Consider the following 68061-nt stretch of genomic DNA (forward strand, 5'->3'; position numbering starts at 1 on the left):
GCTTATGGAAAGAGATTCTCAATTCAAAGTATGGATCAAGGAGAGCTTTAGATGAGGCAAAAGACTCAAAACTTGAGTCTTGGTGGTGGAGGGATATCAAGAAACTTTGTGGGAAAGGAACAAAAAATAATTGGTTTAATAAGAACTTAAGATGGAACAAGGGCAAAGGAAATAAAATAAAGTTTTGGAATGATACATGGCGAAATGTCATTAAAGGAAAGATTCCCGAAGTTGTATACAAATGCAATTCTTAAGAAAGGAACTTTAGGGGAATATGAATTTTGGAACGGTGATCACTGACAATGGTGTCTACCAAGGAGAAGAAGTTGGTTTGAGTGGAAAAAAACAATGGTAAATGTCTTGATGAACGAGATAAAGAGTATATCACACGAGTGCTTAAATTCATTTTAGTCAATTAAAATTCTTAGGTCTTCATACCAAATAAAGTAACGTGTGGGGTTGTATGTGGATGGCTATTATTTGGGATATTTGTTCACATAGAAATGGTGTTATATTTAAGCAAACTAAAGCATGAGCTTCGATCACCAATAAGTATCCATCAGAAACATTCTCTTATTCTGACTGGTGTTTGAGTCCAATTACATGCCCCCTCGCGATCTAAAAGTTACAATTCTGGAATGGTTTATCATCTTTTGGCTCATCATGATATAACTTCTGTGATTGTTGCATGTAGATTCCATTCACTGTTATTTGTAGCCTTCACTGTTATTTGTAGCCTTGGTTTGGTTTACATAAAAAATCTTGTGAAATTAGCTATTTGCATTGTCTTTGTGTGTCTTTGTAACTTCATCTTTTGCAGGATAAATGATATTGGAGGAGGACGTTTAAGTTTTGTATTCAAAGCATAGTCACAAATGATCTACTTCTTACTTGTAATCTTTGTTTTTATTTTTTTGTGATGATTGTGAAATACTACTTTATGCGGAGAATGATGAAGGAAAGTCATAATATTTTTATTTATTTATTTATTATTGTTTATAGGTTGAGATAATCTAATTATCTCCTATTAATATATGTGTTCTTTCTCTGATAAAAAAAAGGCATCATTCTTCTTGTGAAATGATTTATTACTAATAGCTCCATGAATAAAGGAATTTAGTTATTAAAAAAATTCAAGTCCTAGGTAGCTTGTTGTTCCTGATTAATCAAATCTTCATTACAGCTAATGACACCATCAATTTGAATTTGCAATTGGTTCACTCTTTTAGTAAAACCCACCTTTTCGTGCACATTGCCAAAAAACCGGCTTATTCCACCTTCTGATTTTAACTTCAGTTTCTTTCATTATTTGATATGTTGATTAATTAATTATTTGATATGATGATTTCGATGTTAACCACTTAAACTGTTCAATATAATTACATAATAGTTCAATGCGAAGTCAAATAATTAACCCGTTTATATAAAGTATAAGCTGTCTTAAAAAAAGCCTTGAAAATAATTTAACCATTCTTTTAACATATATATAAAATTTAATAGCACCTTATGTTTGGAGAAGATAAACTACATCATTAAGTTCGTATTCTTATCCAGTATATGAAGACCCAGAAACAGATCGCTCATTGAACACCTTGATTATTATATGCAACATGATTTATCTAATTCCATTGGAAACGTGTGTATTCTTTTAATAATAAACAATAAAAAATAATTATCATAATAATCTTTAAAATAAAAATTATCATTAAAGTTTATATTAAAATTATAACACACGTGAGCACTTGTAAAAATAAATTATTTTAGTAAATTTTATGATTTTATTGTGGGTAGTTAATTAAGAAGGAAAGAGAAAAATAAGAGTAATAAAAAAATTATTACAAAGCATAAAACTAAAATTATACAGATTTTTGTAAAAAGAAAATTATAGAAAAAATAGATCCTAAGAAGTCAACCGAAAAAAAAAAGGCTATACACAAATCTGTTGTGCAGAGAGTTTAGGTTCAGGGAATTCAGCTATCAAAATGGAAAAAATAGGCGAATCTTTGTAATAGAGCCCTGTGGCCCTTCCACTCCTTGTTTAGATTGTGAAAACCGTGTAATATTAGTGAAGACCCGAGCAACCGAGAGCGATGAGTATACAAATCAGCGAATATACAATACCCCAACCTGAGTGCGTCGCCATTGAATGTTGGAAAGGTAGTAATAATGACGCATGCAACAATAATGTTCCAACTCATTGAAGGGAGATTAGAAGATTTGAGATTATGGTGTTTGCAACTGAGAGTGAGGGTCATCGCGGATTCTCTTGGGCTTCCAGTCACATTCATCCTTGCTTTGTCGTAGCGCAACAAAATGCAAAGCATCACTCTGTACTTGATAGATATGACAGGACCACGGATATGAGTCAGATGCAGACCAAACCTTCAAATCTTCAAATTCTGTTTCCTCAGTCAGTGACTCTGCCACACAGTACACAAGATCAGCCTCTGGTTCCGAATAACCAGCAACGGCAACACATCCAGGAGCCACAAATCCCTCGGGAGCCCGTGGCTGCCAAATTGATACCGGAGCAACATAATCTTCCGAGCAATTTCGCCACACCTGCACAGGTTGTCAAACCATTCTCAGGAGATATGCCATAAATCTTCCCAAATAAAAACTCATAATCAAGAGTAAGCAATAATTGTGGAATTACTTTTCCTTAATACCAAAAGCAACTATACATGGGTATTTAAAGGCAAATGTAATCCTAATGACAAATTCTACCAAATAAATCTTAATCCCATTCCCTTAAATTCAGGGATTTCTTAGAAATGATTAAAGATCCCACATATCAAATTATAGTATTTAAGTATATGTAAATCTGAGGCCTAAACTCACTTTTTAAGATGGTAATGTACCCTTCTTGGTGAGAAGGGGTGTACAATCAATCTATATCTATTGTGCGGTAAATGTTTGATATTTACAATCATTTTGACACAAACAATAGCATGGTACCGAAACTGAAGAAAATAGCAGTTCAATGAATTTTTGCCCAATATTACATTCATTTTTTTTAATGGTTGGAATAAGAAAAACATTAATCTTCTTCTCAAATGACCTATGAAACTTAATTTGCTATCATTTGAATGTCGTAACAGGCTAATTTGTACTCTTAAACAATAGTTTTAACCTTACCAGGTCATATCCCATCGGGAGAGCAAAAAATCCATCAATCTTGCGGTAGACAGCAGCCACATTTGGAGGATGGGGACTAACACGAGCAATATCCCCAATATATATATATCTGGAAAAGTAATTTGACATTATAAACATGTACAGTATCTATGGCATAAAGGCATGCTCTTTCAAGTTTAATTAATTCAATTAAACAAGGGACCAAGAATGCATTTCATCAATGCAAGAAAACAATTGTCATCTTTCCAGATGTGTTGATGAGAATAATTCATGTTTTCAGCAACTCCAAAGTGGATGAAAACATAGTCAACAGAAATTGCAGAATACATCCCTGATCTTTCTTAATGTTTAGGAAGTAATGAACCTAACTAGGTCATGCCAAATCAAATTGGAATATAGCATTGGCCATGAACAGTACTAGTCTTTTCAGAAAATTCAAAATGTAAAGATAACTTACTATGTACAACCAGTTCAGGTAGGACCAAATACATGCTAAGATAAAAATATCGAGCATATATGATAGGTGAAATGATAGGAATACACATTAAACTTTAATGGAAAGCATATGCCAACAGATATTTCACAAAAATTGTTTAAACAAATTAGTTTAGAACAGATAATGCAAGCCCAACATATAAGATTCCCAGGACATGCACAAAAATAACCCATACGTTCAAGCAATATGAAAATACATTAATTAAATTAATATCAAGACAAAATAAGTAAAATAAGTCAACATGCACACAAACAATGAAGGAAAGGTATGGGGGTAATGATAATGCTAAATTTAGATATGAAAAAGGGCATGCTTGGTATATTATAATTTTATGCAAACAATTACATTGCCAAACTATTAACATTTTAATATTCCTTTATCGTCCTTTTCATTATATTTTTTACTTTATCTTCTACATGAAAATGCTCATTGTTAAACACTAAGTTAATATAAACTTGAAATATTTTATATAATATATTTGATGACAGGAAACGAATAATCAACCCATAAAAAAGTTAAACAAGATGAGTTCAAGCTTTCATATTTTAAAAACAAGCCAAGTTAAAGATTTAAATTTGATTTTTAAAACAAATAAAAGCCTAGTTTGAGCTTCAAATGCTAAGTTTGCTTGTAGAGAAGATTTAACTAATTCTAACATCAAACAACTGTAGAGAAGAATGATAATTACCCATCAGGACACACAGGCCTCCAAATGCTACATATTCTTCCATCTTGTGAAATCTGAGAACATAAAATGCATGTTACATTTAACGCCATCAATTCAACTTAACAACTACATGCCCTAGTACTCAAGCAACATTAGCAAGAAGTGAGTAAGTAAAGGACCTGTTTTCTGCTGCATAATGAACATCGACCATTGTATTCTCGTTCGCTGCTCCAGATCTTCGAGAAATTAATGTTGTGTCTCACAAATCGCCTGTCATCAGATGCTGTACTGTTTGACGAAATATCTCTAGAACTAATAATGGCCTTACTATTAGGGGTCCGTGATTCTCTGCTATCCACTTCAGTCCAGGAAAAATACACTTGTCTCTGACTTGAAGGAACCTAGAAGTGAAATTCTATTAAATCTCTGTTCCATTTCCAGAAATGAACCAGGCTTTGAACACTTACCTTCAGAATCAAGCTTTTCATGTTAGACTGATGCGTCTTCCATGTTTTGCGCACCACTGAACATATCTTAATAGCTTGGGGTTCTCTTCCTTCAAAAATTTCCACACTATTGCATTTTATCACTCGCACAAAATTTTCAGATCTCCGGAAATGTTTCAGATGGAGGATCAAGAGAGAAGGTTGGGAACTGCCTGCTTTAGCCAGCTCCAGTGACATCAACTCATCCCAGGGTACATCCCAAATAATCTTGCAAGGTCTTTTATCCATCTTGTCAGGAGCAAGACACTAGACAGAAACAGAAAAGACAAGTGAGTTATTTTCTACAAGAGAAACATAACCCTAATCCCAATGATTAAGCTGCATAATCCATGATCCCTAATCCCTATGATATGTTTTTGGACTAACCTGCAGAAGCATGACTCGTTTATTGGTTACCAAAACAATTTTTTGATGAGGCACAGTAAAATGCTCTTCATAATAATCAGACAAAGCAAATTTTGAAGGTTCCTTGAAAATCTCAGTACATCCAAATTGTCGACTTGCCTCTCCAAGGTAAAGCACCATCTGGACCCAGCAAATAAATGGAGAAAAGGAAATAAGGCATTGCACATCATAAATCTTTCCAGTGACTACAGATACTGATTTTTCCAAGTAATTGAAATACAGTTGGATGGTAAAATAAATAAAATAAAAGTATGGCTCATACCCATTCTATACAAATAATTATTAGCACCAAATAGAAATCCCCATCCTTAGAATAGTTTTCACTGTTGGATGAAGTTTACATCAACTACATATTGTTGGAGAAAATACATTTATGAGTGCTCAATGGTTAAATTGATTAATTATGAATTGAGTATATGAACACTACATGATATGATAACCATGCGAACTTAATCCTAATGCACTATATGATCACGCCTACTTGTGATGTCTGAAATGAAACTGGAACAAGTCCCATAATATTGGAGAATAGCGGAATGTTCATTCTGATCATTGATTAAATGGAAAAAATGATCGCAACTCCTAAAGACCACCTTGAAAAGAAAAGGAAAGGTCAATCACCTGACTAATGATGCCCTTGATGAAAACGAGGCCAAATCTAAATCATGGGATGAAGAAGACTCCATTATCATGGCACAACTATGGAATTCAATAATCCCAAAAATCAGTGATACTTGCATGTTCCTTACATCTACAAAATGGATTTGGGAATCGGCATAAAAAACTATTCTAAAGCCAAGGATGCTTCTCAAATCTAATGATGTAAAGGTGAAAACCATGGCTACCAAACAAGGAAACAAATAATTTACAAAACATGCTAATCAACTCCGGTCCTTATGAATAGAACTGGATCATTACCAAGCTATAAAATCTTAGTGTCAAAAAAGTCAACAATCCTTTAGAAAATATATTGAACAAGATAGGGTCCATGATTAATCTAAATCTTGAACATGAGCAGGTTTGAATCCGAATTCCAGGAAAGGAAAAAGTACTAGGGCTCAATGAAGTGGTAGCCATTATCTAGAGTAAAGAAAGCATGAGAGAACTGATGCTAAAGACCCCAAACTACTGAGAGCTCATCAATAGTAGTTGAAGGAGGAACAACCATGATATGAGGGAGTCCAGTGTACATACTGCAACAAGCTGTGTCACACAAGGTGGAAGTGCTAGAAATTACAAGGAAAATCACCAAGTCAAGAATTGGGGCAGAAAGGAGAGTGGTAATGGGGAAAAGGGAGACCTTCTAAGAAAGGGGAAAGTACATGTTGGAGATCTCACATTGACTAAGAATAAGACCAAATTATAATATATAAGTGGGGTGCAATTCTCATGATTTTGTGAGGTTGAGTTAAACATAAACCCACTTATTATGATAGTCCACTGATTACAATAGTACCAGAGTCATTTATAGACTATTCTAGTCAAGTTCTTTGGGATATTATGCCACAATTATCAGGTTCCTATTAGACCACTCATAAATATCTAATCCTACACTCGAAATGTTCATTCCTAATCTAAGGATGTGTGTTGGAAATCTTACATTGAATAGGAATAAGGCCAAATTATAATATCTCATACTAGGCCAGACTTTGCCTTTGTTGTGAGTCTAATTAGCTAATTTATATACCAGCAACGGAAACACATTCACAAGCTACCCTTAGAATGGTTTAGTGAAGGGAAGGAGTAGCAAGAAGAGGGATTTTATTCAAACGAAATAATAGTAAGTCAGGCACATTTGAATGTATGTGGTGTTGGTTGTGAATAAAAGGCCAACTACAAGATATTACATCTTCCTTGGTGGAAACCTAGTGCTTAGAAGAACGAAAAACAGATTGTGGTAGTCAAATCTAGTAGTGAAGAAGAATTCCAAGCAATGCACGAGGAATATACGAGCTTATGAGCTTTCACGACTGAATTAAATTCAAAGATTTGAAGATAAGGTGGGAGGAACCTATCAAATTATATTGCGAATCTGCAATTAGTATAGCTCACAGTCAGGTGTGGCATGATAGAACTAAATATATCAAGCTGGACAAACATTTTATCAAAGAAAAACTAGACAGTGGCTGAATTTCCCCATATGTATCCACTCAAAATCAGCTTTGCAGATATAATCACCAAGCAGCTGAACAATAAAAGCTTCGAAAGAATTATGTCCAAGCCGAAAATGGAGAACATTTATTCATTAGCTTGAGGAAGAGTGTCAAAACTATATTGCTCATTATGCATTTTAGAATGTTTTATATTAGTCTTGTCTTTTTATTCTTTATCGTTACTGTATCTCGCTATTAACACTAGGCTTACATATTTAGAAGCAATCCTATAATCACATGGATTTGTCTCCTAGAATAAGCTGTCCCTATTTCCCAAATAGTCAGTAGGCTCGTTTATATTCTATATATATATATATATATATATATATATATATAAAATCTGACGTATATCATAATAATGCAATCTTATTATTTCTCCTAGATTTGAGAGTACACTACAATTATAACTTCTGCAATTAGTTTAGATGATCCCAAAGTAGCTATCTAGACAGATGAAAAATATGTCCCCCGTTTCCCCCCTTCTTCCAGCAAAAGAGATACCACTTTAAATGTTTCCGTGTACTTGTCAAGATGCGTATAATTAACTTACCTGCCCAATAGCTTGTCTCTCACAATATTCTCTTAGTATCCCATCAGAATGTACAGCCCGAGGATTTCTAATTCTTTGCAATGCAATCTTGCTGTTGAAAACCTCAAAGCATTTGGAACAACTTGCACCAATTCCATCGACAGTCAAAGAAAAAAAATCAAGGGCACCGCTTACTGGTTGCACAATGAAACCTAAAAAGGCACGTCCAAGCCCATGAGCCAATCCTAGGAGACCATTCTGTCGAGCACTCTCAACAGGCTTTCTCACTACACCAGAGACACCAAAGGCAACACCTTGGGCAAGAGCTTCCGTTCCTTGAATAATCCCATCCCCAACCCCAGTGATTCTCCTTGATCTTACCTGTGTTCAAGAGATAAAACATAACAAAGATATATCTTTTTATCAGAGGTTGAATCAATAATCTTAAAAATAATTAGGAAAAAAATTAGGATACATTCTAGGAAAATAAAACTTGCATCAAATAGACACAAATGAAAGGGTCTCATAAGTAGAATCAAGAATTAAGTGTCACCTGCTTTGCACGTAATTGTAGAAATTGCCCATCCGTGGATAGCTCAGCAAAGCCTCTGCTAAGAGAAGCCAATGTTGAACTTGTCATACCTAGTACATCCACTGAAAATATTAAATGTAAAGGATTATGAATCAAATCTCTCCAAATACGATTCCCAATAGCTGAAACAATTGAACTTTTCCTCATGAATCTGTCTCTGTGCATCACCCTCCTTAGATGCACCTAAAATAATAGGTCACAATGTTAATAACCTAGTTATTTTACAAAAGTGGTCACAAGATTTTATTAGTCAAAATAATGCCATTATGGTAAAGGAAAATGTAACAAACTAGAAAATTCTATAGTCCACGTGCAGTCAGCATTCAGTGGTACAAAGAACTAGCAAACAACATGCGCACCCAATCCTTGCAACACAGAAAAGTAAAATGATTCTCTTTGGAATCAGTAGTAATTTCAAGCATTAAGCGCACTTGACATCCTTCCTTGCTTACAATCTTGTTATATTCATGCTTCATGGTTCTACCTTGCTTTTCATGTTTTGAAAGATACTGTATCCTCTTTCTAATTGTAGCCCTAAACACATTTTTTATTATAGTTTATGCGCAGGTCATGTTCAAGAATGTGGGAGAGTGAGTCAGTGTGCTTCCAGCCTTTTTAATGAAAACTACGAATGCTAAAGCGTGACTATATAGATTGCAATCCCAATTAGGTTGACACTTCGAACTCTACCTATCAATCATTTACAGAAAATTTTAAATGTATTAAAAAATAAAGAAAATAAAAGGAATACAAACTAAGTAGGGGGACTAGATCAAGACCAAAAGTGTATTTTTAGCTCAAGTGGCTTGTTCATTGAAAAAAGTATCCTCCAAACTGATGGCTCCCTTTCTTAGACCCTTTTGTTTGTTTCTAGCCTACTAATGCGAGAGTTCTTCTAATACATATAAAAAGAAACTAAATAGTTAGGACAATAGAAAAATACATGGTTGAGGTATTAAAACAAAAAAAGTACGCATCATATATAAAGCCAGATTGCTGATAAAAACCCAAATACGATTGGAACAACCTGGCAGGTATATGTAACTTAATTCATCCAACAGATATATGTAACTTAATTCATCCAAGTCCACAAGAGTATCAAAAGTATGATTAGGGCAACATAATGTCATAGAATTTAAAAAGGAAAGGATGATATACTACATATCCTTATTGAATTTGATTGTAATTCCTTCACTCTGTGTGTCTGTGTATAATCAAATAGCTCACCTGGATCTTGAAGGCATTTCCAACAGCTGAAAGTATAGGACTCCATATGCCCAGGACCCCATGAGGCCTTTGCCCTGGAGCAGTCTCCAGTGAAAACTTCAACCTTACTTCTGAAACATCTATTAGGCTGCAAAATTAATGGGATCACATAATTAAATCACAGTTTCTCAAACAAAATCACAACATAGTAATGTGTAACTATCTGGGCAACTGATCATTCTTCATTGAACAAACTTCGCATAAGCACTGCACAACAGCAGACTTTGGCGGTATTTGAGTAATTCTACTTACCTAGGAATCAGCAATAAGATTTGAAAACCAAAAACCTAACAATATATCAATTTATTACCCTCCAAATTAGTTTTCTTTTAACACTCCCTGTCTCCCCAATTAAGCTAAGTTGCAGCCATATTTTCAGTTGTTTACTCCCAGGGATAAAGGAAGAAAGTAGAGTGCATTCAACGGTGTGAGAGAGAAAATACTCCAAAATAAAAGAATGAGAGATTATACAGTGTAAGGGGCTTTTCTCATTGTTCACCTTAAACGTATTTTTAATAAGTATTAAACACAAAAAGTTATTAAAAATTAGGTTACAGAAAGAAAGAAAAAAAAAGATGAGCCATCATCCTAGAAGAAGCCAAAGAACAAAATAAACAGAAACAGTGAAGAAGCATAATATAACCTCATAATAGTTTTCCAGTTCCAATTTGTACCTAAGAATGACACTAATGTTTTGAAAAATATGAACAAAATTAAAGCTATATTTTGAAAAAGTAAAGAGAAAGAGTATTACTCAAATCGTATCTCTGGATCAACCTCAGTGACAGTTGAACTTTTAGGTAAGCGATCTAGCTGCATATTGTTGTAGAAGTCCATGATAGCCCAGATAATAGGTTCATGAATCTCAAGCCTCCAGCACTTGTCAGTTACCTAGGGCGTCGATCAAATTTAAAGAGATCATAAATAATAAAATTTAAACATTTGAAATTTTATCAAAAGAAACATAGTAATATCATAGATCAAAACATAGCATACTCGTATATAAACATATGGGTAAACTTGAATTCCATCATTATTCTCATTCTGCATGGTGATTGTCATCTTGAATACTGGGTGTTGCACATCAGAGGTCTGTTCTGGCGCCAAGAGCACAGGCATCAATGTTAGAGGGAGCTGGTTGTCCAGTTGCAAATAACCAAATATGAGCTTGAACCTATAGAAAACGTCCAAATATCAATTTACAATACTGAAAATATAGACTGTGCATAATTTCTAGGGAATGCATATTCTTAGAATTTGGACTTAGAGCTTCACTCAACCCTTCAGGATTGGATTGTAAGATGAGGACTACCTCAAGTTTTATAAGCTCTATTTAAAACATGTATCTAATGTGGGACTAAGTCTTGAGGTTGCAATTAAGTAAGCTCCCAAAGAGACCGCAACTAAGGCAAAGTGGCCCAAATACTATCTTAGAATTTGGGCTTCAGATCTACTAACTTTACAAAATTAACTAGTAAGATAAGAATTGTCCAAATTTCATAAGCTCTATTTAAGCCACATGTTTAATTGATGTGGGACTAAACCATCATATAGTATTTTGATGTGTAATCAGTAATCTATTTAATAACTTGTATTATGGTACTCTATTGAACTACAGAAAAACACCTGTGTGGAGTTGGTTAGACCTAACAAACTCTACAACTAAAAGTAACAGATGTAGATTTCAAACTGAAAGAGATTATTCTAACTAATGAGCTTGGTGTGAGAACGAGGTATGGTTCAAAGTTTGGCCTCGATACTTCACGCTAGATTATGAATTTTTTAATTGATTTTTGTGATGGTGGCATGTGCACACACAGATGGACAGGTAGATTTGAAATGCATGTATAGCACAACAGTTGCATAAGAGAGGGATAACTTGTACTGTTATACGGACTGCATGTCAACACATTTTACTTAATATTGAGCGGGAAAAAAAAAACATACTATATTTACGAGTCATTTGATGCATACATAAGAAATTAATGGTAGACATTAAAGGCATGTAGGAAAAGACAGAAAATGTCCCACACATAGACCGTCATCATGTCCTAAGAAAAAATCAAAGCATTATCAAATAAAAAAATTGTCACCTCTTTCCTACAATATAGACATTTGAAGTAATATTTTTACTTTTTTTTATCAAAACATGCCTTTTGGATATATGCATCTTGAAATGATAAGGCTGTTACCTGCTTGTCTTTCCACCATCGTAGCCAGTTGAATATGTTAAGGACACTCTTTCTAAGTATAAATAGAAGAGCTCCTTCGGTCTATGGTCCACCAAAGAAATTCCAACCACCCCTAACTCAATTAAGAGCTCAAAGGGAGTAACACTGCTCTGCATCTCATCCTGAGCACCAGAAACTCCCCCTTTACCAGAAGTCACCGGGCCTCTAATCTCTTCATTTGAACCTGAACTTGGCATCCTATCATCGGTAAACTTTGCAATTATTATATCTCCCCTATCTATCACATGGAATTGCAACCCAAATTCTACCGAGGATGATCCACTTCTTTCCAAATCAAGTTTCCAAATTGAGTTGCTATCACCGTCTCTGAGTTTAGCATCTAAAAACTTATTTCCATATGGATCTTCCCAAGAGAAGTTCTTTGCCGACAGAGGTTGCAACTGAATCCAAGCATCTTCACCAAATCCAGACTGCCGAATGATAAGTGCCTTGTTTGGCGTTCTGTTCTCAATTCTGTTTAAGAGAAAGTAAGTTTCTCTCCCAAAGAAATACACTCATACAAGCTTCAGTGTCAGACTTACATAGAAATAATGGCAAGACACCGAATCTATCATGTGAAACCTAGTACAAACTAATTTGTTTCAAGTTTTTCCCATGAAGTGAGAAATTATTTTAAAACAATTAGTATGTTTATGTTTTTTAATAAAATAATAATTAGAGAAAAAGATACTTTTAAGTTATTTAAAAATTATTGTTTGTTTACTGAAAAATAATATTTCCTACAATTTTCAGAAGTTACTTTGAGCAGTTAATTAGAAAAGATTTATTATAACTAGTAAAAGGAAATGAACTTTGTTGGAGATTCCACATCGGAGATGAGGCCAATTCATAGTATATAAATAAGTGCAAACTCATCTTACAAGTTAATTTTGTGAATATGGATTAGGCTTAAACCTACTTCCCAATATGATATTAGAGTCATTTAAAGTCTATACAAGTGAGTTTGGCCTATCATGCCATTTAAAGTCTATCCAAGTGAGTTTGGCCTATCATGCCACTCGCTATTTGGCCGCTAAACCACCGACAAATATCTTGTCTCACGCTCAAAATCTAAATGTTTCAGATAGAGGGGACATGTTGGAGATCCTACATCGATTAGAGATGAGATCAGTTTACAGTGTACTATGTGCAAATCTCATCTAACAAGTTAGTTTTGTGAAGATGAGTTAGGCTTCAATCCCTACTAAGTTTTCTGGTTGGAGGTGGTAGTTTTTTTTGGGAGGGGGATGGTGTTTTTTCTTTATATACCTTTGTATTCTTTTACAGTATATACTTACTGCTATAGATTGAAATTGATGATTGTTATGAGTCTCATATTCAGTAGAAGGAGCACAGTATGGTACTCAGGCCATTAGACTCTACCACTAATTACACTAGTCCTTTGGATGGACTCTCTTTCCTTTTCAGTAGGCCTTTTGATCAACATTTGGGCTGCGGAAAAGAATACCTATAGGATTGATTAAGGGGCGGTATAGCAAATACTAATAGTGAATAAAGTTGTCAATGTAATGGAAAAGACTACCATCTGGTTAATATTTGATAGAGTGAATTTGCTGTGAATGTCAGTTCATAATGGACTTGATATTGTTGAGTCTTGTACATTGAGTAAAATAAGATTTTTAAGCTATCAGGTTCTCCACCTAATGATAAAGAAAAGAGAATGTAACTTTAGTAGTTCATTAATTACATTTAGATTTTGCATCACAACCCGCTGGAAGAACCTGTACACAAATTTTCTTGTCCATTTTCCTCATTACAGAAGCAAATATTAGGAAAAACAAAAAAAAATCTCCCTCTAAGAAACATATTATAGAAGTCAATCATATGCCTTCTCCTTTCAGATTAATTTCAAGCAGTCAATCCAAATAACACAACATAAAAATGAGAAGTAATTGCAGTAAACAGTGCAAATAAGACTCTACATCACATCAATTCCAAAAGCCATATGAAAATGATGACTACTTATAATAAAAACTTGATATGACACACAATAACCAAAAGGAGCAAGCAGAAAATCTGTTTGTGTAAGAATGATCCTATACATACATCATTCTTATTACCTTGTACTGGCAAACCATATCCTATACATCACATCAATTCCAAAAGCCATATGCAAATTATGACTACTTATAATAAAAACTTGATATGACACATAATAACCAAAAGGAGCAAGCAGAAAATCTGTTTGTGTAAGAATGATCCTATACATCAATCATTCACTACTTGTGATATGAACTATATAAGAACACTAGTCGTGCTACAAGTAAAGGATATATAGGCCAGTCTAAACATGCATATCAGTACCTGATAGGACCATCAGATGATCCAAGGCGGAAAACGACAATAAAACGGGATCCCTCTTCATATCCTCGAATTTCAGTTCTCAAAAGTTTGATAGTACCATCATTCATCCTCAAGACAAGTGAGATTGTGTCCTCTCTTACAATTTGAAGAGGAAATGACCAACTGCTACCTTCAAGTTTCACCTACATGTAGCACGAAAAGACCATCTCATCATTTAAACTCAATCAGATGATGATTGAGCACAAAAGTTTGAAAATAATATGGACTAAAGCCCAAATACACATGATATTATAACTAACAATATCTAATGATATCAACCACATCTAGCACTCCCCCCTCAAGTCAGTGCATATAAATCATACATATTATATGGCAGATTTTTGCTCACCACCATAGGCACCATAGGCAGTTAGCCACTATTGATAACCTTGAACCCATTAAATTACTAACGAGACTTCCCCTAGTTGGGCCGTACTTACATTGAAGCATTTTCTGTTTCTCCTATAATACACATTCTTATAGGAGGCTTAACATGGTGTAATCAAATCAATACCACAATTACAAAATTTGTCAATAATATTATCTTCGACAATTCAAAATATGAAGTTCTATAAATTTACAATCTTTTTGTCCAGAAAAAAATGTAAGATAAATTAAATGATGTAATTATTGCAGCAATATATCAACTAAGAACTCCACCAACCTGGAGCTTTTCAGGTCCACCAGTTCCACGACACACAAAGTACACCCTTGAATCAGAAGCACGCAAAACCTTTGGTTCATCTTCAGAGTTTAATTTGATGAATATATCCTGACCAAGTCTATTAGTGAAAGTCATAAATGGCCGAACAGAAATAACCTGGAGAGACAATAGAAATTCAAAAGTATTACATCTTGACTGCACAGTAACATTTAATGCTAAATTTGATCTTCTGTCTCAACCTTTGTCGGGATAGATTGATAGGAGCATGGTTTTGTAGAAATAATAAGCCGCAAGCAATTGCCATCACCATCATATGCATATATATCCAAAGACCCATCCTAAGGATAAAACGAAGTGGTTTTAGAAAAGAATGTATATAACTTCTAGTTTGTCACATAAATTTTAATATTACCATGTCACCAAGAGGAGCAAGATCCGTAACAGGTCCAAAATGTTCATTGCCTGATTGGGCAATAGCCACTGAAAGGGCCAGCATATTAAAATTAAAAGTAGAAGCAATTGTGTAACCATCATATATCTCCTCTTCAGTTATTTCCTCAAGGATTAATCCATTTTTCTTCTGAGTTTGAAATTGAGCAGCAACCTTTGGCATATGTCTTTTTCCTGACATATCAAGCATCCTAAATGTAAGTGGCGGACATCTAGCAACTTCTAACCAATAAGGAGCATATACTCTAATTGTTTTAGCCAGCAAGGTGTGCTCTTTGTCAAAGTTCTGCTCAAGAACAATTTGAATCACCCTGCACATAAGGAGGCAAAAATTTCAGCAAAACATTATAAAATTTAGAAATAATGTGATAGATTGGGAAATTTCTAACTATTCCACATTCAGAACTTTACAACCTTCCAGATATTGAACTTCTCAAACTAATTGTTTTGGATGGATTCTCGTGAGGATGAGATAAAAGAACAGCTTCCTGTTCGGAAAAGGGAAAGGGTGAGATATTAATAGCATAATACAATGTAAAAATGACCTAGTAACTGAAACACAAAAGGCAAAAGTATTGACAGGTCTCTATCTTACATGTATGGGAAGCCAACCCCTTTGCGGAAGCAAAGATAAGAACAGAGGGTTCCTAATATCAGCACTGTATATCTGTACAGTTTTTCCAGATAAAAACACTCCTCTTGAACATGCAAGGAAATGGCCACTAGATTGCATTTCAAGAACAGAATATTCAGCAGCAAGGGGAAGAAAATTGCTTATTGTTAGAGGTGATTTGACTGCCAAACACCAATCCTGAATGGCATCAGAATGGATATCTTTAGCAATCTCAGTAGATTGTATGCTTACAGAAAACCACAACTTATGGGAGCCACCAGAGGTTCCATGCATCTCACTGCAGCACAATAGTTCCTCTGACTCTGAAAGAGCTGAAACACACAGATTTGAGCATTGGCCCTTCCTGCCAACATCTTGTTGCCTAGGTCTGTCTACAACAGTACTCCATGAGTACTCACAAGAGTTTGCTGAAGTCCAAGGCCTTAACTGCAAGAAATACTGTACAGATTGCGTCAAACCAGAGAGAGGAAGTGGAGCAGTTTCTCCTGGTTGCAGCAGGCCAACGGATATTTCATGCTTAAGATCCTCTGCTATTAGCTTCCTGTTTCTTAACCATCTTCTCTGCCTGGCAGTATTACGAGAATCCCTTGGATCAAAGGATTCAGGCCATCTCAAACTCTCCACATCCGGAGCATAAATCCAACTATCAGCAGTATTAGGAGATTTTGTATCCAAATGCCAATCATCAATCCATTCCCAACTTGGCGGTAGATCAATCTCAGGAAAAATCTGATAGTAGAAAAGTAAAAAAAAAAAAAAAAAATGAGACACGACAGAAAATAAAAATTTAGTGCAACAATCAAAACTGTCAATCACAGTTTATAATCTATTTCTGAATATATTTCTTGTTGGATTATCCGACTGTTTATTTTTTGAAAACATATTTCACCTTGCATTGATATCATTAAAAAAATCAGTTTTATGTTTAAGTATAAATCAGCATGAAGTATTCTGCTTATAAACCATTCTTCTCCAAAAAAAAAATAAAATTAAACTAGAAAACATAAGATTTTCTAAGGAGACTGTAAAAGTGTCGCAGACAATATTTTGATATGAGGGCTTGGGTTTGTCAGTTTCTTAATCATGACATTTTGAGTCGACATAAATTTCCTGAGCAATGTTTGTACCTCAACATGTGCAAAGAAAAGTGATTATACAGAAGTTAGCATATGACAAGGTAGTGGCTAGTTTAGTCCTAATCAAATTCCTAGCACATCCCTTCTCTAAAGATAGTATAAAAATCACAGCAAGAGTGATTGATCTATTCTGAACTTTTTAAAGCATCTACACATGACTGATCCTCTTGAAGAGATTCTAAATCATATGAGCAAAATTGTCAGTTTGTACCTTCATTACTAGAGAAAACTACAGCTCAGGTGTATAAGCAATACAAAAGCACCTAGAGAACACTTTCTCATGGAAAGTGAAAAATTACTAACATTCACCTGAAGGGATTTCCCCCCATCTGATATGTGGTTCCCAGAAGAACCTGAACAGCGCACCCATCCAATTTCTGGTGTTAACTTTTCAGTCTCGAAGAACTCTTCTGTCTGAATTCTGTAGCTCTCTGTTTGAATGGATTCAGAATTACTTGAACTTTTCAGCAAATTCATCTTTTCTGATGAAACTTTTGAAGTGAGGCATAAATCAAGTACAAAATCTGTGTTGTTACGAACAGAAACCAGTGATCGAATATTCACATATCTATTGCCATCCTTCACACTAGCTTCGCTGGCAACAACAGAATTGCCTAACCGCCAGCAAGCGGCAGGAGCAGCATAGTTTAGCCTCACAGTAGTCCAAGGACCTTCCTTGCTAGGACTAATTTGAATAAACCCACGTTTTCGCACATCATAATTAGATAGTTGATTGTTACTCTCAATCTCAGAATTATGTACTAGTATGGCACATTGTAATTTGCAAGGCTTCCCATCCTGAAATCTCAGCATGACACCATTAAGATAAGTACTTAGAGAAAACAAAGAAAAACACGAAAAAAGGTAAATCATAAACAAAATTCACCATGGAGTTTTCTGTACACAAAGATATCCAGTTCAACTCTTTAACAAAATTTTGTGGATTTGAGTAGTCCTCAATTGTTCTTGCTATCTCATTCAAGGAAGCTGAAAAAAATCCAATCGGAACACCTAGAAGAAAGAAGAGAAGAATGTAATAAAGAAGATTGAGAATCCTATGTTATTTACAATACCAAAAGAACATTCAAAAAGTTAGAAACTTTTCAAGTCCTCAAAACACTAATGTATTCACAATATTTCTCCTTTGCAGACATTTCAACTTAAACTAATTTATTTGCACATTATTCAGCAGCATCTAGTGTCACTTAGGCCTGGATGGAATTTCAAGAAAGTACCTTTACCCATGTCCGTTAAAATCAAATCTAAAGAGTGATAGTCCTGTAAAAAAAGTATAGAAGTCAATTATAAGTTATTTTTTCAATTGGAAAAGTAAAATTTAGAATAAAAGAAGAAGACGATGCAGTAATTTTGAAAATCAAATGTAAACTCAACAGAAAAAGATGGCCAAGTGCTCAGTCAAAAGAAACATTTAAGTTATAAAACCTAAAAGATAGACTAAATCAGTCTAATGAGATAAAAAGGAATCACCAAGAAAATTAAAGCATCATAAATTATATTACATTGAAATTGTCAAAACCGAGCTGCTCATTATGTATTTTAAGAACTTTTTAATTTTATCCTTGCTATATTTTTAATGTTTGTTACAGGTGTATCTTGCTATTAAAACTAGGATTATGTATTTAAAAGCAATCCATAATTATAGAGATATGTTTCCTTAGAATTAGCCGTCTATATTTCCTAAAATAAACAATTGACTCATTTATTTATAAATCCAATGACTTCATTACTGTAATATAGAAGAAGGATATTATTATTTCTAAAAGTTTTGATATGTCATCAGAGCTTGGAGTGGACTACTTGGAGACATTTGCTCTGGTTACTAAGATGAACACGGTCAAAGTAATATTGTCAGATCTTAGAAAACCCGAATATTTATTGGGTATGGATGTGGAACAATCCAACTATGTATTGTTATATCTCAAAGGCAATATGCATTGGATATTTTAGAGGAAACCGGGTTGATGAATTCAAAATATGTTGATACATCCATTGATCCTAAAACTAAACTTCTACCAAATCAAGGGGAGCCTATGTCAAATCCTGAGCAATATAGAAGGTTAGTTGGGAAATTGAATTATCTTATAGTTACTCGTCCTAACATTTCCTTTGCAGTCAGTGTGGTAAACTAATTTCTTAATTTCCCATGGGAAGGTCATTGAAATGCAGTCATTCGTATGTTATATGGGTTCCAATAACCATACAAGAGTGGTTTGTTATTCCGATGTTGATTGGGCAGGGTGTTCTTTTTATAGAAGGTCTACATCCAGATATTGTGTGTCCATTGGTGGTAACTTGATCTCTTGGGAAAGCAAGAAATAAAGTGTTGTGGCAAGATCTAGTGCAAAAGCAGAATATGGAGTTATGGCCTCAGCCACTTCTAAGCTTGTTTGGCTTAAGTAATTGCTTAGAGAGATACAATTTGGAGATGTCACTCAAATGACAGTTGTATTTGACAATCAAGTTGTTCTTCATATTAGTTCTAATCTTGTCTTTCATGAGAGGACCAAACACATTGAGATTGACTATCACTTCATTCGAGAAAAAATTGTATCTGGAGATATCAAGACTAAGTTCGTTAACTCGAGTGATCAGTTAGCAAATATTTTCACTAAGTCTTTACGAAGACCAAGAATTGATTATATTTGTAACAAGCTTGGTACATACGATTTGTATGCACTAGGTTGAGAGAGTGTGTTAGATATATTGTTAGATATATTAGATATCTAATCTTTATCTTCTATCTTCAATTTCTTTGTTATTATTCTTTATTTTGTATATTAGGTTTAGCCCATGTCTCCTTTATTATAAATACAATATCCTATGTGTTTTTACACAAGAGGGAGATTGATCTCAAACCTATTTTCACTATATTCAATAGTTTTTAATAAAAATCAGAAGATTATTCACCCCCAAAATTATGAATAGAAAGATTACACTCCAAAGTATCTATACATTTGCTTTAACTCATGTTATTCTCTATTAGTGATTTTCTTTATAATTTTATTTTCATTTTGTACATTTCCCTTTACATTACACGGTCATCTCGTTGTAATTTTCATTCAATCTCATTCTGTAACAAACTAGTCCTTTTCTGTTACAGAATTAGATACTAGCTGACTCAGCAATCAGTCACATTGCTTATATATATAATATCATACGTGATTTTTATATAGAAAATCTACTAAACAAAAAGGGAAAAACCTAAAATAACTCGAAAAAATAAAATAACTTAATATTAAAACATAAAAAAACATTGAAGATAAAGTCTGCGTATCTATCAAAGAAAGCCAGGAGCTGAACACATGAAGGAGCTACGAAGATAACCCTATGCCTTAATAAGATTTAGACTCCTAAAGCCATGGTTGGTATCTACACCAATCAGAGCACACAAAGTCCAAGTTTTTAAGTAAACCTTCGGGACTTCAAAAATATCAAACTCTATTCCAAATGAATTTGAATATTAGAAGAAATACTAACATAACTAGCAACAATTTACAACGAAACTTACCTAGAATAAGTGCAAGTAAAAGCAACAGAGATAATTATCAATACCAGGGAATCAACTTTGAAGAAAAATATTTCATTCCACTTGACCGACTCAAGATCTGAAGGCAATAAATGATGTGGCCTTTGTCCACGCGTGCGCGCACTCTGTTGATAAACCAATGCATCACTAGGGACTGTCTGACTAGGAGACAGGCGGACAGCTACTGTATATTGCTGGGAATCTGAGCCTTCAACTTGAGGAAACTGTATTGAAAATAAAGAAATAAATATGAGCAACTGAATATTTAGCATGACATGCATTGAAGGTTACATGAAAATTGGGACGGCCAAAACCATGTAAGTAGTATACTAAAAGCAACAAAAATTGTACCTGTGCTTCTGCTATGATGATTGTAACCATTGTTCTAATCTTTCTACAGAGTTTACCCTTCAAATGAGATTCTAGCATATTTTTTGACACAGGAACTTTGACAGCCTTCATATCCCCAGATGGCATCCGAATTATATTTTGGAGACCCCTAGCTTCTGTAGCACGAATAAATATATCCTGACCAAGCTTGTTTTGAGGGATTATGTAATAATTTCTTTTTTGGAGTTTGTCAATGATAGAGTTTCCACCATAAGTTGGAGAAAATGCATCCTGGTAAGAGAAAACAAGCGCTGTGAAATGAAGAAAGTAATATACATCAAAAGAACCAGTCTTAAAACAGAAAAAATGAAAAGGTTTATAAGAAATTTTACTCTGTTTTTGTAACATTCGTGAGCATTGCTAAGATTGTTCCAGCTTGCATAAGCTTGAATGATCATATTAGCATTAGAAACTGAAACATTTAAATTCAGATCTCGAGTTGATGTCAAACGTAATTGAGAGGTTCCAGCCAGGGCGTTGAGGTCATATTGGTACCTATATGTAGCTGTAATTAGGCAAAAATAGAAACTGGAACAAAAATATAACCTTAGTGGATTTGACTCTTCTAAAGTAAGGGAAGGTGTAATGTGATTAAGTGCATAGCTAATGTTATTCAAATTTAGTAAAGATTAAAGATTATACATTTGTTCATTTAAAGGAGTTTAATCCAATTTTTATACGTGAAATATCCATAATTTAACAACTTTTTGTTCAAATTTAATAAACTCCTGAAAAGGATTGATCTGACTATGGAAAGATTTTATTCAATTCATTGATTTGAAACGGTACATTAACCTCTATATATAGTGAACTTTAATCCTAAAGTAAAGATTACAAAGAGATCCCGTAGAATCTTCTGATAGCTTCTAACATTACACTTCATATCCTGCTGGAGCTTATAGCTTAATAACTATATTTCCTTTTGAATCAAGGCTTCCCTCAAGCTAGTGAATGGATTGCTATCATTTGCTGTATTTTGGCTAAAATTTTTCCACTACTAGCATCATTTGTGTTATCTTTTATGCAGAAGAAATCAATTAAACCAAATCAAATTATTTCATGCCATCATTGAGGCAAAGGTGTTTTCCAGTTAGATATGATCATTTTTAAATAAATGACCGATACCAAAAAAATTACTTCTTCAATCAGTGTACTCTAATATCCTCCATTTCAAACACCCCACGTAACCACATTTCCTATTCTCAACCATACTCAGGTTCTTGCTCCAGCTGCCATCATCAACCTCCTCCAACCAAGCCAAACCCTTCCCTCAGCCAAAACCAAAACCAACACCTGCAAGTTGTAAACAGGCTTGATAGAGTAACGATTTTGGTTGACTGATTGTTGTGGGTTTCATTGCTGGCAGCCAGATTGTGCATTCCACTTTATGAAAATTTTAAGATCTTCTAAATTCAAAGCAGGGTTCATTCTAGCCCTTTGAAACTTTCATTAGGCTGTCCTAGATAAATTTGCAGAAGTTTTGGATAAATTCCATAATTCTGATACCATCTTAGGATATGGTTTTAGACCTAACTCAACCAGTTTTTGTAGTGAGGAATGTTAGTCAATTTGGTACTTGAATTTTTCCCAATACATCATAATAAATAGGAATTGTCGCAAAGAGGATGGATTTAGTGACCCAAGACCTATTCTTGTCTCAGTTCTTATTTTCTAAATCAAATTATACCACTGCTCATAAGAGCCAAAACTCTAATCATTCATTCAAGAATTCTACCAAAGGCAACATGTCTCACACAAGTATTCTATTCTTATAAACACATAGTAATTACCTCAAGAACCCATCTACTGGCTCAACAAGAGGTTCCCAAGCTTCATACTTATCATTGTATGACCTGGCAGCCAAGGAGAAACCAATAGTGCAATTTAGATACCCAGTTCTTCCATGCAAACTAAATGTTATTCCACTCAAAGATATATTGAACAAAGGAACCATCTGTCAAATTCAAAGAAAAGCAGTCAACACAGAAGTAAAACTTCCGAGAAAGCTATAATAACTTATCAAGAACTAACTCTTATGAATGCTTAAGCAGTTAGGTGAAAGCTCATGGATGGCTTTATATTTAACAGTAACAGTTCCGTATAAGAATGACATCAATAATAGTAATAAGGACAAAAAAACCATAATAAAATCAACCCCAATCTTCAATGGTCAACAAGGCATGTTAAAAAATTAGGAAAAGATTTTACAAGGCACACTAAGAACACTTTTAAATAAAAGGCTCAAGTTAGGCATCACTATGATCTTTGGCATCTCAACTAGGCTGACATCCCAAGGACATGTATCATTTGTCATCACATGAAAATATCATTACAAAACAAAAAGAAAGATACCATAACTCATGAGGAGACCAACCAACACCCATGAACAAAAAACAGGTCAGCATGAAGCTATAGACAAGCTAAGAAGCCCTATACATAGGAAAAAGAAACCTATTGATAAAAATCCTTGACACACTAAGAACACTTACCAATTACATTATTTAACAGAAAAATTATGTCAGATGGTGAAACATTTGCTTTGTCTATTTTCAAAAAACAATTTATTGCAAGTCCTACATCGACTTATCTAGAGATAAGGCCAATTTAGAATATATGTATGTGGAAACCTCACTTTACAAACTGGTTTTGTGGAGTTGAATTAGACTTAAAGTTCACTTCTTAACATAGTATCAGAGTCAGGTTAGCCTATCCTAACGAAATTTTATTTTGTCTATTGTTCCACCCGCTATCGGACCACCCATTAATGTCTAGTTTCATGCACGAGATGTATATATCTCAGCATGAGGCATGAGAAAGTATGTTGAAATGTCCCACATCGGCTAGAGATAAGGCCATTTAGAGTACATGTGATTGCAAACCTCATCTTACAAGTCAGTTTTGTGGATTTGAGTTAGGCTTAAAGTTCATTCTTAACACAATTCATTATACTTGGTGTAGACTTAATTAAATTTCTGCACTCTAATTTAGAGATGAGGTATACCTATACCTATAGGTAACTTAAGGTCAACAACACTCATTTTCTTAATATTAAATCTAGAAGCATGCAACAATTAGCACTCTTGAAGTAAACTTTGAGCCTAACTCCTCTTTACAAAATCATTGTAAGGTGAGATTTGCACCCACTTATATATTATAATTTTATCATATCTCTAATTAACGTGAAATCTCCAACACCCCCCCTCACACCGATCTAAAGCGTGGGACTAAATATTTGTGTGTGATCCGATAGTGGATGACATGATAAGCCCAACAAACTTTGCCAAGATAGACTTTGATACCATCTTATGAACTAACTTTAAAGCTAATTCAATCTTGCGAAACCAGCCTGTAAGATAAAATTTGTACTCACTTATATTTTATAACTTAATCATATTTCTATATAGAATTTCTAACAAGCACTTCAATATTTGGAGAATACCTATTGATATAGACCCTTTCATTCTCAAAGCTTAAGCAATTAGGAAATTAAGAACTCTATTATTCTAACAAAAGTTACAATCTAAGCATTTTATTCTCACCAAACCACTATAATCATCAAAAAGAGCCATTGAGAAGGTCCCAATTCCTGCATCAATGACTGTCACATCTGAACCACTTGGCACATTTGAATCTGCAAGCTTCAAAGCAAACCTTCTTGGGGGTCTTTTGAAACCACCACGGACAATAAAAATCCCCAACTCATTGCCAACAGCCCATATGCTAAATGGTTCTGCTACATGCTTTGCATCAGATGTATCCCATACACTTTCTTCTAAAAATTTATCACCTGCTACCAAATCACTCCGCATGCATCTTAATGTGCTAAAATCATTTTGCTTAGGTTTCCCCTTACATGCAACACAACCCAAGGAAACAAAGCCAGGAGGAGCTTGTGGAAGCCAGAAGGACATGCTTTCCATTCCCCTCTGCTTTTTTATTTGTCCTACAAGCTGAAAATCTAGTGGAGTTTTGAAAACATTTTCATCCCTTGAATCATGAACTACAATGCAGGCGTTTGGAGGTTCATACCTAAAAAGCAGAAGATTTCATCAGCTCCATATTAATTGTAAAGAGAAAGATAACAAACTAATATCTGAAGCTATACAATGAAAAGGGGAAGATAATGAGTGAAACACACCCTTTAACAGCTACATCACCAAAATATACCATTCCCGCTGGGACTACTGGACGCCATATGGATAACCTCTTTCTTGAATTTGATGCCTGATTCCACCACACTAACTCAAAGCTAGCAACAGGCTCATAACGCCTATTAGAATTTGCACCAACAGACTGGTCAGGTTGCAAGGCTAGATGCCCACCAGGAGCATAGGAATCCTGACTACTTGCTGCTGCTGAGGATGGCTTCAAATAATCATATTTAATGCAACGCAATTCATATGCTTTACCCATCAAAGTAAGAGAAATAGGATCTACTGGCAAAAAAGTGCCAACAGAATTATCCACTCGCCAGAATGCCACACACGATGGTGATCTGCAATCAACACAAACAATATTGTGCTTACGAGGACAAAAATCCAATGATCTTATGCTTGAGCAATAGGTAAATTTTTGCAAGTAAAACACCCAACCTCAGAATTAATGCTCAAAAGATAAACTTAATCAGTCAAGCAAAATGATAACATTGTTTCATTAGCAAGTAAAATGATAAACATAGCAAAAGGCACTAACCTCCTCGATAATGAAGAAGTTCGGTAGTTTAAAGTATAAAATTTTAAAATGACCCTACATGTTATAGAAGAACATGAGAAATTTTTCACTTACAAATCAGTGGTGCCTATTGTGATACAATCCCTTAATGAACATGGAGATACAGAAGAAGACGGGATGCAAAAAGCAGAAGATAGTGGGGGTGGTGTCTTTCCACGAGTAACAATACAACCTAGTGCAACATAACCTTTGGGAGCTTCAGGGAACCAAATGGAACAAATGTTATCTGCCTCAGTATTCCATAATGAATCAGAATTGTCCACTTCTTCACCCTTAAAGCCCACAGATGTTAAAGGTGGCCAAATCAATCTGAAACTAATAGGTCTCTTAACTGTAACAGAATTGATATTTACTGCAAGAACTCCTTTTGTTGGTGGTTTATCTCTGTCGAGCAAACACGTCATATTAACATTCAAATCAGAGAAGGAATAAATGCATCAGTCTAGACAGAAAATATTAAAAAATTTGCACTGACAGTGGTGTCAGGTAGTCACCAAGTACAGCAAAACCAGGAGGAGCATGGGGCCTCCAAAAGGCATATGTTTGATCAGATTGAGAATCTGCATGCAAAATGAAAAATGAATGAGACCAGTCCTCCAACCACATTTGTCACTTCATTTACCAAAATGAAAAAATAAGAGAATGATAAACATACTTTTTATTGTTCCAACTTTGTCAAAGTGAGAGCAAACAATTGTCATTTTCTTTGATGTCATCCTTAAAAATGCTAAAATATCATCTTCCACAGCCATAAATAGTCTCAAGATACTGAAAGTGAAATTCATGAAAATATTGGAAACAGATAAATGAATATTCGTCCTCCCTGAAGCATTTGAGTACTTCAACGATGTATCAAATGGCTCCAAAATCCTGATTCCATTACTCTCCATAGTCAAACCAAGTACATCTGCACTCATCTCAGTATTGTTACCCTTCAATACAAGCCTAGCAATAGAAGAACATAGCAAAGTCAGTTAATCCTACATTCTCATCATACCTGAAATAGAGTGAATCATTAAATAGGCCTCTGCACAAAATTTGTACTTAAGATAAATCTTGGGTCAAAATTAGGGATTATATCTTTCAACTTATAGAAACTCATTGTTTATAAAGAGAATAAACATAATTTTTTCATGCATTAACTTGTAATTACAGTGACGTATATGGGAGAGCTCTAGATCTAATTAACTGACAAACAGCAGTTGCAAAATCCATAACTGTCATAACTAACTATGTAGCAGCTCTAAGCTACTCGCAGGTCTATTCTGATATCAAAGGTAGATCTTCCAAGGAGCCAGAATGAGTAATGCCCCTCCCCCAAATTTTTCAATATGTCTAAATATAAGAATTTTAAAATTTGGGGTGTAGGGTGGCAGCACTCCCTGACCCTAAGAACACTGGCCTTTGATTTTAGCAAATGAAATGATGTAGGAATTCAAGAAGATGGTGCTCACTGAGGTTTGGCCCACACCTATGAAGGTGCATAGAACACCTTCACCTTCTACACCAGAGAGCACCAGACGGAGCTATACTGGTTTGGGGAAATGGACCTTTCAACACCTTCCCACACAAATGTGGCCATCCCCACACCTCTTGGACCCACCATTATAATCCCTAGATTTAAGTAGACCCACTTAGGAAGGTTAGAGTGTCCTCGGCCTTGTATTATTTTTGTGGCTTAAAATTGAAAATTGTGACTCTCATACAACATTCCTTCTTGGTTTGATTTCTTTCTTTATTTTCTTTTGGACTTCTATCATGTTTGTGTTTGCCCTCTATTAGAGTACTAGAGTTGATAGTTCTTTGTATTCTGTACAGCACTATATTTTCTCTATTATCATGTATAGTTTCATATGTAACAGCTTTAAGGTTCTGTTATTACTAACAAAAACCAGTCTCCTATAAATAGTTTCTTTGTACATGACTTACTGTTCTGAGATTAATATGACAGTTCTATTTACTGTTCACCTTCTCTCTCTCTGCTCAGTTTATCTAAGACCATTTTTTCTTGTTGTTGGAGATCCCATGTTGACTATAGATATCGTCAATTATAGTATATAAATGAATACAATCCTCATCTTATAAACCACTCTCTAGTGAGTTTGAGGTATGCCTATAGTCCACTTTTTAAGATGCATGAAGGGTTGTTTGGAGATCACATATTGACTAGACATATGGCCAAATTATAGTATATAAATAGTTGCAAATCTTATTTAGTGAAATTGTGTCAAGCTTAAAACCCATTTTCCAAAACTAGGATTGAGGGCTTGGTCGTTGATTACTATCTGAAATAATTGTAATGTCCTTATATCCATTTGAATTCTCTATTTCATCATTTTCTTAATCATTTTATTAATTACAAATTTTCTAAGACACTCTCTTAGAACTTAAAACAAGGAGACACAAGACCACCCAATATGCTGAACTTTAACTTCATTATTAAAAATTAAGGTTGGTCTTCTAAACAGATTTTTATACCATTCAGATAGACTTGAAACGACGCCAAATGACCAGCACTCTTAATATACTAATCTATTAGGTAAAGGCCCTTTATATTATATTATATTATATATATATATATATATAGCATTAGGAAAAACTAAAACAGCATTAAGAATCTAAATAAATAGAAAGTATGCCAAACTAGTGAAAATGGAAGCATGCCATTTACAAAAGAGAACTCGCCTGCAAAATGCATCCAAATGTGCAAGTAGAAGTTTATTAGACAGGTTCAATAACTCTCCTACATCTTTTGAGGTGTTATAAAAGGTAAGCTCTGGACCAATAGCCTGCAAAAAATATATTTCATCACATCTTAGGACATGCATAAACCAAACACACACAACATCAACAACAAAGCACACTCCCTTTACTCATAAAACAAAATATCTCGAGCATGAAATTTGCAGAACTAGACATTGACATCTACCGATGACACCTAAGACTAGATCGGTTCAAATACCATATTAGAAATGGACTGGATGAAACTAACTCCCAAAACTCAAGGAGAGACGATTGCCACTTCAACCAAAAGGTTGAGTTAAAATGTCATTTAAAGAAAGAAGGAAAACTAATTTTACAACATATTTTTCTCTCTTATTAGGAAGGTTGCTTCCTTTGGTATGTTTCCTCTTCTGATGGTATAGTAAGTATTTGACTTTGAGGCAACACGTTCTCTAAATCACTCTATTATTGGAAAGGATAAAAAAACAAGTGAAACTCATCAAATAAGAATACAAATTTGTTTGACTTCCAATAAAATCAGTCAAATGAGATTTATGCTAGCATTTCTCTAAACATTAATTTAAAAAAGAGAAAGAAGACACATAAGGAAAAGGTTCAGTAATTCAGTCCTTGAGCAACTTCTAGGTTCTTTATAGTGTTTTAAATATAATTTAGTAGCATGTGAAAGCCGACCACGAAAACAATGACTTTGGGTATTATAATTAACTTTGTTCTGCGCCACAGGATAAAAAAATTCACATTTTTCTAATGAAAGCTGCTAACAACGAAACTTCCAAATCCAGAAAACTAAAATCAAAGTAAGCCTACATTGCACTATGCCTTTAGTTAGTCTGCTTTCAATTATCATTTCACTCTTTGAAGGAGAACACTTTCAATTATCATTTCACTCTTTGAAGGAGAACACAGTACTTCAAGGGATTAGATGGAAGGAACCTATGCTAAGAATGGAATACAATTATTTGTGTCATTCTTAAGCTTTGAAGTGGGAGAGGACTTCCATAGAGTGGGCCATTGGGTCACAGTAACTCTTCTTTCAATTAGAATCAATCATACAAAAATCCGTGAGTAGTTAACTGAAGCAACACTTAACCTGAAGTTCGATGATCAGTTCTGTGGAGTTATTAACAGCATTATTCTGACATGGTACTTCGTCCACCCTTCCTCTCAAAGACCTAGACTGAGGGCTTTCAACTAACTCTTCCAAGTACACATAATCACCCGCTAAAGCTGAATAGCTACTGTCTGCTCCAAGATATACACAAGAATCCAAATGTGGCCCACCCTGCAAAAATAAAAACAAGGTAATTAGTTTTTTTGGGCATCCACCAAAATTTATCTATCTCTATGGCAATTCAGTAAAGAAGTTGATGAAGTGAGACACTACGACCTTAATAACAACATTTCTGAACCGCAACTTCTTCCCATTTCCAATGTATATTATAGCCTCCGTGCTAGCCGCTGCGAGATTAAAACCCTGTCTATCCTTTAAATATAATATTCCACCATCACCGTCGTAAATGAAATGATCAAAACCATCATCATCAACTATTAAAGGCTTTTGAGGTGATAGGGAAAATTCAGGACAAGGTTGCTTGTAAACAGATTGATCAATGACGATAGCTTCTAGCATGTCAGACCTCTTTTCTTCAACAGATAGCATACTGCTGACAGTTGGAACAAAAAACTCGACTACAGCAAGCAGAAAATCTAGTGCAACAAGCAACTGAGGCCTCTGGACACCCAAAGAAACAAATGTCGAATCCTGACCAAATTTCACATCAACAATGAGCATTGTCTGAACTAGATCAAAATTATTTCCCTCAATTAAGCTACCATCAACTGAATCCTTGTTTTGATTATGCGAAGAAGTAGGAAGGGGATAGGCTCCAACATTGTCAGGCTTTCCTATCGCTAACCGAAACTCTTGTTCAACTCCCTCACGGTCATCAAACACACTGAAACCTTGAAGTGTTGCAGAGAGGAATCCGTTTCCTGCTGTACTGGACTTATACAACAGCCAGGCATTGCTGACCTGCACAAGAGAAAACCACAAAATGAGCCATACAAAATAAATTGTTCTTTATTTGATTGACCTTAGTCAACTGCATTTTGTTTAGAGAAATTAAGTCCCTAAAGCTTTTGCTAGAAAAAGTGTTTTTTCCTAGTTAATTTCACCACTTACCCAATCTCCATTAATCAATCTAAACAATCCTAGTTTATCCTAATTTAACCTGGCTGTCAATGTACACAGCAGAGTGTATAACTAACTATATAGTGTAGATAATAATAATAATAATGAAAATAATTCCCTTAAGCTAATAGACAAACACTATAGTCTATTAGCTTTACAGTTTTTCTCTTTTCTTGACTGTTTAACATAGCATAGCCTTAAGCTACTATACGCACACATATACTCTGTTAATACCTGTACAGTTGCTAGAGATGAATCTCTAGTTAACCCCGTATATAAGCTCAATTCAACGAGATTAATGGAGACACAGAGTTTCAGCAGAAGAGAGGGTTCAACATTGGTGGTCCCTGAATCAACACCATTTGTAACCTCAGGGACAATACCTCCTGTGGTATCATTCAATGTCATGGAGGACCATTGATTCAGCGGTGGAGGAATATCAGGGACTTCAGAAAAGTTAGAAATAGCACACTCAGTAATAATTTCATATTCTTTATTCGAAACTTCCGCCTTCAACTCTTCGATCTGCAGAACCGCAACATCCAATACAAAACAGATTTCAATATAGCAAGCCAATAAAAACAAGGTTTAATTAGTTATTTGGCTATACTTGCACAACCCTTACATTTTATTCCTAATATTTAAAAACAACTAATTTTAGTCCCCCTAAATATAGTTTGGTTTTTAACTCAGTTCATACACTTTTAATTTGCTTTAGTCCCTACAACTTTAGATGGCACACAAAACAGGATTAAGGAGTATATGGATTAAAATGAAAAACTTTTAACCGCAGGGAATAAAGCATAAAAATTGTGTAACTATAGGGACTTTAAAAACAGCTCATGTTAGTACCTATAAATATATTTTTAACTCACTTTAGTCCTTACACATAACTTTAAACACATTCAATCCATGCAAATACACCTTTTAATCTGTTTTAGCTCCCACAGTTTTAGATGACACGAACTAATATGGATTAAAAGCTTTATGCATTTAAATGAGTACTGTTAATGTTAGGGACTAAAGCGTAAAGATTGTGCAACTATAAAGACCAAATGAATAATTAAATCTATAATAATAAATCACACTAACAATAGAAAATAAATGAAAAAGTAACTAATATTTTTAAGTAAGGCAATCTAGCTTTCACAAAAATATCACACAAGAAAATGAAATATATTACCTTGACGATGACTTCAACACTTGGAAATTGACCTAACAAGTCTCGAAGCGACCGGTGAATAGTCACAGATAGCCCATTCACATCCTGAATTATGCTTTCACCTATGTCTGATCCAGTTCCAACATTCAAGTTGATTTCTTCAACCTACACCCCCATCATAGTAAAACAAAATGGTTTAAAATGCAGTACACAATAATCCCAAAACAAATATAATGTCAAAGTGAGAAAATTAGCATAGGAACACTAGAAGATCCCTTCTAACCAGGTTTCTATTTAGAGAAAAGATAAACGGATGTAATATTTTATTATTTCTGTCATGTGTAAAGCTGAATAAAAAGGGATCATTTATAGTAAAGCAAAATGACCCAAAGACCAAAACAAACTCACCAAAAAGAGACAAGTGGAAATAACAAACTAAAGGGGAATATTGTCCTAGTGTAACGGAAAGATACAAAGAAAGAAAATAATATATTTTATATTTATTATTCTAACTGTTAGTTGGATTTAAATGCAATAGTAAAAGTTGTTGGTAGGATATTAAATGTATTAGTAGAAGTTGTTAGGAGTTCTTAGAAATTGTTAGAAGCTTGCAGAGATCTCATGTAATTATTACTTTAGGGTTTGAGTTTTCTATATATACAAGTTCATGTGCAGTTTCAATGAATCAATTGAATAAAATCTTCTTTCTTTCATATTAATTCTTTCAAGTTGGTATCAAAGCTCATGTCTTAATTATGACTCCTTTTAGAGTTGTCCGAAGTGCACCCATACCCTTTAAATAATAGGATTGCCTGAAGTGCACCCATTCCCTTTAAATAATTGGATTGCCTGAAGTGCACCCACTCGTGGTTCTTTCTTTCCATTCTTGCATCTTGTTTGTTGTCCACCAGAGCTGTTACCGAACCTTCACCGAATCTTTGCCAGAGTTGTCGTCGGACTTTCGCTGAACCTTCATCGGACCTTCGCCCGAGCATTGTCGGAGCCTCGATAGACCTTCGTTAGAGCCTTGTCGGACCTTCATCGGACCTTCACTGGACCTTTGCCAGAGTTTTCGTTAGACCCTCGCTAGAGTTGTTAGGGTCGTTGCCGAGCTTTTTTGTTGGAGCTTTCGCCATCATCAGAATTGTGACCACTGCCACATCTGGAGCGTGGCAACTTCACTAAGCAATGTCGTACTTCTAACTTCAGAGATACATGCACTATGTGCTGAAATTGAATCTAAAATTGAATGTTTGAAATCTTGGATGGAATCTACTAGTAAGTCTCCTTCTAGTACCTCTCTAGCTCTAACTGTAAGAACTTCAATACATCTTTTAATGTTTCTAAACCTTTATGTAAGGACTCTTAGGTTTTCGACTCTAATGTCACAGAACATATGACCCCTCATTCATCTCTTTTAATATCATATGTTTCTCTTTTCGGTAACCACATTACTGCTGCCAATGGACTCATGTCCCAGTAATTGGACGTGGAAATGTTTCCGTTTTGTCATCCCTCAACCTTAAAAATGTCCTTTACGTTCCAAACCTTTCTAATAAACTTATTTCCATTAAAAAACTTACCCATGACCTAAAGTATTTTGTAACCTTCTTTCTTATCCATTGTGTTTTCAAGGATCATGCCACGAGGAGGACAAGCGAAACTATTAAGGGTATTGTTTTAACAACTTAAAATCTAAAGATAGTATTATTACACAAACAGGTACCTCTTGCCTCCAATTTTGCACCACTTTTGAGTCCTCTCAAATTTGGCTTTTCCATTGTCATCTAGGACATCCCTTCTTTCTGGTTCTAAAGTTCACGTTCCCTTCCTCATTTTCCAAAAAGTTTGTTGAGCCATTTAATTGTGATATATGTCGACAACTTGCAAAACACCATCGTGCCACATATCATCCTAGTAATACAAAGAGTGTCCATCCTTTGGATTTAATTCATTTTGACATTTGGGGCCTGCATCAAACCATAGTATTCTAGTGCTAAATGGTTTGTCACGTTTATTGATGATTTCATTCATGTTAGTTACATGGATTTTCCTCATGAAAAAAAAAATCTGAAGTTTTTATTCTATTCGTCAAATTCTTCCATATAGTTAAAACATAATTTAAGAACTCAATTAAACGTTTACATTCTGATAATGGAAGGGAATATGAGAATCATAACATGTCAAATTTCCTTTCCAAAAATGGTGTAATTGATGAATTTACTTGTGTGCATACACTCCAACAAAATGGCATTGCTAAAATTAAAAATAGGCATCTTCTTGAGGTGACACGGGCACTTCTTTTCCAAATGAATCTCCCTAAATCTTATCGGGGAGAGGTTGTCCTCACTCCAGCCTATCTTATTAACTGATTACCCTCTTGAGTCCTAGATGGTCTGAGTCCTATTCAATTCATATCTTCCTTCTATCCATCTATTCCTTTTCTCTCTCTCTAGTATTCATAATCGAGCATTTGGATGTGTTGTGTTTGTCCATATTTATAGTCAATTCCATGAAAAGTTAGATCTTAGAGCTGTTAAATGTATATTTGTTGGCTATGTATCTAATAAAAAGGGATATCGTTGCTATCATCCCCTGGGTCAAAAATTTTTACCTCCATGGATGTCACTTTTTATGAAATTAAATCTTTTTACGAACATCCTCATCTTCAGGAAAAGAGTTTTTTTCAAGTTGAGTCTTTTGTACTACTCTTGGTACTCCTAGCACATCTTGTATGGATATCTCTTAAAGCTGCTCCTAAAAGGGCATCTTTGTTCCCGAGTCTGGGTCAGCTCCAAAAGTTAGCCATGTTTCTGAAGTTGCTTCAAGGGGAGAGTTCTTTTGAATATTTGGAGTCATCTTTTATCCCCCTTTCATACAAGAACCATCTCGTACTACTCTTGGCATCTTGTATAGATATGCACATTCACTCAATCAACATCATAATCTTGGACATAGAGATATAGTGGAGGAATAGTAGGATTAGCAAGGAAAGTGGGAAAGGAATAAGATGTGGAAGCGGTGGTATTAGCAGTAGCCATGTACAGATTAGAAATTTACAAATTTCCATGAGGATGGAATGCTCTAGATACCATCTTATAGAAAAGATAAGGGGATGTGATTTTATATGAATTTTATCATGTGTAAAGCTGAATACAAAGGAAGCATTTATAGTAACTGCTCTATAAAGCAAAATCACCAAAATAGACTCAATGAAAATGTTAATAACAAACTAAGGAAAAATATTGTGCTAGTGTAACGAAAATATACAGAGAGAGAAAAGAACATCATTTATATTCTTGATTCTAATATATCCTAATTTTATTCCATAACCTGAAAATCAATCATATTATGAGCAACCAATCTCACCTGAACAGTCAAAGTTTCCAAGTGCACTGCATTAATTTCACTTTTACCTCCACCAATCCACTGAAATGTGTTCTTCACAGTTATATGAACAATGTCAAGCTTCAAAAAACTGCATCAAAAAAATATCTCAACAACTGATATTAAAGGAATGAAAACCACACTTGAGTCATTACTTAACACAGATGCTGTTAGATTAACTGTCCCATTGACAACAACTATACAGAAAACTACGTCTAATGTAAAATTATGGAAATATATATTAGAGAGGTTATAAGGGAAAAGGAAAACTAAATTCTTCAGCTTACTCAAGGCTATCTGTCCTCTGTGGCATTAATATTATAGGCTTCTTGAGAGAAAGATCAAACTTCACAGCGGGTGATCCTTCAATTTCATTGGCTGAAAACCATTTCTCTGAATTTGTTGCTTGATCTGTTACTTTAACGACACTCTTTGGGCTGTCTGGAACGAGACCCATAAAGTAGCCAACAACCTGCATGCGTTTAAGACTTGGCAAATCTTTCTAATAAAAAATCACAAAAATTGAACCATCTGGTAAATACCTCCTGCAAGAATCGATTTAGATACACAATGCGCACTTCTGAAAGCTCTCCAAAAAGACTGAAATCATAACCTTCATAGTCTTCATCATCATTGCTAAATGATGTGAACTCCAACTACATGGTCAATCAGATATTCAACAGTAAGCTTACTATAGTAAAACCAACCACTGAAAGTTATAAAGCATAGATTTACCATTTTTCACTCTTTTATGTCCATTAATAAAAATATAACTGAATGAGTCACTTGTAAGGATTTTCTAAGTAAATACTTTAATTAGTCTTGCCTAGTAACCAAAAATCTAATAGATATATGGAGCAAAGCAACAAAATACTGATACGCAATTTAAGACGTTTTGTAGGCAAAGACTGTCTGAAGAAAACAAAATGGGATAAAGTATGAAAATTATCAAAGAGGCTAGATTCCAAGAGGATAAAATATCTATTTAAAGATAAAAAGTACAAAAAATTACCCTCAGGCTTAAAAATACAACCAAGCTGGCCAATCCATATGACATCAAAAACGAAAAATATGTTAAAAGGACAAAAAAAAAACAGAAAGGTCGCACACATATAGCCATATCCTGTAACCTCAATAAAAGATCAAAACTCCCATCCTGACTCAGTCAAAATATAAGAAAATGTTCAACAAATTTTGAAAATCCATTTACAAAAATTTAATCCAAGGTTGAAGGAGATGAGTGTTCCCAAAAAGCTCAGAATATATTCCAAACTGAGAGAACCTGAATGGTAGTGAGAATCATGATTCCCATAATAAAGCCAAGAAGATTCCAAAATCATCCATGAGGTGAGCACCAAAGAAAGAACAAGTGAACAATCTTTAGCAGATCAAGAATGAGAAAAACAATTCCTTTAAAAATCTGAGCACTCCCTTTTAACCAAATGAAGTAAATTAAAATAAATAATGACACCAAATGCATGGGTCACATTTTAAAATGAAACATTGAAAGCTAGGAGAAAGAGGTACCTCCACAAAAGATCTGCCCCCAGGATTTCTCATATCGCATGCCCAGTAATATAAATGACTGCTAGGTAGGCTATTATCACTAATTTTTAGATTTCCCAATGCTGCTTTAATACTGAAGGAGGAAGGGAACACCCTGATGTCCGTAAGCAAACTCTCTTGAAACAAACAAGCAAGCTTGGTTTCATTTTCCTTCATCAAAAGGATTTGAGCCTGGGCCATTTTTAATGTCAAATTGAACATAACTCTGGATTTCCCTTTTCCAAACAGGCCCTTAACAGCATGATCCTCAACAGCAGTAGATTGTAGATCATCTCCATCTCTTGAAACATCTTTTTTCATTCTGGCTGTTGAAGAGCTATCACTAGCAGTTGCAAGGTTCTTATCCTCAATATTAATAGAATTAATAAATTCCATAATGGCTAGGATTGTTGGTCTTCGACAAAAAAATGTCAAGGTAGCCAGAGTAACTATCACCTGAAATGAAAAATAAAATATTTAGTAAAAAGATATCAAACTAAAGGAAATTTGATAAAACCCATCAACACCCACCTGCTTGTCTGTATTCTTATACTGAGAAGAGTTCTGGTCATAGATAATTATTTGAGCTTTAACAAAACTCTCCAATGTGTCATTGAGTTCAAGCTCCTTCCTACTAGGAGAGTCGCTAGGCAGAAGTCCAGTAATGCGACTAAACTTTGGGAGTGTAAGAGATGAATAATTAAATCGCATGTCACTGGAAGAACTAGATCGATATTCTGATGTACCTCGAGGAGACTGCATAGGATAGTCAACACTCTCTGCTAAAGTCTCGGGTGCCTCATAAAACTGATCATCACTTTCAGTAGGGATCAATACACTACTTTCAACGCATTTTATCATGTTATTATAAAGTAATGAATTTTCATCTGCAGTCCCAATATAAGATCTTGCCATAAAACAAGGCTGGGACGATAGTTGACTACAACAAACTAAATCTTCTATTTCCAAAGATTTCAAGATAGTTCCAACAAAAATGTTATTGTCTCTGATAGAAACCTCCACCTGTTTAAATATAAATGTCTCAAAAGGGAAGATCAAAGCATCCAGCTAAGAAAACAACAAAGCAGATATTTTACCTGACCACCTATTGCCCGAAATTCAAACAATCGTCTTTCTTCATTTGAAAGAACCTTCATTAAGCTCTGATCACACTACACCAACACAAATTTTTAGTTCATGCGGAAATTCATATTTTAACCTACGACAGAAAAAGCCAAAAGGTCAACCTGATAACTATAACTGAAGCAAATCTTTAATTCATCAAGAACACCGGTTACAAACAAGCTTTCAGAAATTCCTACATCAATATCATGTTCTGATTCAGTATCCTCATGATCTGATGAGGTTTCAGATAGACCAGAAATTGGAGCTGTATTCTGCACAAAAAAAGTGTAATATCAACATTTAAAACACCTTAACGACATCATGTACTAGATACACAAATCATACAATGGTTGTGGATTTGATTATATTGGAGAAATAAGTATTTTCTTTTTGTATTTTCCAGAGAATTAAAGGGGAAAAACAACTACTTCCCTTAATTAATCAGTCACCACATGCCCAATAAAAAGTTACGAAACCTTTTAACTAAGAAAACAAAAGCTTCACATGGTAACCAAAATCTACCAATCATATGGGAAAGAAACTTAACTAATTTGTAAATAAATTGAGGATGTTGTAAATAGTGGATTATGAGGATAATAATATTCTCAATATCTCCATAGTAATTAGGAAAATATATTTTCAAAAACTTCCAATTCATTTCAGCATATTTTTATGTCATTATTTTATAGGATTTGATTATTGCAATTAGAGATAATGAGAATGTAATTGGTGTGATTCATATCACTTGAAAAGGATTAATCTAAATGAGAGTAGATTTTATTCAATTGATTAATTTGAAACCGCACATCAGCCTCTAATATAGAGAATTCTAATCCTAAAGTATTGATTACAAAGAGATCTCTAGAATCTTCCATTAGCTTCTAACACTACACCCAATATCCTATTAACATCACTCCCCTTCAAGTTCGTGAATGGATATCTATCATTCCCAACTTGCATGTGAAATCATAAAATCACTAAGTTGTAAAATCTTTTATAAATAGATATGCTAACTGAAGCACAAATGGGATATAAGAAGTAGTGATAAGGTCACTGCAGATTTTCTCTTTAAAAGTGTTGATCTATCACTATGTGCTTGGTACTACCATGTTGAACTAGCAATGCTAATAGTTGATTATTATCACAATAAAGAATCATAGACTCTTCACATGTCACTTTAAGATCATTCAGAATAATTCTCAACCAACACAATTCAGACACACATTGTGCCATAGCTTGGAATTCAGTCTCTCCACTAAACCTTGCAACAATATTTTGTTTCTTACGTCTCCAAGTCACCAAATGCCCACTAAGAAATTACGAAACCTCTTAAATAAGAAAATAAAAGCTTCAACCAGTAACCAAAATCAACCGGTCCTACAGGAAAGAAACTTAAAACTAATTTTGTAAATAAATCAATGATGTTGAAAATAGTGGATTATGAAGATAAATATATTCTCAAAAACTCCGTAGTAATTAGGAAAAAATATCTTTAAAACCTTCTTGTCCATTTCAGCATATTTTTACGTCATCATTTTTAAAGGATTTGATTAATGCAAATATAGATGATGAGAATGTAATTGGTTTGACTGTCATCACTTGAAAACGATAAATCTAAATGAGATTAGATTTTACTCAATTGATTACTTTGGAACAATACATCAACCTCCAATATTAGAGAATTCTGACCCTAAAGTATTCATTACAAAAGATCTCTAGAATCTTCTATCAACCCCTAAGAATACACTCAATATCCTATTAATAACACCCCTATCAAGTTGTTGAAAGGATATCTATCATACTCAGCTTCCATGTGAGATCATGAAATCATTCCATATGAAGACCTTCTATAAACAGACATGCTAACTGAAGCCCATATGGGATCATAAAAAGGAGTGATCAGGCCACTATCCAATTTATCTTTATTAAAGTGTCAATCTATCTTTGTGTCTGATCCTACCATGTTGAATTGGATTGTGAGCAATGCTAATAGTTGATTTATTACCACAATAAAGAATCATATACTTTTTTTCACATGCCACATTCAGGTAATTTAGAATAATTCTCAGCCATAACAATTCACATACCCCATGTGCCATAACTCAGAATTCAACCTCTGACCTTGTAACAACATTTTGTTTCTTACTTCTCCAAGTAACCAAATTTCTACCCAATGCAATACCCCAAAGTGGATTTCTTAGACATAATAAACACTACATAATTTGCATCAATATACACCTCAAATTTCATTGTGTTCATTCCTCTTGAACAATAATCCCCTTTTGGACTTATCTTCAAATATTGAAGGATTTTGTTCACGACTTAAAAATGTCTCCCTTGGATCACCCGTTAACTGGCTAACTACACTTACAACATATGCTATGTCAAGTCTGGTGTGGGCTAAGCAAATGAACTTCCCCATAAGTCTTTGATATTGACTCTTATTCACAGTATAACTACCTTTATCAATCCCAATTCTATTACTTTGTTATGTGAACTCAAGTGGTCTTGCAATCAATCTTACATGTTTCTTTGAGAAGATCAAGAACATACTTTCTTTAAGAGATAAAGATGTCTTTCTTCAAGTAAGTTGCTACTATACCAAGGAAGTACTTTAATTTTCCTAGATTATTCATCTCAAACTAAGGAACAAGTTTTTCTTTCGAGGTTTGTTTTTCATGTTTATAATTTCCTAAAACAATCATATCAGCAACATAGACCAAGAGTGGATTAAGTTAACATTCTGGTAAAGTGTGATGAACAAGGTATGATCACCTTGACCATGAGCTCCTTAATATGGTGAGGGAGCTTTGAGGCTTCCTAATGGACTACTATTGGATTGGGCTCTCCTCTTCTACTTAAGTCCTAACAAGATCCCACAAATATAATCTTCTGACCCCTTCTCAATCTCAAGTTACTCATTTGGTGAAAAAGAATTGAGACTGTATCTAGAAAAATCATATTAAAGATGGACTCAGTCAGTAAATAAATTCTGTTTTCTTCTATTTTTAACACAGCTTCTATCATTTTCTATATAGTAGTAAGCTCGTGCAACTTCTCAATGCAGATATGTTTTAGACTATACACAGGCATTTGCCATTTGTTAAAATTACATCAGGATTACAAAAAAGTACATTCACAACATTCACAGACAAACACACAAAGAGCAAGAGAAAGGGAAGAAAGAAAACAAACTGATGCATGATAAATAGCCCCTTGTAAGCGACTATGCCAGGTTTTCATTGATTCCTCAGATTCACAACGTATAATTAGTGCATTTGTGTCCTCAACAACCTACAACCAATCATTTAATGATTACTATTAGTATAAATTCAAACCTTAATGGAATGAACAGAAAGATACCTTCACTGGGGTCTGGACAACAGAAAAAAATAATAATTACCTTACTGTTGGATCGTGTAGGACTACAAACAACCAAAACATGTTGTACATTACCAACAAGTTCTTGTGAAACCTCAGATACCTGTTTCCCTCGTAGGCTATGACAATAAGATTACATAGGCTGTTAATAGTATATATAAACCAAAAGCAGATGCAGAAAACAAATTCAATAAACACTTTAACCAGATTCTTCAGAATAAGAAAGACTTTATTAGATACAAAACCAAATGTACAATTTTTGTTTTGTTATTTCACTGTAATTTCAGTAAATCTACTCTGTTAAGAGAGTTTACCAGTTGCTGACTCAGCAGCACGTAACTACAGCTTACATTTATAAGTCTTCACCCTTTGTATTATTTTTCTTTGTCGAGAATCAAATTAAATATTCCGAATCTTATTACAATAAATTTAGTTTATAGGAAGGAATATCTCTTTCGGAGAAAACAAAAATATCCTCTTATGATGTGTAACGAAGACAACAAGGCTATATAGTTATGCATTTCAATCGTATTCTAACACAGTTTTCTGCTCAAACTGTATCTATTTTCTATCCTTTAACATGATATCTAAAGCCCAAAGAGAAGTCTTTAGAAAACTTTCTCTGCCCAGTGGACCCACAGTCCCTGGAGATCATTTTTCGTGTGTATATGTCCAACAAATATTGAACAACAAATATAAACAGTTCTAACTTTTTAAGAAAAAAGTTTTAGACTTCTCCTGACAGAATATCATATTATGAGGACAATCTATTATAATAACAATACCAAAGCTAACTGACGAAACTGACTGCAATCCTTAAATGTAATCGATGCAAATTGTAGTAATATAGTATGATAACAAGACACAAAGAAAGGCATTTGTACCTGGTATACTGTTTATAAGATCTAGAGTCAGGACTTTCAAGTACATAAAGAAATGGCCCAACCAAGCAGAAGTATCTCCGCTGCCACAAGGCCTCCCTAACTCCCACACCCTATTACATTTTTATAGAAGACACATGATATAAGTATAACAGATTATGATGGAATTACATGGACAACAAGCAAACCTAGAGGGTCTGAAAGATATCACTTTTAACCTTCCAAGTTAAAAGAGACAACCACCCTTCAAGATCAGCCTGATTCCAAGGACGAAGAAACTCAGAGCTGTCACCATCCTCCTCCTCAAAAATCTTTATCACATGCATCAGCCGATGATACCGAGCTGGAGAAAAATGAAAGGCCAATGATGGAAGCCTCGCAGCAAGACGTGTTGCAGGATAATATGGAGTCTCTAAACGAATCTGACCACAATGAAGAAAAAAAGTTGGAATGCTTCTTATCAAAAGAAATTCCAACAGCTCAAGAGTTTTACCTGTTGAAGTTGTAAGATGACTCCACACTTGTCAATAATAGGGAAGAAACCAGTGTTAGTAGAATGGGCTGACTTATTCAGAGAAACTTTACTCCAGTGATAATCCCCATCAAACAAAAATGCTGATACATCACTTAAGACCAAATCAAATCGAAGGTACATATTATCCTCGGCTGATTCCTGCTGTTGATCATCCTGAACAAATATTTTACAGTTAACAGATTAAAAAAGTTAAAAAAAAAAAAAACACATTACAAAAATTGTCAGGAGTGTCCACCTGTGTACGAATCATCAAGTTCCCAAGGTCTAGTAAAAGCTTTGTAGCATGGGTATTGTCCGGACAAAAATCAGTAGGAATAGTAATCTTGGGAGCTGCAATATCCAAATCCAATGAAAACCTAACAGATAAATAACCAGAATTAGAAAAAAGCTTCTCAAGATGAAACCCTCTGGTTTGAGGAACGGTTACATGCTGGAACAACACACTATAAAAGAAAATCCAGAATAATTTAGTATTACAAAAATTTCCACGAAACATTTTCATTTCCTTAATATCCCCCACTTTGAGCTGCTTAAGTAATTGTTTTAAATATATGGTAGTGTTTGACATAGATTGGTGACATTGTGAAAGGATCTGACAACTATATTGTATTTCTTATTCCTTAAAGCTAACAATCTATCAGTATCAGATTAGCCAACAACAACTTGGGAGTTGCCTTTAGTTTCATTTCAAAGAAAAAGGTTTTCATTACTAGAAGGGGATTTCTAGCGACCAAATACACAAACTAACAATCACAAGGAGCATTAAAGACGAACTTATCACATTTACAACAAAAGTAATGTCTAATTGAGTCATTTTAACGTGGTTAAGTTTATCAACAAATGTCTCAATGTGGCATGATTGGTCAACGGTTCGTCCTACAAGATAGCAGTTCTACATTGGAATCCATTAGAGTGTCACTAGGTCAGCAGCCCAACACGCATGCTTCTTCAAGTATGACTAAAGCATGCTTGATTTAGTCATAGAAACATCTATATTAGATTGAGCAATCACTCCCTAAAATGATTGAGAATGCCTAAATCTCTTCTCTAAATATGGTGTCCTACTTAAGATTGTGGATACAAGCCAAATCACTTCTTGCATAGACAAGATCATCTTCATAGACAACAAAGTAAATATAGAAGCAGTACATCCTAGACCAATGATTAAGTTGGGTGAGTTGCTAAACCGTTGGAGCACCCCAGTGCAAATATATGATAAGAAATTATGAGAGAACTGTTTATTTATCCATTATACACTAGCCCAGACAAGCTTATGCAATAAATCTGTTCAGTCAAGAGAACCAATAAATCCTAAAGTAATGGGTAAGTGGGTTGCTAAACCATTGGATCATCCGGTGCAAAACCATATGATACGAGAATGAGAACCCTAGAGTGAAAATGGTAAAATATAAAAGGTTCATGGAAAGTTTATTTATCTATTCTCCACTAGGCCAGACAAAGCGTATCCAATAAATGTGTTCAGTAAATTTATGCATGCTGCAGTATTTAAAGGCAAAGCCCAAAAAGTACGCTACTAACAAAGAAAGAGGGGAGAATGTCCACAGATATACACACAAATCCAAATTATGGGGGATCAATCATTGATCAAAGATCCACCCCAATATACATGTTTTATGGAGCAGCAAAATGAAGTGGAAAGGCCAATTATGGAGGCTAAATTTTTAGCTATAGCTTAAAGGGTTTGTGAAATTTGGATAGAGATCATTCTTGATAACTACACTATAATATGAAGCTACTTTGTGACAAGTCCACAATTAACATTTCACGCAACAAAGTTCAACAAGATAGAACACCGCATACAGAGATGTGCCAACATTTTATTAAGGAGAAACTAGATAGTAGTTTCATAGCTATAGAATAGGCCCCTTCAATGCTTTAATTGGTACACTTCACCAAGAAACTTTCCAAATAACAGTTTCAAGATCTCACTTGCAAGCTAGGAACAACGTATGTTCATTCACCAATGGAGAGAGTGTCATAAGAATTACCATAATTAACATAGATTTGAATTTTGATCCTCTTGTTCAAATTTGTTTAAATTTATTACCTAATTTCCAGTAATTAGGGCATATTTTATTTATACAGGTTCTATTCGACATCATTTTCTAATATATCCTTTTTAAATTAGACTAGATTAGAATCCAATAATAATTTCATATTATCTTGTGTATTATCAAGCAATAATATTCAGAGATTCTTTTCAATTTCGAGTAAAGAGATGGAATCGAACCACAGTGATAAGGATCAAATCACTAACACCACATATAGAATCAGTAAAGATTTGAGCTAACATTGCAGGCATTAGTCCATGTAGTTATATATATGATGTACATCATTAGTTCCAAGAGGATCCAATCAGCACATGTAAATGAGAGATAGAACAGTTTCTTACTTATGGCTCACAGACATAACAGAGCAAGACAGAGAATATAACCTGGCATGATCCTTTAATGCTCTGTTCATTTGCTGTTGTGCAGTGCGCTTCACCTCATCAATTGTCATCTAGGAATAATAATACAAGCTAATGAGAACATCCTTTTCAACAAGATTAAACAGAACTTTGTAGCAAGTCAGAAATAAATTTTTAGCATGAGAAAATATGTCAGCAGAAATAAAATGAAAAGATGAACATAGACAATACAATGAGAACTTGAAATATAGGGAAGCTGGAAAAACTAAAATCTATATGGTTTTACTGAATCCTGTTTTCATCCCAGCTTACTATCATTCAAGATAAGAGAGTTTTCTCAAGTTTAGAAGAAAATAATTTATCCCTTGTTTAGTCTCATTACATACATCTGATATACATATATACATTAATTAAATAAATTTGGAAACAAGCACTGCCTATTCTAGGAAACAAATGTCCGAGATTGTGGGATTGATATGCTAGTAATTAAATCAACATATAGCCAATATATAGAATTAAAAACAATAGGAATCAAATTTGAAACTTCCCAAAATATCTCGACAAGTTTGGACTTCGGATTTTTCAAGTTTTCCCTTGTACATTTTCATTCCAATTCCTCCCTCGCTCCCCAATCACCAGACATTTTTTAGTAACAAATTAGTAAACCCAGATGTCCCCTTTTCAAATAGTGCTCTCATCTTTCACAAAGTCTCACCTCTTATCCTTCATAATCAATATACAGAGTCCAGGTATCATACTTAATATACAATTCCAGCTTTGAATTTTAACATGTTCCCAAATAGAAGAGATGTTAAGTCAAATAATACCTGCACTGCAGCTGCAGTTTCTAGTGCTATTGTCTGACTTACAGCAGCATTACTCCCAAAGAATTTCACAATTTGATCAATGCTGTCCTTCAAGTACTGTCCAAACTCCAAAGACAGATCAGTAAACAAGCAAACCGAAAAAATAAAAACTCAAGTAAAGGAAGGGGTAAAATGACAAACTGCATACAGTCATGTAACATGGAGAAGCTTTGGCAACCATCCTCCAGTCCACACTATCATCAAAAGGTTTGTAATGGAAGACACCAACTAATGAATCATAGGAAGTCGCACTCTGAATGGATGTGAAACAAATATTCCAGATATCACAACTTGCATTATGTGCATAAAAATAAAAAATGCAGAACATTAACGTCAATGACAGCTGACCTCAGCAAGGAGACCTTTTGGTGATGATAACTTGTATGAGCCCAACTTAACGTCAAAGACCTTTGTTTCTGGATAAAGCTTTATTGAGCAACTGAGGTCTTCGCATGATAACTCAGCAACGGACTCTTTGGTTTCACCGATAAGCTTTGAAGCATTATGATTCATGTGAACTTCCAGGAAAGTATGAATAACATCCGCCTTGCTATTTACAGCCAATTGTCCATCGTCACCCTCCTTATATCCTATTATTTTATTTAACTGGTTCCAGTCCTCTTCACTGAAATTAAATTCATCACTTTCTTCTTTAGTGGATTCACTAGTCCTGTAGCATGATCATAGGTGAGCTTCACAGTAAAAACTAAAACAAAATTCATTAGTTAGCTACTGATACAGTAAAATATCTTAAGACAAGACTTCACCATCCAAATGACCACCAAGATTTCTGTGCTTTCTGTTTCCTTATGTTATGGTTTGACTCTGCCGATTGTTCCACAAACTTGTGAGCCAACATTCTGCAAATATATGATACTTCAAGGTCAAAGAACAAAACAAGAGGGTTCCAAGGTCTAATATATGAGTAACATATAACATGCATAAAACTTTTGATTAATCCCAAATATGTGGATTGCAAAGTTGTAAAAGTGCATGTGAAGGAAGAGATATCTGATGCTCATACAGTGAAAAAAAGAAGCATCTAAATATCTTTCTTTATAATAATACAGTTTCTAAATCATACACACCAAAACTCAACAATGTTCCAAGGCAAAAAGAGAGCTTGCTAGCTCAAATGAAATAAAATCAATATAAGCAGATCGAGAAGTCATAATTCTTAATAAAATGGCAATGAAAACTGCAAAAATGCTTTTTACTAATTTCTAACCTATGATTCATTAAATTTTTTTAAATGTATGCAGATGTACATAGACTGTGGTTATGATACTGTAGTTGAATCAATTATAGGCTCACATATCCTTGTTTCTTCATATAATTAATTCAATATTAATATTAAATACTAACATCAAAACAAACAACGTACCTCCATTGCAATATAAGTTCAATATCAAGCTCCCGATCTAGGTCTTCAATCTCTTTGTTGCCACTAATTGTAACCTGAGTGGGATCAGATTTAAGTTGTGAAGCATACAGAGAGATATATCTCTTCCGCAAGCTTGCATATCTTAAAACTTGTTCCCATGACATTTTTCCACTGACAGAAGCACAATATCCATAGTCAATGGAAGATAAACATTAAACATGATAAAAAAAGATCAACTATCACCATAGATGCCACAAAGCTCTACTATTAGATTTCAAAAATTTCAGTACAGCATTCTGAATGTCGAAGTAGCAAGCTTAAGAGGGTGTTGGTTTGATGAGAAAATAACAAACCAAACATCCTCTGAACTTATTGAAGACAAAGCTTGAGAAATAGACCGAAGAAAGCTGAGTGGAAATTTTAGAACTGCATCTTCCTAGTATCGCTTGAGAAACTACCCCTTAAATTTTGAAATGCAGCATAAAGATGAAAACAATAAAAATGTAATCCAAGAATAGTATTGGAGTTACTTAATAGTAAATTAAGCTGTAAATTGGAGTTACTTATGCAAGTTACACTCCCTGTCTACAGAAATTGGTATTTACAAAATTTAGCTTGGCAAAAGACAATAATCGGATGGTTCAAATACCTTGCCTTCTTTATCTGGTCAGATACAGCTCTGTATGCGTATTTCCACCAGGACCTGGAATCAGCTTTTACTGGCACTAGTGGACGATAATGTGCATACTTTAGTCGTTGATTAAATGCAGCAAAGTTGTCTGCTAATTTCATGATATCCCCATATCCATCCTACAAAGAAAAAGATACAAAGATTATCTACAAAAACAAACACAATCTCCAAAGACAATAAAAAACAAGTCAAATGAACCTTGGATATGCTGATTGTAACATCGTCTAAGTTCACCACGGCCTTCTGTAAAGGTTTTTGGCTATCAGCAACTTCAGTTGGCAGTAGCTTGGAGTACTTTGCCTTCCCAGTCACTGGTTGCAGAATGTACGAATGCTTTCTTAACAACTTATCAGCTGGCTTCCCATCTTTAGTGCCATACTTAAATATCTGAATGTTTTTATAAGAAAATCACTTCCAAGAAACTAAAAGAAAAGAAGATAATAAAATTACAGTGAAAACATAATAAAGTTACATTGTTCAGTCTTTCCAGTGCGATGATTTTCAAGTTAATAAGCATCATTGTTCTTCCTTTCTACCTGGCAATATTAAAAGGTGCTACTCCTTTTTATGTTATTCTTCTTATTTATGGGGAACTTGTTACTAAATTGTTTATGGGATGAGATGGTTTGTAACTTTTATTAGTGAGTATAATCCTGTAACATGAACATACATTATTAAACAAAAATTCTTAGTTTGTCCAACATTTGACATCTTTTTCATGTTTTTTTTCAAAATTCAGTTTTTTAATTCCATCAAATGAATCTGGTCAGATAATGGACCGAGTATGTTAACCTGGAATTTTTCAAGTTTGTTACAGATCTAAGTATCGTGCATGATATCACCTAATACACCCCTACCAACAAAAATGAGTCAGATAATTTAAACATCGAGTACACCAGAGATAGCTATAAGAGTACTCAATGCTGAGTCAGCACTAAAACAACTAGTAATTAACTTGTAACTAACTATAATAGAAAAGTGAAACATTGAAATGAAAGTGAAATGCAAAAATTCAGAATACAGTTAATATCCGCTGATACAATATCTCCAATACTATGATAATGGATGATTGCATGCAAGGAAATATTGGCATGACAACTGTCACTAGAAAGATGACAAAGAAATGATTAAAACACAAACAAAAATGGTCATTGAAGGCACCAAGAAAAATACTTTAAAAATAATTTAAAAGGGGGATATCATGGAGAGCAATATCACTAAAAATCTGGTCTTTAACGAAGCCTTATAGCACCACGTAATGTACCTCACCTAGTAGAAACACCTAGTGGGATAAGGTTATTATTGTTGTAGTAATATTAACAGGAAAAGAAAATAACCACTTTTTAAAGGATCAGGATAGAATAACAGTGACACCGAGTCATTAAGAAATTACAGTAAACAAGCAGAACCACACACCCCCAAACATCTTAGACAGACCATGAACACAATCCCACCAATTTCCCTACCCTTCTAGAGAACCAAGTTGGAACAACTCCTCTCCTCTCACACAGCAAGAATATCAACATTAATCATAAACATAGCAGCATCATGATAACCAAACTAACTACTATACCCAAACAAGTTACTCCTTAAATACATGATAAATATTGAAAAAGAAAAGGACTTTAAAGAAGTCAAAGAAAAAAATAATGAGTCTACGTAAACCCATAACCCTCCTCCCTATCCCCTCTGGCATACGTACCTGAAACCACTCTGAAGGGAGCAAATCTTCCCATGTTTTGTTAATATGCCACGGTATAATATTTGAATCTAGATAAACTGCAAGTCGATCAAGTTCAACAGACTGCAAAGCAATGTAGAAAGAAGACATTAACGAAAAGAAAAAAAACACTAGCATGTAGCAAATGTATTGATCATTACAGACACAAAACCATTATTTCCATTCAAAAATTATGTTTCACAGGTAAAAAAATTCATTCAAACAAAATAAAAATTTAGATAACCTTACTTTGTTCCAAAGCAAGATATACTGTAAAACTTTATCAAATGAACAAGCATCTTAATCGTACAAAAGGATTTCATCATTACAACCAATATAAGTCACATGAGAACCTTTTGAATGCGATCTAGTCCACCTCCAGTAATAAAAGTCTCTTTCCCGGTATCATCAACTGTCACAGCAGAGAGTTTATCCAGCATAACTCCAGCTGCAAATGGTTGCCCTGGATTGCTACAAACCAAGATATCAGGCTATAAAAGGGTATAAAAAGTTGACAGATCTAATTTCCACTCACAAAACATTCCAAAATTTCTAACCTCTCACTATCCTCATATCTGATGTGAATATTAGAAATTGAAAGCTTCAAGTTTCCAATGATGGTGCCAATGAGGGATCCCAACCATGATTGATTCTTAAGATTAAAGAACGAGAGACATGAGTTAATATAAGGTATTCTTAATCATACAGAAACATGCAGGCATAGGTTCACACAAAGATTCAGAGATGAATTTGGAATGCATAACCTCAAACTTATATGTATCCAATGCATAGGTATACGAAAATTATATATGACATGGCTTTATTCCAAAATCCATGAATAAACTATACACACATTACCAATTCACTGATAGGAAATGAAACACAACATTGAAAAGATAACTTTCAAATGTCATCGCCATTTAGCTATAAGGCAAATTTGTTACCAACTTTCATGCGAAATACTTTGTTTGGGGTTTAGGGGTGAGGCTGGAATTTGCCTTCAACTCTGGGAGAGTTTTGATTGTTAACATATACAGATTTTGACAAGAAACAAGCAAAAGTTGTGACAGTGGTGCAGTTTTTGCAGTCTTCTGGTGAAACTTATTGGGATATGTATTATATTTCATGAGTGTACATGTACTGTGAAAGTATTGAGTGTGTTTATGATGTTTGAACTCAGCTGCGGCCTAATCAGCTGCTGACCAGCTATTGTGACAATTAAGTTGAATTAGCTAGGAATTAGGACAGATGCACCCTCTATTAGGAGACTAGAGCTAGTAAGTTATCTAATTGACTACTGAGAATAAATATAAGGATCAAATGCACAACATATACTTTTCACACATTCGTAATAACATTCATTTTTTCTGAAACTTCTCTCCTACTCTCTCTTCAACGTTTTAGTTACAGCCTCTTTCGAAATTGTCTTAATTTGTAGCCTCAAGGATGGTATTTAGCCCCACATCAACTAAATGTGTCACTAAAATAAAACATGCACAGTCCTTAACTTACAAGATGCTTTTAGGGCTGAGTAGCTCTAAAATCCAAATTCTAAGAAAACCTGGAGGGAGCAAAATTCTGTGTATTTATCCAGCGCTCTACCATTTCAATCATGTCCAGAAATTGAGCAGATGAACATAAAGCTGGGTGGATATATCGTGCTGGACACAATCCAAAGTGAAAATCCACTATTTGTTTAAAAAAAGACATTTATAAAATTGAAATTCGTACCATTTCTGATTTTAACTGTTGTGATTTCTCCCAAAGTTTCAGTTCCATCTCCTGTTGCCAAATGGAAGAAAAGTGAGCTTCCCAAAATAAATCATCTTCAACCCAAAGTGAATACACTTTATCTTACTCTTACTTCTGAATTCTTACCTGTATCCGGCTCTTCTTAGCTTCTTGGACAGCATCCTCACTACATCCCTCAACTTGAGTTGCAGGTTCAGCTAGTAAGAAAATGCGATCCAAATATACTAGAACGGGATCTTGGCCAAGCCTACTCCATGGAACCTTAAAAGAAACACAATCATCAAATGTGACCATCAGTCAAGCAGAAAGGAATTTTTGACTTCTGCTAAATGGGTGCATGATGAATGAGAAAATATTTCAATAATGAACTTTTACCACAATCCAAAACAAACCAAGAGGCCTGCAACTTTGTTTGTCTCCTACCAATAGATAAATAGAAAAGAAACCAGCTCTTACAGCTTTGGCAATTACAATATGCCCATGAAGTTATAAAACAAAGAAGATAAATAGGAAAAATCATTCCATTTATACAATTGTCATGCAGCTGAAATAATCCCCAAAGTCCCTCTCTTTTTTATCAACTGTGAAAAACAGAAACCATAAAGTACAAGATAATTTTAGTTAATCAAAAGGAAATAATGCTATTGAATCACCTATTGCATCTATAAGATAATATAAATTAGAAAAATGAGAACTAAAACAGTTGGTTACACCACAAATTAATCACACAAATAGGAGAACAAAGCTGGCAAATGAAAAGTTATACAGAAAAAATAATTCAAATATAGTGCTTTTGATGAGCTACTTTATTGTGTAAATTAAAGCTATCTCAACTTTTCATTTCTTCGTCAAACATGATCAAGGCTCAAAGTTCCCATTTGTTCATCTAAGCTCTTGTTATTTCTTTCTAACTCAGTCTAGTTTTCCTTTATGTCCATCCTTGACCAAAGAGGTTTGCAGTAGAAGGAAAGAGAGTCAATCTTGGCCATTCAATCTTACATAAATGGTCAAGAACCAAAATTAAAGTAAAGTAAAATCAAAGATCGTCTCCTCCGACTCAATGGATGCATACATACCTTACTTACAGGAAGCAATATGAAAAAAAAAAAGCAATATATATATATATATATATATGAAGCAATATGAAAAAAAAAAGCAATATATATATATATATATATATATATATATATATATATTCAACATTATATTTCTAAATTCTGAGAAAGCAGTTGATCCCCCACCAACCTGAAGTTTCACTGATCCTAGAAAACCTGCCTTAACCTTCACTGGAAGCTTTAAAGCATTCAGAGCCTCAGGCTTCAGCTGCATATTCTTCAGCTCTACATCGCCTGTTTCATATGTAGGTATTTCAGATAAATTAATGAGGAAGATAAAAAGTAAAAGCGAACAACTCTACATCCATAAACTCGATAAGGATATGTTTGGGAGTTGAATTCTGAAAGGAAAAAGGAAGAAAGAATAAATTTTTCATTTCAAAAAAATATCCTCTAATTTGATTTTTTTTTTTTTATGAAAGAAATAAAATGATAGATTAGGTTGGATGTCGTAATATTTAGTTTATTTGTGTAAATATGATATAATTCTCTTCGTTTAAAAATAAGAAATTTGTCTTCGTTTTCCTTCCCCTCCAAAACCATGCTCTCAAACGTACCCACAATCTTCCAATAATGATTATTAGTAACTAAGATGCATATCTGTTTGCACAGATGGACCTCACGAACAAATGCACATTGATTAGAACACCGCTAGGACAGCTAGAACAAATTATGCATTTGATTCTCCAACACATTTTGGGAAAGAGGAAAAAAAATAGAAACATAAAAAATTCAATATAGCCAAATGCCAATTGTTGATAATAGAATCATTTTACCCGGTGCCTTTTCCCACTCTCATTCAAAGCTACAGTGATTGGAGAACTAGGCAGAAAATTTACAATGATTAAAAACAACAGTTGCAGGCACAATTTGCAACTCGAACCACCAGCTCATACTCGCTATAGTTCTTCTGACACGACCAACAAATTAAACACTTGAAATTCAATTCGACAAACATAAACGCCGAAAATAGTATCCACATTGATCGGAACAATGCAGAAGTTTCACAATCACCAAAAACAACAGTTCCAAACACAATTTGCTAGTCAAATCACTCGCGAAAAATCGAAACGGTAGCCCTGGCAGGACCAACGGATTGAACACTTAGTATATCCAATTCGACAAATATTAACGCCCAAATAACTACGTTGATTAGTTCAATGCAGAAGTTTAACTACGTTGATTAGTTCAATGCAGAAGTTTCACAACCACCGAAAACAATAAGTTCAAACAAAATTAGCTACTCTAACGACACACGCACACTCGCTACGGTAGCTCTAGCACTGCCAGCAGATTGAACACTTGAATTTCAATTCGACAAATTTAATTCAACACAAACTCGTAGCCTTACTCTAATCTCAACTAGAAATCAAGTGTAAATAAGAAATAGCTAAATAGAAAGTAAAGAAAGTGATTAAGAAAATGAAATGAATAAATAAAAAAGAATAGTTAGTTAAGATTTTGAGAACCTTTCCAGACACTGATCTTGAGAGCTTCTTTGTTGAGACCTCTCACATAATTGCCAAGGTACCTCTGTAAGAGGTACGCCACCTGATCCTCTAGCATCTCTTGGCGGAGTGATCATATACACCGCACGACGAAGACGATCGCGGCGGTTACAGAGACGAAAACACGACGAATGACGGTGGCGATGAGAAGGAAAAGAGGATGGAAAAACGGCTCACGGAATGAGTGATTCGGAACTTGAAGGTCACGTTGTTGTCGCTTTGGCCCCAAAAATATATATAAATATAAAATGAAATGAAAATGCTACTAATATTACTACTATCCTTGCTCTGAAAGGTACTCCCAGAAAAATCGATCGCATGGCATAAAATTAAGATTAGCGTGTAAACCAAAAGTTACTACTATACACGATTTTTCAATCGTAAGAGTTGACCGTGTACAAAACCCCTCACGTGAGGTCACGTGTGCAACAACGTGGCTGTTTAGTAGGAGTGTAGCATATCTTTTATTCGAAAACTATCAATTTTATTCGAAATCTTTTATTAATAGTGAACGTCATTAAAATTATAGTTGTTGGTTAATGTTTCCCTTCATCATTAAGCAACTTTAACTAATAATGTTAAAAAAAATATTATAGCATTAATTTTCATTTTACTAATACGCTTTGCAATGCGGTCGTCCTTCGGTGTGACACACTTGCCCTTCAAGTATGCAATTAATTGCCAGGTGGCTTGATCTGCCTATGCTGACATCTGAAGTCAGAAATAATGAAAATCAAATCATCAAATAGTGATATCTAAATTCTAGAGTTTTTCTTCCTTTAAGCCCAATCTTTCTTTCGCATTCTTCGTTGGAAAAGTTTAAATTATGTATGAATTATATTATCAAATTGTAAATTTTGAAAAATATTTTTTAAATTAGATGATTTATAAATACAGTTTAAATAGTGTATTCTATAATTTTGGAGATGTATCTTAAAGTGTGTAATCTGTAAAAAAATATTGTGTTAATATATTTCTAAATCATATAATCTAAAAATATATTTGGCCTTGTATAATTTTAAATGCTTTTCGAATCAAAAGATATAGTTTTGATTTATGCGTATTTAATGATCAGTTTGAATTGCATAATTTTTGTACTTCTTTTTATAACAAAAAGGATTGTCGTTTCTTTAAATTCTTTAATTTCATTAATTACTAGTTGAATCATAACCAAAAGCTGGAGAGACATGCTTGCATAAAGGAAAAATTACCAAAAATAAGTCACAGTTATAAAATCGCTATAAAAATACATGTAATATTTAAGACTCCATCTTAAATTCCTAGAAAGAATTTCCTTACAAAAAATAAATACTTTTACACTTCAACTAGTTAGAGTGTCAAAAACTTAAAAAACAAGACAAGATATTTAAATCTTTATATTTAAAATATTTTTTACAGATATAAAATATTTTTTTGTGTGAATAGATAATTATATTTTTTTTCTTAATGAATGGTGACATGTGAGAATGAGTAAAAATAATACTTTTATGTTTAACTTTTTTTTTTGTTTTTAACCACAAGTTTGTATTTTACTAATAGAAAATAAACATCATAGGTGAAGAGAAGAAATAAGAGAAGAAATATAAAAAATATCTTAAATTTTTTTCATCTATACATTAATTTTATGTTTTACTATTTATTAAAATTAAATGAAATAAGTTATACAATGAATTATAAATTCTCCTAATTTAAGTTTCACTATTATGTGTAGAAAATTATAAACAAGATAGAGGATGAATTTGGAATGGGCTGCTACTAAATGGTATTATTGTTGTTAAATAATTTGGATGGTTCTTCCTGCACCCCACATTTTTCTGCCTGTACGTTCAAAAATATGGAATTTCCAAACTACCCTCACTGTTTCGGAAATCTTTTTGCATTCTGAATCTGGAAAAAAGGGAAGTGAAAGAAGAAAGACCCGTAAATTTTTACTTTGAAATAAGAATAAAATAATTAAACTTGACACATATTTCGCCTTCTTAAAATAAACTCATAAAAAATTAAGAAAAAAACAATAGAATAGAAAAGGTTCTACTATATCATAAATATGGATCAATTATGTTTACAACGCTCTTTCTCATCAGTTGACTGGTATATGATAATTTTCTAAAGTAATAAGCTAATCAATTTAATGTCCTAGCTTACAATACAATAATTTTAAAATATGTTTTAATTATTATAAAATCACTAAAATATAATGATTTTTAAATTAATATGTTAATATTAATAAAATTTAATTGAAACTTATTACTTAAATTTGGAACAAGTTTAATACAATACAAGGACTTCTATTATAAATTATAAAAATCGCTAAATCAAACATGCTTTGTTTTAAATATACCGTTTCCATTTTAGTATTTAATTAGTATTTATTATTTTTTATATCTTACATCATTTATTTATTTATTTATTTACATATTTTTAAAATCAAATTTAATTTTAGATTAAAAAAACTATCTCATACTTCTTTTCTTGATGAAAAATATTTATAAAAATCAAATTTTCCTCATATTTTTTTTCTTACTTTTGTAATATAAAAGAAACCAAATTCACATATAAAAATAGTTGTAATGGCGAATATATACAACATATACACCAACGATCACCAGTAGTAATAAAAGCTAAAGAAACGCATATACCAACCAGTTCAGAAAGTATCTAAAAATAGCAAAATGCTTGTGAAAAACTAATAAATAGGAAAGGAGAGGGAGGGAGAGAGGACTTTGAATTTTTCTATAAGTATAAATAAACTAAGATCAATAATTTTAAAAAATATGAACTAAAGTCATAAGGAAAAATTTTTAAAACCTAATTATCATTAATAACTAAACGAAATCATAGGTCGGTAGCAGGTTTTTCTTTTCTTTTCTTTTTTTCCAAAATTTTATTTTTTTCTTCTGTAAAGTATCAATAACATGGTAGTGTGTTTCAGACCTCAAAATTCCACTATCCCAAATTCTTCGCAGGCCACAGATACAGCAGATATAACTCTCCTTTCATGGATTCTTATTTAATGTTCACTTAAAAAGGTGAAAACAGTATAACAAGTTATAGAAATACATGTGGTAGCAATTAAGTTTCTTCGTTAAAACTTCGAAACTGTTTGACACCACCACATCACATAGGATACTATATCTAATAGCTTTATATATATATATATATATATATATATATATATATATATATATATATATAATATTTTAAAAAATAAGAATCCTGAAAAATGAGTCATTTGGTAGAGAGGATCCAACACGCAACTAGCTTCTCTATACGTATTACCATATACAGCTTCATGAACAAAAAATCCTTTCAGAGGAGGATCTCTTCTCTCTTGACCCTTTTTCATGGAAAGAAAGCAAACTCCGAACTTCACTTCTACTTTCCTTCTCTTCATTGTTTTTTTCTTTTCCTTTCTTTTTAGAGAACTCTGAAGCGGTTTAACTGTTTTTTTTTTCTTTGTATTCTATTAGCATACAAGTTTCATCTAAGCGGCAGCAACCGTCCCTGCACGAAACGAGTAATTCTGGGCCTTGTTTGGGGAGACAGATTTTCTTTGCTCTTTTTTTCTCAAAGCCTTTATAGAAGAAATGTTCTTGTTCTTCTCCTTGGCTTCGTCTCTCTCTATTTGCTCGTGTCTACACTCTTCGCTACAAAAAGGCGTGTCCCCTCTGCAGTACAAATAATTCACACACCGTCAGAGCCATGTCATAGAGATCCAACAATATTCAAATTCACATTCAGATGAAAACCACAATTAAATTACCAAATCGAAATCAAACCTAATCAAAAGCATTGAAGAAAGAAAAGAAAAAAGGAAAAAACTTCTTTTTATTAGATCCTGACATGGAAAAACGCTTAGGGTACAAATTCTAACAAAAATATAAATTATCAAGATATCCCAGCATCGCAAGTTTCAAGACATGCAATCAAGATTTCCAATTTACCATAAATTCATGACACTGCAATTGCAAATCACTCAATTAACCATAGCAACAGACTGTTGAGAACAAGAAACATGTAATAATTTCTCAGGAATGAAGAGATAGAGAAAGAAAGATTTAGATTAAGAATCATAGTAAAAACTGGAAGGCCGAAGGAATCTAATTTATCTAAAAGGGAATTGATTGAGGAATGTAATATATATTAGTAATCGAAGGTGCAAGAAGATGAAATCTGTAAAATTAACCTGTACATGAAGATGTCACGATCCCCGAGTGGCTTCTTGCAAAGAAAACAAGCTTCAAGAAAGTGCGGTTGGTGATCTTCGAATCTGGCATCATAAAATCTCCCAGATCTTGGCGAAAGAATAGAGGGGCTCCTGAACCCTCTGTTGTAGAAAGTGCCAAAACCCAATGTTCTAGAAACAAAACCGTGTTGGTTGTGATGGGAGTAGTTGTGCCCAGAAAAGCCAGGGTCCGTGGGAGCAATCCAACCATCCTCATCGGAGAAACAATGTCTCTTGGAAGAACCGGCCATGATTTGTTTTCAGTGTTTGTTTGTCTTCGGAAACTGAAAGGAAAAGTGTTTCCCTGGGTTTGGTTCGTGGAAGGAATGAAGGAACAAAATGAACAGAGAGTGATTGGGGGAAAGGAGAAAGGAAGGGTTTTATAAAGTGGTAGGTGAAATTGTTTTTGTTTTGGTCGTTGAATGCGGAAACGAGAGGGCAATAATAAAGAGAGGCAGGTAACAGGTTATAACTTGCAATTACAAAAACTAACCCGTCTGGGTGCATCCATTGGCCCAAATACCTGCATCTAGCTTTTAAAAAGTTTGGTTATTCTTATTAATTCCAGGGGCAGCCAAAATTACAGGCATGCCATTGAGTGTGGGAGAGGTGGACGATGATGGTGTGGCATTTTTGTAATTTGAACAAAATGTGAGGGTTTGAAGCGGAAATGGAGGAGATCTTTAACAGTTTGTTTGGGCTGTGAGAAGTGGTGGGACCCAGTTTGGACCAAACCTCACATGTCCCTCTCTTCTTGCTTGCAAATTGTGGTGGGGTGTAAGTAAGCTCTAGGGCCCAAACTCGCGCACTGCGCGTAAGAGTAACGGTAACTCTCAACGCCTATATATGTATTTTATAGTTCAATAAATTGTAATATATTTTAAGATTTGAAGCTTTCTAATTAAATTTAAAATAATTCTGTACAATTTGTCTATGTATTTGGTTATTAAACTTTAGTTTATTTTATTCTTGAAAAATTATAAGTATTTATATTAATAATAAATAAGTACAAAATTAAAGATACTGTACCAAACTCTTAAAACAATAAATAAATAAGGACAAAAACCTTTTATATGTGACCATGTCCTGCTTTCTTACTCTGGTTTTTCCAAGAGTTAATTAATGGGACCACGGGCTACCTGCCTCTGGCGTTCAGAGCGCATTGAATTTCTAGCTCAATTATACATGAAGACACGGTTAATACTTTCTCCCTCTTTCAAAGACTTCTTCTGATTTATTCACATCTTAAATTAGTTAAATTAATTGAAAATGTTAATTTTGTTAACTACTTTATATTATTTTTACAAAAATGTCTTTCATATTAATACAAAATTGCTACATATTTATTCTTCAAATTGCTTGTAAGAATACAAGTTTGCTGTCACTTTTTACTTAATTCACAATTTTCTGAATAAGGAGATTTTCATTTACGGGTTTATATTTGCTCATATATGTGTAGGGAGCTAAATAATTTGTATTTAAATAATTTGCTCAGTCTTTGATTTCACGTTTCGTTCATTCGTTCGAGTTTTTTTTTTTTTTAAGTGTTTATGTCGATTAGTGTATTTACTGAAAAGATTTTGATATTTAAGTCAGTAATAATTTGATCGGTAATATCAAATCATGTTGTAATAAATGCAGAAGAAAAGTCTCAATAACCTTATCTTTGACCTATATTTATAGTTTTCTATTTGGTCTAATCAAGGCCTAATTACTTTTAAAATTTGATTACTGACTTGTTGATCCTTAACCACCAACTAACTTGTTTATCTTAATAACCATTCGACATTGATGGTTGCACAACCTTGTTCGATAAATGTCTAGTGTTGTTTCTCTGACACATATTTACATACATATATATATATATATATATATATATATATATATATATCCAACATCACAACTTGATCGACATATTGTTCGCTTGGCGCAACTAAGCTGATTGGCTACTTGTTGACACATATTTTCATATGATCAACAATTGAGACCCTAAGGGTCGACGTACAATCCGCTCGACACCACTGAGACGGTTGACCACTCATTGACACATTTTCATATGATCAACAATTGGGACCCTGAGGGCCAACGTAGGGTCCATTTGGCACCACTTAGGCGATTGACCGCTCGTTGACACATATTTTCATATGATCAACAATTGAAACTCTGAGGCTTGTTAACACACACACATACATATATATATATATATATATATATATATATATATATAAGTAAGATAATGTAAACAAATATGAATATTATCATGTATGTATTATCATCATATATCATCCTTTTCATTATCATGTGTAATTATTATTCATATATTGTTATCATGTTTAGTTCATGATTTATATTTCAATATCATAAGCATGTGATATTAAGTAAACACACATTTAACTAAACATCATCAAAGACTAATTGCAAAATGTCTTTTATAAAACTTGTAAAAATCATTATATATAATTATTATTAAATGCTAATATCTGACGTATCTTAAACATATGATATGACACATTTGTTACTAAATCAAATGTAAGTTTTTTTCAACTTCTCATGACTTCACGATCTACTTAATTAAACAATAATACAATTGATAAATCTCTTAGTGTGATTTTCAAATTTATCATCATCACATAGGGTTTGTCACCTCCCTAGGTATCATGCATCACCTATGAAGGGTAATGGAACCATCCAATCAAAACTACCCAGATCAAACATTATATACATATAAATCAAAACATAAACATGTATATAAGTAATTGATTACTCCTCCTCCAAGTCGTAAGTTCCAAACAAGGAGTAAAAGTTATGGTGGGTGTGGAAGCTTTATGAAAATGGATGAAATAGCTCGACTATGATGTTGGTGAGTCGGTGTTTGGTGCTCTCAAAAGAGGTTGGGTCAACTCAAGAGAAATGGTGGTTAGAGAAAACCTAGAAGAAGTACTCTAGCCTAAGTGAGTTTAGAGACAAGTAATAACATAAATTTGACAACATTTATTTACTAATCTCAAAATAGTTTTTATATTGTGAGATGACTTATATTATAACCTAAGAAACTCTAAAGGTGTCTCACAAAAAAAGAGACCAAAATCCTAATTTTCTCTAACCTGGGAACCAAGGGAGACACATATGCCAAACGTGTCTTGCCAAGTAGCAATAACATGTGTCTCATGCACGAAGGGAGTAGAGACCAACATATCCTCACTCTTGGATAGTAAGCTAAGCGTGAATGAGAGTTGACTTGTGATTTAGGGTTTAGGATCAACCCTGAAAAGCGCCTTATTTATTGCAAACTATAAGCCCATAAACCCTACAGTATTACTCAAGGCTCAAAGAAAACTTTATACTAATTGACCTATTATACAAGGCACAAACAAACATATTATACTAGTTATAATAAATCACTAACCCAAAAAAAATAAGAGGTTGGACTCAGCTATCTTTGATGAAGTCTAATATTCCTTTTATGTGTTTGGCCACTGCTAGAGTGTTTGTCATCAGTAATATAACAATATCTATCACATACGACCACTCAAAAAGGACATATGTCATCCATTCATTACATCTCTAGTCTTAACATCAATTATATATCTCTTTAGAACACATATAACATATTACACTTTTTTATATTATATTATCGTCATAAATATGTATGACAAAATAATCACAACATGAATAAACAACATCAACTCTATCGTAACATCATCAACAAAATCATTGTGTTTCAACATATCTACATTTGAGTGAGTCTCACTTGTTTGAGTAGCATCTTCAATTTAAGAAATATTCAACCATCTCGCATGAGCAATACCTTCAACAATGTAACCCAAAACATCATCCTTTATGTGTCATCCTTTGATAACTTAAGCACATAACCCAACACTTATGTGTTCAAAATATATCTCAAATTCTATGTTTAAGACACATGTGACCATCTTAGTCACGTTTAAATGTCCAACGCTCTATCACTCAAATATTATCTCTAATGTTTGAGTGATATATTTATATAGGATAAATAATTTTCTTGATCTCTCTTTTCAACTACAATCTAGTGAACTTAGTGTTATGTTTGAGCCTTATATTATTTATTTTATGTCATTTAATGAATTAATGCATTATTTAAACATAAAAAGATAACCAATATAATTAACACGTACCAGAGAACTTAAATTAAATTCATAATAAAAGATTAAATCGTATTTTTCTAAAGTTCATAGTACCTAGTAGAACGTATTAGGCTTTAGTATTTCTTAATATATAGGTTAAATTTATTTATGTAAAGCCCAATTTGCAGCTTTATTTCTCTAATTGCATACAATACTTGACAATGTAGAGGTTACATACGTAAATACGACTTTACCTATTCTTTTAATTTGTTACGACTTCACTTCAGAGCTTTATTTCTCTAACTGCATACAACTTTTATTGATATATTATAATTGTTTCTCACATATTGTAAATAAAACATATCAACGGGGTGATTACTTAGCCCATGCTAAAGTTGACTTGTTTTTCTCTAACTTGCAAAAACACATTTAATTGTTCCTGACTTTTTCCAAGTTTCACATAATTCAACACTTGACATTAACGGTCACCCAGAGCACTCAATATTTTCAATTTCCCACTATTTTAAACATACGAATTGTTTTTTTTTTTTTTTGTGTGATGTTTTTCAAAAACTAAACCTACCATATTTAAATCGCGCTTAGCACGGTTGACCATAACAAATTTGAAATTTCATATGTTTTGGGAGTTTGAGCCTCTTCCTTTGACTGAAAAAAAAAATTAAACGCAGTTTAAAAATTTTATTTAACTTTTCAAATAATATATTAGTCAAGATTTAATTACTTAATTTCTCGGGGAAAATTTAACTATTGATTGTGTATTAATCTGTATTAATCCATACCTCCCGACAACTTTAAGTAAATTATCTCATCCCGAAAATAATGTATACAATTACTATTTAAGGAAAGATACAATGGGGAATTCTTTTGTCTCTATATACAATATTTTTATCTATGATGTATTTTAAAAATAGATAAACATGCTTTCAGACAATTTTGATGTAAAATTAAAATAATATGCTTTTATCTCAAATTTAGTTTAATCATTGAATTTTAAAAATAAAATAAGTAAATATAATTCTTCTAATTCTAATTATTATATTTTTACGTAATTTTAATTAACATTTAAGTTTTTATATCTCAAACGTAAGTTTGAACACTATTATTTAATAAATAAAATTTAAAAAAATTATTGAATTTGTCCATTTAGCTTTTAAATTTTAGATAAAAATATCATGAATCAATTTTAATTTCACATTAAAATTAACAAATTGTAAACATATTTATTCTTTAAAAAATCATCATGATCTAACATTACAATATCAAATTAATATGTTGAAGATAAATAATAAGTTTTACATAAAATTCAATTTATAATAACTGAAGACTTTAATTAATCAATGTGCTCACATCAAATAATTTAATAAAGTATTGTTATTTTTCTATTCTCATTCTTTATATTTAGACAAGACCAAAGTATACCAAGGACACCAGTTCATTCTTTTTATCTTCGTTACACCATAGTAATAGTAATTATTAAATTCTTAAAATATCAATGATCGTCTTCTTCTAACAGCTGTCAGTTCTACAGGTTTCTCAGCGGCAATGTTGAAGTTGAACTTTCTTCGACAATGTCAATGCTCGAACTCCCACATGTAACTGCATTTTTTTTTTCTAGGTTGTGTAAATAATTCTCAAATTGGTGCAAATTTACAAAGGGACAGAGAAGTGGTGGAAGACACGCGCCATGAGGAAGAGTGTGGAATCCAAAACCACCAAACTGCCCAAGTGTACGTTCACTTTGGAAATCAGAACACCAAAACTCTCTCAAAACCAAAACCAAAACCAAACCCAAACCCACGGTTCCGCGTTTTCTCTGAACCTTGCTTTTCACTTCAGTTTCTCCAACGTCACTACTGCTTTTCTATAGATTCTTTCGTCGTTTCGTTCCGTAAATCAAAGTGGGCCCAATTTCGCTAACCTCGAAGCCCTATGGGCCCACCAACACTGACAGCGTAATCATATGATGGCGTGGCTCCTTTTTAAAATGGTTTCTATGCCCTTTTCGGGATTTGTTGTTTACCATTATTATATGCCCAATGGAGTCATCAACTGAACACACCTCATTTTCTCAATCACCACTGTTCAGTGTTCCCCTCTCACCCTTCCACACCCATCATTCACCGCTCCTCACTTTCAACACGTGTGCACCACGTGGCCATCCTGCCGCACATCACAATTCATTTTCCGCCACGTGCCTCCAATGCTCACACGTAACTTTTCCCTCGTTACTTCTTTCCCGATCCCTGATTCTTCACAAATCAGAAACTATGACACTGGCTATAATCCTCTGCTACGCACCACACTTTTGTACCCTCATCATTCACCACTTGACTTGCTGATTTCACTGCATCTATTCCCCCTTTTTTTTTCTTTACCTTTGCTAAACTTTCGTTTTTAAGTCCTTTGTTACTGTGCCTTATGTTTTTTTTTTCTTTCACTGTGAATGAAGAAAAGAAAAAATATCATTTTGAAATAATACTATTTATTTGATTGAGTGACAAGGCGTGATAAACTATGGTTAAAGTTGACATTATGAACTTTTTACTTTATTTTATTAATTTTTACTGTCACATTATTTTACTTTTTATAAATACTTTCATAAAATGCTTTATATAATATATTTTTAATAATTTTTATTTATACTTTAAAGTTTTGATTTTGTAACTTATAGTTTTATTAAAATTCAAAACCTTAGATTTACGTGTAGATTAATATGTTTTAATTAAATATATTTTTATGATTAAAGTCTTGAATTTAGAAAATATCGTTAATAGAGATTTGTCACAAGTTCATAAATTTAATGTTTAGATTTAATAAAATTAATATCAGATAGTATGATGTGACAAAGATTAATATCAGAACTATATCTATTATACAAAATATCATGATACAAAATGAAAATTTTACTTTAAATTTAAAAATTATAAAAATAAAAGTTTTGTAAGATTCTTTTGTTCAAACAAAAACTATAAAAGTACTTTAAAATAATGTGATTTAATAAAACTCACTCAAAAAAAAAAAAAGAAAAAAAAGTATCAGTTGTATTGCTTAATAAGTTCAATTTTATTTCGATTTTACCTTTCGAATCTTTTCACCAAATGTCAGCTGAAAAAACATGTTTAACGTATTACGAAAAGAAATCATATTATGCGTAATAGCCTAAATACTTTTTTTTATTATCTTTTACTTGAAAACTACGAAAAAACATTAGTTTTTATTATAGTTATTTTCAAGATTATATTTCTAATTAATTCATTACTATTTTACACATTAAAAGCTAAATTGTAATGTTAACGTTTTTTAGTTGTTATCTATAATTTTGGTTTTCAAGTCTTTTTTTTTTTTAAGAATTGTATTATTTTATTTCATCTTTATTTGTGGACATGATTTATTTTTGTTTTAGTCAGATTAAATGTTAAATTTAATATATTTATTAAAATTATTAATAAAAAATTTAATAGATCAAAATATCGGAGTTAAAGATAAAATATTAAAATTGGGCACAATTTTCTTCCTTCTCCATTTCTTCTTCCATGAACAGTAGTCTACACAGAAGCAAACAAAAGAAAGACTTAGCAACCCTATAAGACCAGACCAAACAGTTATAAAATTGAAATTCTGTGATTGATTGAAGGTGTTCAATATAAATTTTAATCAATGAAAATTACAGAGCAACCATTGAGGGCGAGTTTCGACCACGTATTCAACGCTGAATGGTTTCATAAACAATACAAAAGGATAAAAAAGTACAGATAAAAAATATAAATATCAATGAAAGAAAAAATTATTATAATTCATCGTTAAATTGTTCGTTAATTAATCAAATTAATTTAAAAATAAAAATTTGGTAGTTAATATTTAGTGATTAATTTATTTTGATAATTATATAAAATTAGTTGTTAATAATGTATTATATTTTAACTCCGTATGGAATATTCAACTACTAATATTCATCGTCATTGTTTCTTATACAGCAAAATAAATTAATTCAAACCATCCAGAGTTTACGAAGTATAAATTCGAGTAAATGAATTCGAGGACCAAATAAATATTAAAATATAGAAACCAAATATGGGTAAACATTATAAAATAGTCAGGTGACTAGTGTGAGAAAAAAAGTGCATTTCATTAAATTAATTATTTTATTTTATTGTGTGGTCAGTATGGAGAACAACTAGTAAATAAGTTTATTGAAATAAATGTTTCTTGAATATAATAAATACTTATAATATAAAAAAAAATGCAGACTACAACAGAAAAGGAAAACCTAAAGCTACTTTGTAAAGATGCTATATTTAGTCCATTCACCTGGGTCGGTGAACATTCTAGGACAGTGTACACTGCTCCTAGTTTCTTATCACTTCCCAATTATTGATGCAACATGTGTTGGAACAAACTATATACTCATACTTCATTTTTGGGAGTTAATGTAAAGTGTGCGTGTTTACATCACGCATCAAGACAAACCAAATACCAACAAAAGAAGAGATTTAAATAGAGATTCTAAAATCGGGATTCTTCTTCACACTGCTAGAAGTAAAGGAAGACCAATATAAAAACCAGATGGGTTAATTTTAAGGTTATGTGGTTAACTAATTGGGCAAAAAAAAGTTGTTATAGAAACCGTTTCGGGGTGTAATAGCCAAGTATCTACTGTCAATACTTAAGTTACTTTTTAATTCTTTTTATGTATTCTTTTTAACTTGAATCCTCCGTTCAATAGTCTTCCTTCTCATTTGATTGGTCAGATGGACGAGATCGATCGGTACATAATTATAACTGTTGTAATAAATGCGAATTAAAAATTATCATCAACTTATCTTAGACCCCCATTTATAATTTCCGGTGTGGATCTATGATTAAGGTTCCTTAATCATAATCCAATTGCTTTTTAATTTTGATTACTGACTTGTTTTATCTTAATTAATGTCTAATTGATTGATTCAGGTTTTGGTTTGGCCGTCGTTCGGCCTGACGGGTGTCCTTATAGGTAAGGGTCTCCATAAAAGTGGAGACAAAGTACAATTGGAGATGAAAGCGGAGGGAGTGTTTAATCCGTCTGACCGACGGGTTAACCGATTTAGTGTGTTCAGAACTGAGACTCCGATGGAACAGTCGTTTCAGCGTCCAATGTGAGGTTCACCTGTAGCGGGCGGCCTGCGACCGCTTGACCTTGATATGTTTGACTGATCTGCCAATGGACCACCGCTTGACCTTGGTCCGTTAGACTGATCTATCGATGGACCATACAGTACAAAAACTAAACCTAAACGTATTAGGAACACTTTTCTCACAATGAAAAGTTTAGAAATGATGAATATGAAGAAAGGTTTTAAATAAAACTTTGTTATATTAAAATATGTTGTTAGATTCTTCCATGATTAAAGAGCGGCA

At 33.5% G+C, this 68061-nt stretch overlaps 2 protein-coding genes across 2 annotated transcripts; both read right to left on the reverse strand.

The window, feature by feature from the left end:
* Window positions 1-2223: 2223 nt before the first annotated feature.
* LOC114172411 lies at window positions 2224-54376 on the reverse strand. Its single transcript, XM_028056901.1, has 63 exons — window positions 54280-54376; window positions 52941-53044; window positions 51822-51956; window positions 51675-51725; window positions 50501-50595; window positions 50297-50414; window positions 49926-50027; window positions 48422-48610; window positions 48182-48342; window positions 47533-47703; window positions 46916-47008; window positions 46497-46818; window positions 46297-46401; window positions 46110-46205; window positions 45307-45374; window positions 43087-43207; window positions 42810-43004; window positions 42535-42738; window positions 42320-42429; window positions 41458-41554; window positions 41250-41348; window positions 38177-38326; window positions 38027-38101; window positions 37461-37952; window positions 36912-37385; window positions 35927-36040; window positions 35672-35856; window positions 35367-35475; window positions 32019-32162; window positions 31070-31360; window positions 30032-30676; window positions 29735-29926; window positions 28585-28688; window positions 26555-26844; window positions 26375-26459; window positions 25954-26283; window positions 25307-25663; window positions 24708-25197; window positions 22959-23122; window positions 21501-21663; window positions 21130-21399; window positions 20805-21002; window positions 18467-18509; window positions 18118-18242; window positions 17535-18029; window positions 16057-16824; window positions 15876-15949; window positions 15424-15772; window positions 15251-15349; window positions 15012-15167; window positions 14309-14490; window positions 11945-12457; window positions 10749-10926; window positions 10507-10643; window positions 9714-9840; window positions 8448-8669; window positions 7916-8275; window positions 5174-5332; window positions 4769-5053; window positions 4481-4702; window positions 4323-4375; window positions 3139-3247; window positions 2224-2562 (listed from the first exon to the last, which is right to left on the reverse strand). The coding sequence occupies exons 1-63, from the start codon at window positions 54374-54376 to the stop codon at window positions 2224-2226; spliced, it is 13050 nt and encodes a 4349-aa protein (XP_027912702.1).
* A 3156-nt stretch (window positions 54377-57532) lies between these two features.
* Window positions 57533-59034, reverse strand: LOC114168117 (FCS-Like Zinc finger 2). Its single transcript, XM_028052844.1, has 2 exons — window positions 58505-59034; window positions 57533-57986 (listed from the first exon to the last, which is right to left on the reverse strand). The coding sequence occupies exons 1-2, from the start codon at window positions 58792-58794 to the stop codon at window positions 57803-57805; spliced, it is 474 nt and encodes a 157-aa protein (XP_027908645.1). The 5' UTR covers window positions 58795-59034; the 3' UTR covers window positions 57533-57802.
* Window positions 59035-68061: the final 9027 nt, after the last annotated feature.

The sequence above is a fragment of the Vigna unguiculata genome, chromosome 2 (genome assembly GCF_004118075.2).
Source record: "Vigna unguiculata cultivar IT97K-499-35 chromosome 2, ASM411807v1, whole genome shotgun sequence".
NCBI lineage: Eukaryota > Viridiplantae > Streptophyta > Magnoliopsida > Fabales > Fabaceae > Vigna > Vigna unguiculata.

Coding starts and splice junctions, on each gene's coding strand:
- LOC114172411 (XM_028056901.1), bottom strand. CDS start 54,376: ATGCTAGAGGATCAGGTGGCGTACCTCTTACAGAGGTACCTTGGCAAT. Junction 47,009..47,532: donor GAACTTATATTGCAATGGAG/GTACGTTGTTTG, acceptor ATATATTTGCAG/AATGTTGGCTCACAAGTTTG. Junction 26,460..26,554: donor CAAAGTTGGAACAATAAAAA/GTATGTTTATCA, acceptor TTTTGCATGCAG/ATTCTCAATCTGATCAAACA.
- LOC114168117 (XM_028052844.1), bottom strand. CDS start 58,794: ATGGCCGGTTCTTCCAAGAGACATTGTTTCTCCGATGAGGATGGTTGG. Junction 57,987..58,504: donor CGTGACATCTTCATGTACAG/GTTAATTTTACA, acceptor TTTGTACTGCAG/AGGGGACACGCCTTTTTGTA.